The 72,089-nt window shown below is 39.4% G+C and overlaps 1 protein-coding gene and 1 long non-coding RNA gene across 6 annotated transcripts in view; one reads left to right on the forward strand and one right to left on the reverse strand.

Moving 5' to 3' along the window:
* The first annotated feature begins 10,856 nt into the window (after positions 1 to 10,856).
* Positions 10,857 to 37,931, forward strand: CD163 (CD163 molecule). 5 transcript variants are annotated; one of them, XM_070049297.1, is made up of 17 exons: positions 10,857 to 11,014; positions 12,035 to 12,121; positions 13,108 to 13,428; positions 17,917 to 18,237; positions 19,825 to 20,145; positions 21,975 to 22,295; positions 23,869 to 24,183; positions 24,281 to 24,595; positions 24,948 to 25,040; positions 25,406 to 25,720; positions 27,126 to 27,446; positions 31,991 to 32,302; positions 33,084 to 33,119; positions 33,314 to 33,421; positions 34,606 to 34,701; positions 36,011 to 36,062; positions 37,728 to 37,931. In XM_070049297.1, exons 1-16 carry the CDS (start codon positions 10,969 to 10,971, stop codon positions 36,052 to 36,054), a joined length of 3,372 nt encoding a protein of 1,123 aa, XP_069905398.1. In that variant the 5' UTR covers positions 10,857 to 10,968; the 3' UTR covers positions 36,055 to 36,062; positions 37,728 to 37,931. The 5 variants fall into 5 exon arrangements, 3 of the variants coding, with proteins under 3 accessions (XP_069905398.1, XP_069905397.1, XP_069905399.1); XM_070049296.1 differs by having other exon boundaries at positions 10,861 to 11,050; XR_011378963.1 differs by having other exon boundaries at positions 10,876 to 11,014; positions 31,963 to 32,302.
* Positions 37,932 to 71,537: 33,606 nt separating this feature from the next.
* The window catches only part of LOC138843854 (uncharacterized), a 44,263-nt gene continuing 43,711 nt past the window's right edge, over positions 71,538 to 72,089 (reverse strand). The window contains exon 4 of the long non-coding RNA XR_011378964.1: positions 71,538 to 71,583. This is a non-coding gene — a long non-coding RNA (uncharacterized lncRNA). The remainder of the gene's footprint in view (positions 71,584 to 72,089) is intronic.

The raw sequence follows: 72,089 nt of genomic DNA on the forward strand, positions 1-72,089 counted from the left end.
TCCGGGCTTCAGATCAGCGTGGCATGCCGGCCACAGCGCTCTGGCCACAGCAGCCATTGTGGGGTGAACCAATGGTAAAGGAAGACCTTTCTTTGTCTCTCGCTCTCACTGTCCACTCTGCCTGTCGAAAAAAAAAAGAGTCAAAGGGATCACATAAGCAAGACTAGCGTCTGCTAATAATAACTGACAGAATTAAAAAGGAGAGAACAAACCAACATGGAAAGCAGGATACACAGCAGACTCATAGAATGGCAGATGTCCTAAACAGCACTCTGGCCTCAGAATCAGCCCTTAAGGTATTTGGATCTGGCTAAAAAGCCCATGAGAGTTTCACAGGTTTGGAAAACCAAAACACTGTGGCAAAACAACAACAACAACAACAACAACAACAAACTTAATTGAAAGATATTGTGAGTGAGATCCCAGCAGAAAAAATGGGCTATTAAAGAAGGAGGTACTTTTCTCTGAAGGGAGGAGAGACTATGGCCTTGTCTAAATAAGATCAGAGTTGGGGCCGGCGCCGTGGCTCAATAGGCTAATCCTCCACCTAGCGGCGCCGGCACACCGGGTTCTAGTCCCAGTCGGGGCGCCGGATTCTGTCCCGTTTGCCCCTCTTCCAGGCCAGCTCTCTGCTATGGCCTGGGAGTGCAGTGGAGGATGGCCCAAGTCCTTGGGCCCTGCACCCGCATGGGAGACCAGGAGAAGCACCTGGCTCCTGCCTTCAGATCAGTGCGATGCGCAGGCCGCAGCGCGCTGGCCGCGGGTGAACCAATGGCAAAAAGGAAGACCTTTCTCTCTGTCTCTCTCTCTCACTGTCCACTCTGCCTGTCAAAAAAAAAATAATAAATAAATAAATAAAATAAGATCAGAGTTGGCAAACTGAAGAGGCTTCCATAGCCTTGGCAGCTTATGACAAGGTGATTACTGATGCCATAAACAAGAGTGTCAATTGTTAAATCAACAATGGGAGTCACTGTGCACTTACTCCCCGTGTAGGATCTCTGTCCTTAACGTGTGAATTAATGGCATAACTAGTACTCAAACAGTACTTTACACTTTGTGTTCCTGTGTAGATGCAAACTGTTGAAATCTCTACTTAGTATATATGAAATTGATCTTCTGTATAGAAAGATAGTTGATAATGAATCTTGATGTGAATGGGATGGGAGAGGGAGTGGGAGATGGGATGGTTGCAGGTAGGAGGGTGGTTATGGGAGGGATAAAGCCACTATAATCCAAAAGTTGTACTTTGGAAATTTATACTTATTATATAAAAGTTAAAAAAAACACAAAAACAAAAAAAGAAAGAATTTTATCACCACTCACCTATCCTTACAAAAGAGGCTTAAGGATGTGCTACACACAGAAACACAGAAATATAGCAATCATTATGAAAGAAAAAGTAAAAGTAAACCCAAAATAAATAACAGGAATATTTATAAAAAATGGCAGGGCTAAGACATTATTTATCAATAGTAACTTTAAATGTAAATGGCCCCGTGGTTCACTTGGTTAATCCTCCGCCTGCAGTGCTGGCATACCATATGGCCACAGGTTCTAGTCCTGGTTTCTCCTCTTCCAGTCCAGTTCTCTGCTGTGGCCCGGGAGGGCAGCAGCAAGTGCTTGGGGCCCTGCACCCACATGGGAGACCAGGAAGAAGCACCTGGCTCCTGGCTTTGAATTGGTGCAGCTCCAGCCGTGGCGGCCATCTGGGGAGTGAACCAACAGAGGGGAGATCTTTTTCTTTGTCCGTCTCTCTCTCACTGTCTAGAACTCTACCTGTCAAATAAAATTTAAAAAATGTAAATGGCATCAACTTTCCAATTAAAAGATACAGACTGAAGAATGGATTGAAAAACAAGATCTATCTATTTGCTCCCTAAAAGAAACACATCTCCCAACAAAGTAACCCACAGTCTGAAAGTGAAAGGATGTAAAAAGCTATTCCATGCTAACAGAAAGCAACAAAGGGCAGGTATCATACAAACTGGACTTTAACACAAAAACTGTTAAAAGAGACAAAGAAGGGCATTATGTAATGATTAAGAGATCTATTCAACTAAGAAATGACTATATTAAATGTATATACACTTGGGGATGGCGCCATGGCTCATTTGGTTAATCCTCTGCCTGCAGCACCGGCATTCCATATGGGAGCTGGGTTCTAGTCCCAGTTGCTCCTCTTCCAGTCCAGCTCTCTGCTGTGGCCCGGGAAGGCAGTGGAAGATGGTCCAAGTGCTTGGGCCCCTGCACCTGTGTGGGAGACCAGAAGGAAGCACCTGGCTCTCAGCTTCAGATCTGCACAGTGCCAGACATAGTGGCCATTTGGGGGGTGAACTAACAGAAGGAAGACCTTTCTCTCTGTCTCTCTAACTATATCTGTCAAATAAAAAAATGAAAAAAAAATGTATATGCACTAAATTACAGGGCATCTGCCTATCTGAAAGAAATGTTAATTCATATAAAGGGAGACATAAACTCCAATACAATAGTAATGGGGGACTTCAGTACCCCACTGTCATCAATGGACAGATCAACTAGACAGAAAATCAACAAAGAAACTACATAGCTAATTGACACTCTGGAGCAAATGGACCCAACTGATATCTACTAACTTTTAACCCACAGTGACAAAATAGACATTCTTAGTGCATGAAACATGCTCCTGAATGATCAGTGGGTCATGGAAGAAATCACAAAAGACATCATTGGGCCTACATCAATAAATGGGAAAGGCACAAAATAAATGCAACTCAGTGAGATTTAGAAAAACATTGAGATTTAGGAAAATGTTAACATTTAACAACATACCAAACCAGATTTTTAAGAAGAAAAGAATAATTAAAATTAGAGAAGAAATAAGCAAAGTTGAACCAAACAACAACAACAAAAAACTATACAAAAGACAAGTGAAATGAAGAGCAATTTTTTAAAAAAATAAACAAAATTGATACAGTATTGGCCTAACTAACAAAAAAGACAGGAGAAAACTCAAAACAATAGAATTAGCGATGAAAAGGTTTGTGTAACAACAGATATTACAGAAATAAAAAGAATCACCAGAAATTACTACAAAGAGCTGTAAGTCAATAAATTGGGAAACCTACAAGAAATGGACAGATTCCTGGCAACACACAATCAATCAAAATTGAGTCATGAAGAGATAGAAAACCTGAACAGACTAATAAAGAAGATGAAAATCGAATCAGTAATAAAGACCCTCCTAACAAAGAAAAACCCAGGACGACCAAATGGCTTCACTGCTGAATTCTGGCAGACATTTAAAGAACTAATTCCAGTTCTTCTCAAGCTATTCAAAACAACTGAAAGGGAGGGTATCCTCCCAACCTTCTTCTATGAAGCCAACATCACCTTAAATACTAAACAGGTAAAAGATATAACAGAGAAAGAGAATTATGGACCAATATCCCTGATGAACATAGATGCAAAAAATCCTCAAGAAAATATTATATAATCAAATCCAGTAACACATCAGAAAGATCATTCACCCGGAACAAGTGGGATTTATCCCTGGTATGCAGGAATGGTTCAACATTTGCAAACCAGTCAATATGATACATCACATTAACAAAGTGAAGAACAAAAACCATATGATTATTTCAATAGATGTAGAGATAGCATTTGATAAAATACAGCATTCTTTCATGATGAAAACTTCAAGCAAATTGGGTACAGAAGGAACATTCCTCAACACAATCAAGGCAACTTATGACAAAACCATGCCAGAATCCTATTGAATGTGAAAAAGTTGGAAACATTCCCAAGATCTGGAACCAGACAAGGATGTCCACTTTCACCATTGCTATCCAGTATTTTACTGAAAGTTTTAGCTAGAACCATTAAGCAAGAAAAAGAAATTTCTTTTTCTTTTAAAGAAAGATAGTCAAACTATCTTTATTAGAAGATGACATGATTCTATAAATAGGGCATCCAAAAGGCTTCATTGACTTTTGGAATTAAAAGAAAAAAGTTTGGTAAAATAACAGGAAATAAAATTAAGACACAAAAATCAATAGCCTTTGTATACACAGACAATGCCATGGCTGAGAAAGAACTTTTAAGATCAATTCCATTTAAAATAGTTACAAAAAGAATTAAATAACTTGAAATAAATTTAACCAAGGATTTCAAAGGTCTAAGTGATTAAAATTATAAAACATTAAAGAAAGAAATAGAAGAAGACATTAAAAACTGGAAAAATGTTCCAAGTGCATGGATTGAAAGAATCAATATCATCAACACCCATACTACCAAAGTATTTACATATTCAATGCAATCACAATCAAAATACCAATGGTATTCTTCATAGATAGAAAAAATGATTGTAAAATTCTGTGGAAACACAAGAGACCCTGAATAGCTAAAGAAATTTTATACAACATAATCAAAGCTGGAGGCATTACAATACCAGATTTCAAGACACATTACTTGGCAGTTATGATCAAAACAATCTGATACTGTTAAATGTATCATAGGGTTAGGATCAAGTGTTAAATGGTCATATAGATAGGATTAAGTAGTTGATAATAATAATAGATAGAATTAAAAGGAGTGAATTCTCCAACATGGGAAACAGTCCATTCAGCAGACTCGTAGAATGACAATCGCTTTAAATATCACTCTGACCACAGAATCAGTCCTTACGGCATTCTGGTCTGGCTGAAAAGCCCACAAGAGCATTTTAGGCATGGAAAGTCAAGACACTGAGGCAAAAAAAGTTTCTTATGTGAAGGACATCTGTGGGAGAGACTCCAGTTGACAGAAGTGATCATCAAAGAAAGATGTACTGTTCTCTGAAGGGAGGAGAGAACTTCCAATTTCCTTATGGTCTTGTCTAAATACTGAAGGAGTTTGTGGATTCAAAAGGCTTTCATAGCCTAAGCAGCTCAGGTCAGAGCCTTGGGTGTCACTGACGTCTTACATAAGAGTGTTAATTGTTAAATTAACGAAGGAGTCATTGTGCACTAACTTCCCATGCAAGACCTCTGTCCTCAGAGAGCTGTAATATGAAAGTTAACAGCAAAACTTGTTCTCAAAGATTTATTTTATTTTAGTGTATTAACTGGAGGATATTCTTATGTCTCGTAAGTTTTAGTTATGCCTAAGTATCCAACTCCATTGCTTATTGTCTTAGGTACTTCAATAATCAATGATAAAACTTGTTCTCACGGACTTACTTTGTTTAATGAATTAAGTGGATGATATTCTTATGTCTCAAAAGTTATAGTTATGTCTAAGTGCTTGCAAATAGAAGAGGATACCAAAAATGGAAAAATCTTCCATGCTCATGGATTTGAAGAATCAATATCACCAAAATGTCCATTCTCCCAAAAGCAATTTATGGATTCAATGCGATACCAAAGACATTCTTCATAGACATGGAAAAAATGATGCTGAAATTCATATGGAGGCACAGGAGGCCTCAAATAGCTAAAGCAATCTTATACAACAAAAACAAAGCCGGAGGCATCACAATACCAGATTTCAGGACATACTACAGGGCACTTGTAATCAAAACAGCATGGTACTGGTACAGAAACAGATGGATAAACCAATGGAACAGAATAGAAACACCAGATATCAATCCAAACATCTACAGCCAACTCATATTTGATCAAGGATCTAAAACCAATTCCTGGAGCAAGGACAGTCTATTCAACAAATGGTGCTGGGAAAACTGGATTTCCACCTGCAGAAGCATGAAGCAAGACCCCTACCTTACACCTTACACAAAAATCCACTCAATGTGGATTAAAGGTCTAAATCTACAACCCAACACCATCAAATTATTAGAGAACATAGGAGAAACTCTGTAAGATATAGGCACAAAGATTTCTTGGAAAAGACCCCAGAGGCACACGAGCCAAAGCAAAAATTAACAATTGGGATTACGTCAAATTGAGAAGTTTCTGTACTGCAAAAGAAACAGTCAGGAAAGTGAAGAGACAACCAACAGAATGGGAAAAACATTTGCAAGTTATGCAACTGATAAAGGATTAATAACCAGAATCTCAAGAGATCAAGAAACTCCACAACATCAAAACAAAGAACCCATTAAAGAGATGGGCCAAGGACCTCAATAGACATTTTTCAAAAGAGGAAATCCAATGGCCAACAGACACATGAAAAAATGTTCAAGATCACTAGCCATCAGGGAAATGCAAATCAAAACCACAATGAAGTTTCACCTCACCCTGGTTAGAATGGCTCACACACAGAAATCAACTAACAACAGATGCTGGCAAGGATGTGGGGGAAAAGGCACACTAATCTACTGTTGGTGGGAATGCAAACTTACCAAGCCACTGTGGAAGTCAGTTGGGAGATTCCTTAGAAACTTGAATATAGCCCTACCATACAACCCAGTCGTCTTACTCCTTGGAATTTTTCCAAAGGAAATTAAATTGGCAAATAAAAGAGCTGTTTGCACCTCAATGTTTATTGCAGCTCAATTCACAATAGCTAAGACAGGGAATCAACCTAAATGCCCATCAACAGAAGACTGGATAAAGAAATTATGGGATATGTACTCTATAGAATACTATACAGCAATAAAAAAAAAAACAATGAAATCCGGTCATTTGCAACAAATGGAGAAATCTGGAAAACATCATGCTGAGTGAAATGAGCCATTCCCAATGGACAAATATCATATATTCTCCCTGATCAGTGACAACTGACTGAACAGCTAAAAGGAAACCTGTTGAAGTGAAATGCATACTATGAGAAACAATGACTTGATCAGCCCTCGTTCTGACTGTTGAGGAATAGCTCACTATTTTATTCCTTTTACTATTTTTTGTTTTGTTCTACTTAATACCATTGGTTGAACTCTTTAATTAACACACAATTATTCTTAGGTGTTTAAATTTAACTGAAAAGTGATCCCTATTAAATATAAGAGTGGGAATAAGAGAGGGAGGAGATGTACATTTTGGCACATGCTCACTCTAACTTACCCCTAATGGTAGAGCTAGAAATGTTCAAGGGGATTACAATTCAATCCCATCAAGGTAATATATACAAATGCCATCTTACTTGTTAAAGTGCTTAGTTTCAGTTCATAATTGATCAAAAAGATAGGATTGTCAAAGGAATCTATAAATAAGACCAGTGTCTGCAAATAATAATTGATAGAATTAAAAAGGAGAGACTGATCCTACATGAGAAGTACGATACGCAGCAGGCTCATTGAATGGCAAATGCCCTAAGCAGCACTCTGGCCTCAGAATCAGCCCTTAAGGCATTCGGATCTGGCTAAAAAGCCCATGAGAGCTTCACAGGCATGGAAAGCCAAGACACGGTGAAAAAAAAAATGACCTAAATGAAAGATATTGTGAGTGAGATCTCAGTGGAAAAAATAGGCCATCAAAGAAGGCAGTACCTTTCTCTGAAGGGTGGAGAGACCTTCCACTTTGACTATGGCCTTGTCTAAGTAAGATCGGAGTTGGCAAACTGAAGAGGCTTCCATAGCCTTGGCAGCTCATGACAAGAGCCTCGGGTGATTACTGACGTCATAAATAAGAGTGTCAATTGTTTAAATCAACAACGGGAGTCACTGTGCACCTGTCCTCATGTAGGATCTCTGTCCTTAATGTGTTGTACTATGTGGATTAACGGTAAAACTACTACCCAAACTGTACTCTACACTTTGTGTATCTTTGCGGGTGCAGTCTGTTGAAATCTTTACTTAGTATATACTAAGTTGATTTTTTGTATATAAAGATAAATGAAAATGAATTATGAAGAATGGGATGGGAGAGGGAGTGGGAAATGGGGTGGTTGCGGGTGGGAGGGAGGTTATGGGGGGAAACTGCTATAATCCAGAAGTTGTACTTTGGAAATTTATATTTATTAAATAAAAGTTTAAAAATAAAGATTTGCTTATTTATTTTAAATTCAGAGTTACACAGAGAGAGGAGAGGCAGAAAGAGAGAGAGGTCTTCCATCCAATGGTTCACTCCCCAATTGGCTACAATGGCCAGAGATGGGCCTATCTGAAGCCAGGAGCCAGGAGCTTCTTCTGAATCTCCCACGTGAGTGCAGGGGCCAAGGACTTGGGCCATAGCAGAGAGCTGGATTGGAAGTGGAGCAGCCGGGTCTTGCACCAGCGCCCATATGGGATGCCAGTGCTTCAGGCCAAGGCATTAACCCACTTTGCCCCTGCACCATCCCCCTTGGGTGCTTCTTTAAAGTTAATAAGTTTCTCAAAAAAAAAAAAAAAGAAATGAAATTAACTTTGCGATGCAAAGACTTTGAACAGCCCTTGTTTCAACTGCTGAGGAACAGGTTTTTTTTCCATACAAATTGTTGATCTCATTACTTAGTGTATTGTTGGTCTTCTGTGTATAAAGTTAACTGAAAATAGATCTTAGTAGAGAAGAGGATTGGGAATGGGTGAAGGAGGAGGAAGAGGGTTGGGAGTCTGTGTGGGAGGGTGGTACAGTGTGAAGAATCACTATATTTCTGAAGTTGTACTTATAAAATGCATGAGTCTTATTCCTCATGAAAAAAAGAAAAAATCTAATACTTTGGATTTTTCCTTTAATGCATTTTGGGTGGAATAGAGCAACATGCAGTCTAGGGCGAATTATTCACCATCCCTTTCCTTGGCAACTTAAGGCTAAGAACAAATACAAAAACTGTGGTTGACATTCTTTGTAAGTGTAGTTACTATGAGACTGTGTTTTCTGGAGTAACAAGTAGTTAGTTATTTTTCCTAGTGATGTGAAAAATCATTGCTCAATTGAGAAATAAACTTTAATAAAGAAAATAAAGTATACTATACAGGGGTAAGTACTCAGAGAAAAGTCTCAGAGCAGCTTTTGGGGAGGCAGGACACACAGAGGAACAATATGTGTGAAATACCATGAAACAAGGCGAGGTTTTGCACGCCCAAGAAAGGAAAGCAAGCCAGAACGCCCTTGTTGATTGTATTATAATGAATATTTCCCTGGAAGACTGAAGACATTTCTTTAATTCCCCATATCTGGTATATGACTGACACCTGACAATTCAAGGGTACTTCAATAAGTTTGTAGTAATTTTTAAAAAAGCTTATTTTGGTGCAAATAAAGTTTTTCAATTCATGCATACTTTTTCATAACATGCATTTTCATGAACTTTTTGTAGTGCCTGTGTATTTATTCCATGTTTACCATTAGCAGTTGTTTTAAATTCTCATGTTTTTACTTGCTGATGTTCACTTGTATTGCTGCTTCTTCCGCCTTAAGCTCTTTTACTTTTTTTATTTGAGATTTATTTATTTGTTTGAAATAAAGGGCTACAAAGAGAGAGGGAGGGAGAAGCAGAGAGATTGTCTATTCACTAGTTCACTCCCTAAATGGCTACAATAGCCAGGGCTGGGAGAGGCCGAAGCCAGAAGCCAGGAGCTTTTTCCAGGTCTCTCACATGGGTTCAGGGGCCCAACTACTTGGGCCATCTTCTGCTGCTTTCCCAGACACATTGGCACTGAGCTGTATCGGAAGTAGAGCAGCCTGGACTTGAACTGGCGCCCATGTGGGATGCTGGTGTTGCAGGAGACAAATAACCTGCTATGTTAGAATGCCAGCCCCAAGCCCCTTTATTTTTTGTACCTTTAGCAAAGTCCCTACCTTTCGACACAATTTAAGCCTCTCTTCATAGAACAAAGTTTTTCATGTGTACCTTTCTCTGAGCAGATCTGACCATTTTTTCCTTTAGTTTATTGCTATTCTATGGTTTCCCTTACTGGAATCTGAGTTATTTGGAACTGAAACACTGTTTTGGTCATTTTTATCTTACCACTTGTGTAATCAGTAATAGTCATCACTAATTCTATTGGTGTGCTCTGTCCATTAGAAAAGGAACACAAATGTTGTCCATACACAATCTATACAAAATTAGCCATTAGATGGGTTGAACATTTAACCTAGTAGTTAAGATGTCTGCATTCCACACTGTAGTATCTGGGTTCAATTCCCAGCTGTGGTTCTTGACCCTGACATCCTGCTAGCACAGACTCTGGGGGTATCTGTGATGGCTCAAGTAGTTGAGTTTCTGCAATCCACATGGGAGCCTTTGATGGAAATTCCAGATCCTATTTCCAACCCTAACCTACCCTAGGGCTTTTGGAAAGTGGACTAGAAAATAGGAGGTGTGTGTGTGTGTGTGTGTGTGTGTGTCTTATGTGTCTCTCTCTACCTCTAAGTAAAAAAGTCATTATACACTTTATTATGAAAATGTTAAACATGAATATAATGATAAAATATTACTTGTGTTTTGTCTGTTTTGCTTTAGCAAATAAAAATAGTAATTTAACTATATAACAATTATTGTGTTTTGTATGTTTAAGATGTTAGACAATCTACAAGATGCACTTTTTCCTAGTATTGTATAATTTTAATCTGTGAAGCATGTCACTGAAGGAACTAGAGTAAACAATTGTAATCTGTTATTTTTGTTTTGTATCCAGAATGCTGAACCTGGGCATTTGCAAGTTGTAGATTAATTTGTGTGCATATATATATATATATATATAATCTTGATGTTTATATTTCTGATTCTAGTTATAACATTACTGTGAAATTACATTGATTCAGTGTCATTCTAAAATAAATTTTCCTGGCAGCCAAAAAAAAAATGTTAGTCCAAAATTAAAAATACTCAATTTAACAGCAACAAAATATTAATATTTCTGCTTAAGTTTCATAAATATATGGGAAGTATTTCTCAATTTCCTTTGATTTGTTTAATGTTCTATATTGAAGAAAACATAAGCATGAAGTGAAACCTAAGCTCTTTCAATGACTTCCCCTTTTGGGTTAACTCCTCCTCCTCCATTATATAGCCTTTCCATTTTTGTGAGTGAGTGATTTTCAAAATTCTCAGTAATTCTCTTTTTGAGGAGAATACGTCTATGGACTGATATAAGAAGATCTAGAATAATTTGAATCATAAAGCACTGGAATGGATAAACTCAGAATGATACTACTTGAAGACTCAGGACCTATTGGTAAAAACTTCAAATTTATCCCACATTCACTCCGTAGTGAGTATACAATTATTCTTATAGTCAACAGATAAAATTTAAAAATATTTGGCATCAAAAGAGTAAGAAACAGAAAAAGGGCACCAAAGCTTAGATAGCAGTACCTTTGATCTGTCATATATTCAAAAGTGAAGATATAAGAAAAGGATTAGAGTTGACGTCAATTATAAAACTGCTGAAATGAAATTAAGAACTGAAGTTAACTATATTGAATATTAAAATCATAAATTTTAGAAATTATAGAATATGCAGAAGTGAATGTTGATTGAAAGGTGATTATCTAGAAGAAATTTAGAGTAATATCTTGAGTACTGAAATCTACTTCATAATTTATATGAACAAGTTGAAATAATTTAATATTCTTCCTTCTAGTATTGGGTTAGAGAAATAAAGAGAAATGGACTGTTAACAACACTAAAGAACGCTTTAGGATGTATCTAAAGAGATTATGGGATCCCATTTGGGGGTTTTACAGAGGAAACCTCTGAAACATTTATTACATTGTACAGTTACCACTTGCCAGGTACTGATGAAGCTAATAGATGATATAATACATTCCTTCTTACCTCTTACAGATGGATCAGGCAGACACACAGTAGTTGAATATTCAGGCGGTAATGGAATATAGAAATCTCAGAAAACCTGCTCTGTGCCTACACAGAGAATTGCTCGCTTCTGTTTCACGGGTGCCTTTTCAATTTTCCAGGTTTTAAGGCTTGTCCTTGCCATTATTTGTTCCACTCTAAGTTTTTTCTAATCCCTCACTCCTAGCTTGCCTGTGAACACAAACATTTGCCAAGCTATTTCACCAAGACTGTGGAATCCTGCTATGTATTTTTTTCTTGGATTCCTTCCATTTAGAAGGAAGGATTTTTCCCTCCTGGTTGACTTTCTTTGTTGATCTCAGTCCTCTAAAACCACCTTCTTTTTCTAAAGTTTCTTGAAGGAAGACTATACTTTTCCTACTTCCCCCTTTTTTCACAGATTTTAGAAGAGATTTTGTCCACTTGCATCCCTTCACTATCGCTTTAGTCTCACTTCTCAGTGCCTCCTTCATCGCCAGTTCTCTTGGTAAGTGCTTTGTACTTGGAGCCTTAGCCCACCCTGACAAAAAATCATTAAAAAGCAAATAATAATTCTAAAGGTTGAGCAGCATCTAAAAACTAATTAACATACTCAATGGATTCAAAGGATGAGATATTAAAAGCATACAATAAGAAGCTAAGCGTGTGAAACCAAAATATCAGCAAGTTTTCTCTTCCAAAATAAAATACAGAGAAAAGTGCATTTTACAAAAAAAAAAAAAATGCCTAGCTGAAAAACAAAGAAGAATACAGAGAAGAAGAAATTTCAGAATAGCAAGGATAAAAGATAATTTTAAAACCACTTAAACCAATGCCAAAATTTATCTAGAAATATATTGAAGGAAGCCAGGCTGGTAGAACAAGCAGGCTCCTGAATTATGCTAAAGTAATGCCAAGGAGACAACTGATGGAATTTGGGAAGGGTGTGGGGAGTTTACTTTATGGTAGAAGATAATATGAAACTATCGCCATTTCAATTTCCCTTTATGTTAATAAGGTGCAGTCATATTCCAACTGTTATTTTTAAAATTCAGGCAATTTTTCATATATATAGGAAATAGGTGTTAAACTCTTTTCATTCTTCTAAGTCCACCATCAGCCTTCTTTCATTGATTTTATGATTTGGAAGAAACTTATGCAGCTCATTCTATTCATCTTATTGAACCGGTAAATTCTCCTTGAAGATTCCATAAAGTTCCACTATGAAGAGTATCCAGCCATAAAATAAAGATACCATATAGTATTGTGTTACTTAGCTTTGTTGATTGTATTCCATAGCCTCATTTAAAGCCTGTGAAACTAAGAGTTGTATTTGAATGGCTATGAAATATCATTCTCATACTATACTATGGATGGGTCCAGGGTGACTCTCAACTCTGACTTTGAAAACTATGTAAGAAACCTGAAAAGTGAGTAGTCTCTATCTTCCCTGAAGAGACCTCAATCAATTGATGTATTAACCCAACATTGCAGGTGGAACAGAGAAGCAACTGAGGCTCATGGCTGGTGAAAACAATTGTAGTGGGAGAGTAGAAGTGAAAGTCCAGGAGGAATGGGGCACAGTGTGTAATAATGACTGGAGCATGGAGGAGGTCTCTGTGATATGCAGACAGCTCGGATGTCCAACTGCCATCAAAGCCCCGAGCTGGGCTAATTCCAGCGCAGGTTCTGGGCGCATTTGGATGGACCATGTTTCCTGCAGAGGAAATGAATTGGCTCTTTGGGATTGCAAACATGAAGGATGGGGAAAGCATAACTGTACTCACCAACAAGATGCTGGAGTAACCTGCTCAGGTAAGAACTGCTAAATCAAAGTATCAATATGAAATAGTTGATGGGAAAAATATGTGTAGATGGTTTGAAAACTAAAAGGAACTGCTTTTCTGTAAGTAACGTAGTCCATTTATAAAATTACCTAATCCGTGGATAGAAGAGCATAAAATACATGACAAAGCCCGTATGATTTTTTTCACTTTTTTTCTTTTTTTTTTTTTTAAAGATTTGTTTTATTTATCTGAAAGATAGAGATACAGAGAGAGGTAGAGACAGAGAAAGAGGTCTTCAATCCGCTGGTTCACTCCCCAGATGGCCACAATGGCCGGAGCTGAGCCAGTCTGAAGTCAGGAGCCAGGAGCATCTTCTGGGTGTCCCACGTGGGTACAGGGGCCAAGGCCTTGGGCCATCTTCCACTGCTTTCCCAGGCCATAGCAGAGAGCTAGATCAGAAGAGGAGTAGCCGGGACTAGAACTGGCACCCATATGGGAAGCTTGCACTTCAGGCCAGGGCTTTAATCCACTGTGCCATAGTGCTGGCCCTGTTTTTTCGCTTTTTTTTTAAAAAAAGATTTATTTATTTTATTGAAAGGCAGAGTTGGGGCCAGCATTGTGGGTTAAGGCACCCCCCAGATGCTGACATCGTTTATGGGTGCCAGTTTGTTCCTAGCTGCTCCGCTTCCAATTCAGCTCCCTGCTAATGCACCTGGGAAAGCAGCAGAGGGTGGTTTAGGTGCTTGAGCCCCTGCACCCATGTGGGAGACCTGGATGAAACTTGTGGCTCCTGGATTTGGCCTGTCCCAGCCCTGATCTTTGTGGCCATTTGAGGAGTGAACAAGCAGATGAAAGACTTTCTCTCTCTCTCTCTCTCTCTCTCTCTCTCTCTCCCCACCCCCTGTAACTGGAAGGAAGGAAAGAAGGAAAGAAGGAAAGAAGGAAAGAAGGAAAGAAGGAAGGAAGGAAGGAAGGAAGGAAGGAAGGAAGGAAGGAAGGAAGGAAGGAAGGAATCAAAGGAGATATACAGATAGGGAGAGACACAGAGAGAGCAAGATCTTCCATGCATTGGTTCACTCCCCAAATGGCCACAGTGGCCAGGGCTGGGCCAAGCTGAAGCCAGAAGCCTGGAAGACATTCGGGTCTCCTCCATGGGTGTCAGGGGTCCAAGTACTTGGGCAATCTTAAGCACTGTGCCACAATGCCAGACCTACATATTGTTTTTAAAAAGGGGTTGAAAAAGGCTCTGTTGTGATGGAATCTTCCCAGAGTGAACATTCATGAGCAGAAACACAGTGACTACTGGCTATGAAGTCAGAACACCATGCAGAGGTGGCCTAGAAGCAGGCATTTCAAAGTAGATAAACCAAATAGGGCTACAGTCAAAGAGAAGAGACTTCCAAGGAAACAGTCAACAAAGCCTTAGACACAAAATCTCCGTGCAAACTGCTGAAAGGTCGCTGAGCGTCCTTCACCCTGAACAATGCTTGTACTTGCTGAACAAACGAATGTGTGGAAAAAAAATCCCCACAACAGCCCTAGGTGGAAAAGTTTCTAATCACATTTTAAAGATGAAGAAATAGAAGTGCAGAGAGAACTGAGGCCTCTAAAACATTAACATACAAAACATCTTGTGGATCTTTTGAAAACATGGATTCTGATGCAGCAGGTCTGGTGAAGCTTCTGTATGCATTTCTGCATTTCTCACTCACAGGTGATGCTGGAGCTGCCAGACAGCTGTGCATCCAGACAAGACAATGGCTTTAGGTCTTGCAGGGAACTATGCAGGCTAGCAGTTTATAAGGAACGCCAGCCTAGGCACCTACCAGCTCTGTGACTCTGCCTGTCTCTCATTCTGTTACATCTCCATCTCCTTAGCAAATTAATTGAAGAGAGAGTGAACTTGATTAAAGTACTTGATACAGTGCCTGAAAGGCTGGGGCTGAGGCTGGGCCAGGGCCAAAACTGGGAGCTGGGAATCCAATCCAGGTCTCCAATATGAGTGACAGGAATCCCATTACTGGAGCCATCACCTGTTGCATTAGCAGGAAGCTGGATTCCAGAGCCAGAGCCAGGTATTGAACCCAGACACTCCAATGTGGAACCAGGGCAGCTTAACAGCACCTTAACCATTATGCTAAACACCTACCCCTATAATAAAATTTTCATAAAATACTATTACTATAATTAAAATCAGAGAAACAGGACTAATCAATAAGGAAGTGACTGGCTTTTTGTAACCTCATATTCCTCCATAAAATATCTTAACATCTAACTCAATTCCTTATCCCTTTTCCCAGTGACATATTCATTTAAGGTACTAAACCATAAATCATTACCATTGCATCCAGTAATGATAATCCACATAGTGAATCAAGTAAAAAATATTCCTAGCACCAGTATATCCTTCCTGTTGCTTCCAGCATGCTTTGAAGGTTGAAGGGCTTCAAAAAGGTCCTGGAAAAGTGGAATTGAAAGTAGTGTGCATTTTCCATGAACGTTTTGAAGCACTTCAGTGTGATTTCCCTTGTGCACTGCTATTCATTTAATTTACACTGTGATTTCATTTACCTTGTAAGTTTTATCTCAGTTGACCTCAGAGTAACCCAGAAATTACACATCAGGCCTTTCTGCTTGCAAATATCAAGGTCACGTTTTGGACCCAGTTCATACTCCTGGGCTCCCCATTTCCCCTTGCTCATTTTGCTGACTTTTACAATCTATGTCACAGTGTGTTGGAAACAGCATAGACTGGTATCTAGAAAAATACTTTGAATTAAATTCTAGCACAGTCACTCATTATTGCTATGATTTCGTGCAAGTTGTTAACTCTAAATTTCACTTTCTGAGGACTCTGATAACAATGCATGCAAAGCTACTGGTATACTGTTCTGGGTATTGAAAATATGTGTTTCCTCACACTGCCTATCTTTCATTATCTTGTGAACTCGGTTTCCTTCTTTCCCTCCTTTCTTCTTTCCTCCCTCACTCCCTCTTGTCCTTCCCTCCTCCTTCTTTTCCCTCTGTCTCTCTTCCACTCTCTCCCACTTCTCCTCTTCCTCCTTTACTCTTCCTGTTAATCATTATGGGAGTAGGGGAGACTAGGGAATAACTAAAGTAACATCTATAGCAAAGTTTAAAATCATAAATCTTACCAAGTTGTCACCATAATTATTACTGTTTATAGAGCTGCTGTTTAGCTAAGACATCAGTGTTATTTTCAGCTCTTGTGTCCTGTCTGTTTTTAACTAAGAATGGAGTTAAACTCATTTTCCAAAATGTGTACACCTAATCCTCCACATAGAAATGAATAATAGAAAAGAACTTATTACTGTTCAAAGATTCCCTAATTTTATGAGGTCATGGAGTCTGCACTCTGAAGTCCTGCACCCTAATTAATGTTCAGTCCTCAGAGCCTCCAGCTCTTGGGAGGTTTTAGTATTGATGGGCACTGAAGCAGTGCATCGTGAGAGTCAAGGGAACTGGCTCCAGGACGGCACTCCTTTCTTTCTCTTCCCGGCTCTGTTATTTTCTAGGTGCTCATGACAAACACCTAGACTCAGGCTGCTCTTCTGCACAGGGAGGGTAATGATAACAGCACACAAGAAGAGTTGTTGTGATAATGGCAATAATGCTAAATAAAAACCTCATTAAGTGGACACTTGTGTAGTGTAGAGCTTTTAAAAATAATTCCTTTTTCAAGAAAGAGCTTCTAAACATTTTGTTGAATCACAAATAGCTTTTGTTTCTCAGGTGTTCCAAAAAGTCATTCAAAATCTTTTCTCAGGTATTTTTCATAAATATCAAATAATCATATCTTCAGAGAAAATCTAAGGGATAGTGGATACAGATAAATTTCCATAAGAAAAATTTGTTGCTTAAAATGATAGCAGATGCTTTGGGGACTATAAAAGATTTGGTTCCAAGAGAAAATTGGTAATAAAGGAATTAACTGAACAGATTTTCCCCCAAGTTTTAAGAATTTTATATACCACAGTGTGCTTTTTTTGTGTGCAAGCTGTTTTTGCTTACTTATGCATTTTTTGCTTTGTCTTATTTTCAATTTCCAAATTCAACTTTACTCAGCTATTCACATTCTGAATTAGTTGTAATAAATGTTAAAATAAAGATTTTAAATGCTCAACAGACAACTAGTTTGTTATTTTCACTGCTTTATTGTTTCAGCTGATTTTATTTTTGTTCTACTTTTTAAAAATAAACGATTTGATTAAATTTATCTATTTCTATACAAAAGAATATTCATTTCTGTCTTAGTAGTGAAAGGAAATAAAACAAAGCAGAAAATTTTAATTTGCAAAATAGTTTCCTTGGTAAGTAGATGTAGAGAAAAGTCTAAATCTGAATTGTTAACTGAATCTTACAGATTAAAATTCTCCAATATGTGGAGTATAATTTAAGGACAGCAAAAAATCCCAAGTGTCCAGAGGAACCTCATTTTCTAAAGTCATCCCTAAATGAATATCACTTGTGGACTCTGGTCTTTTCTCTGCCTTAGATGGATCTGATTTGGAAATGAGGCTGATGAATGGAGGAAACCGGTGCTCAGGAAGAATAGAGGTCAAGTTCCAAGGCCAGTGGGGAACAGTGTGTGATGATAACTTCAATATCGATCATGCCACTGTGGTTTGCAAGCAACTTGAATGTGGAAGTGTCATCAGTTTCCTTGTTTCAGCAAAGTTTGGAGAAGGTTCTGGGCCAATCTGGTTTGATGATCTTGTATGCAGTGGAAATGAGTCAGCTCTCTGGAACTGCAAGCACAGAGGATGGGGCACGCACAACTGCGATCACGCTGAGGACGCTGGTGTGATTTGCTCGGGTAAGGACTCAAGAAGCTTAGGCTGTTCTGCACAAGAGGACTGAGTCTCAAGAGCCTGTACTCTCAGGAACATAGGAAGCCTCTTCCTTTGCCACCTCACTATTGCCTCATTTGGGGTTCCAGTTCTGATCATAATCAAGGCAAGGAATGTCCAACAAGAAAGAGAGAGGGAGGAGGGTCTTGACAAGGATATTTTGTTCCCTGGATGAGTTTTAAGAGCAGCTCACCTCCTCATCTAACTGACAAATCTCCTGTTTAGCCCCATTAATCCACTCTTTCCCAAATCATTAGTTCAGACTAACAGAATCAGATGATGAAAACAAAACTTAAAAGCCAACATTTTTATTTCCTACTAAAATCTCATCTATAGTAGGGTTACAGGGTGAGTATGCTCTGTGTCTACCTAGAAACTTTCATATTCCACAACTGGATCAGGGGACATGGTAATGGGTTGATGTGAGCAAGGCTACCACTCTTCCTTGTTCTATTGATTTCTTAGTTTGAAAGAGATATATTGTGTCTTGACCTTCAGAGATCTATTAGGAAATATTGAATAAAAATATTCCTATCTTAACCAATTCTCTCTCTCTCTCTCTCTCACTCACTTCCTCCTTTCTTCCATTCACCCTTTCCCCATTCCAACCAAAGGAAGGAAATTATATTCAAACAAATTTTAAAATAAGGGAATATTGATTCAGAAAACTGAGAAATCCAGAGGTTACAGGTGGCTTCATGCATGACTAGATTCAGGTGCTTGAAAAAGTCACCTGAGTTCTGTCTTTTTCTCCAATTACTTTTTAAAAAATAATTTATTTGAGGCAAGGGGAGAGACAGACAGACAGACAGAGAAGAGAATTCCCATCTGCTGATTCACTCCCCAAAATGCCATCACCACTGCACCAGGGCTGTGCCAGGCCAAAGCCAAGAGCCAGGAGCTTCTTCTTCCAGGTCCTCCACATGGGTGAAGAGGCTCAAGCACTTGGGCCATCTTCTGCTGCTTTCCGAGGTGCATTATCAGGGAGTTGGATTGCAAGTGAAGCAGCCAGGTCTCACACCAGCACCCACATAGGATGCCGACCACAGGTGGTGGCTTAACCAACTATGCCATGATGTGGTCCCTTTGCTCTGCTTTTAGACTATGGAAGTGCTCTCAAGAGGAGCAGAAAAATAACATAATTAGGTAATATAGATGGGTAATGCAAAGGGAGTGTTTAGTATTGAGGCACATTGGAATATGTGGGTTTCATTGAAACACATGCAAATGTATTTGAGCAAGAAAAGTAAACAATCCAAGCAAAATTGTGATTATCAAACAAGCATGCATCTAAACAGATCTCCTGTTAGGAAAGCTTCCTGAAGTATGTGCTCTATACTAAAAAGTCCAGTTTCCTTGCCTGACCCACTCCACCTTCCCGCCTTCCCACCTTCCCACCTTCCCTCTTTAACAATTTTCAGAGGCGTAAAGCATGGTCATCTTTGTCTCCACTGATATCTCTCCCCTTTCCTTAACTCATCTCAGGTGGAGCTGTTTGTGGTACCCTCATTTAAGTTTCCTTATTGTTGACTTGTTGTGTGTCCCTGTTATAGATGGGGCAGATCTGAGCCTGAGACTGGTAGATGGAGTCACTGAATGTTCTGGAAGATTAGAAGTGAAGTTCCAAGGAGAATGGGGAACAATATGTGATGATGGTTGGGACAAGAAGGATGCCGCTGTGGCTTGTAAACAACTGGGATGTCCAACTGCCATCACGGCCATTGGTCGAGTTAATGCCAGTGAGGGATCTGGACACATTTGGCTTGACAGTGTTTCCTGCAATGGGTATGAGTCTGATCTCTGGCATTGTAAACACCAAGACTGGGGAAAGCATTATTGCAGTCATCATGAGGATGCTGGCGTGACATGCTCAGGTAAGTCAGAATGAAACAAAAAGCAGAGAAGAAAGGATCTGTGCTCTTTATGAGTAAGAATAGCTGTGTGATGTGAGCTATGTGCAGACCTAAGAAATTCCTCACTGGGAATTAACTTACAGTTGTGAGGAATTGTTGTCTCATTCTTTATTCAGCTAGTGTGGAGAGTTGTCCAACTCTCTTCTGTGTCTTAATTATTAAGTTTTCTGTTATGGATCACTACTCAAATTCTAAGTCAATAACTCAGAGACAAATTTCTGTGGGACTCTCTTTTTCCTTTTCTTTAGTTTTACCATATTTGATTGTTTATTTGGAATCAAAATGCCACGACATCATTTTGAATACTGGGAACATAAACATGAACAAAACCCAGACATCATGCTCATGAATTTTTTAAAATTGTATTTAAGGGGGCCGGCGCCGTGGCTCAATAGGTTAATCCTCCACCTTGTGGCACCAGCACACCAGGTTCTAGTCCCAGTCAGGGCGCCGGATTCTGTCCCGGTTGCCCCTTCTTCCAGGCCAGCTCTCTGCTGTGGCCTGGGAGTGCAGTGGAGGATGGCCCAAGTCCTTGGGCCCTGCACCCCATGGGAGACCAGGAGAAGCACCTGGCTCCTGCCTTCGGATCAGCACAGTGCGCTGGCCGTGGTGGCCATTGGAGGGTGAACCAATGGCAAAAAGAAGATCTTTCTCTCTGTCTCTCTCTCACTGTCCACTCTGCCTGTCAAAAAAATTGTATTTAAGGAATACAAACTTTATGCATTTCATATATAGAAATTTAGAAACACAGTAATCTTTCCCACCCATACTCCTACCCTTCCTCCTCTTTCTTTCATTCCCATTCTTATTTTTTACAAAGATCTATTTTCAGTTAACTTTATACTCATAAGATTAATGTTACACTAAGTAGAGAGTTCAACAAATAATATAAAGGAAAAAAACAAAACAAAACAAAACAAACATTGTTTCTCAACAGTCAGGACAAGGGCTGTTCAAAATCATTGCCTAACAAAGTGCCAATTTCACTCCTATAGATTACATTTTAAGTACTCTGTTAGTTACCATTGATCAGAGAGAATATATGGTATTTATCTTTATGGGACTTGATTATTTCATTAAGTATAATGGTTTCCTGTTCCATCCATTTTGTTGCAAATGACAGGATTTCATTTTTTCACCACTTTGTGTATTCCATAGTATATAGATATCATAATTTCTTTATCCAGTCTTAAATTGATGGACATCTGGGTTGATTCCATATCTTAGCTATTGTGAACTAAGCTGCAATAATGCTCATAAATTTCTGCTGTTGACAATTTTTTTGACAGGAAGAGTTAGACAGTGAGAGAGAGACAGAGAGAAAGGTCTTCCTTCCGTTGGTTCACCCCCCCAAATGGCTGCTACGGCCAGCGCACTGCACTGATCTGAAGCCAGGAGCCAGGTGCTTCTCCTGGTCTCCCATGCGGGTGAAGGCCCAAGCACTTGGGCCATCCTCTACTGCCTTCCCAGTCCACAGCAGAGAGCTGGACTGGAAGAGGAGCAACCGGGACAGAACCGGTGCCCCAACTGGGACTAGAACCTGGGGTGCTGGCACCACAGGCGGAGGATTAGCCTAGTGAGCCGTGGCGCCGGCCTACTGTTGACAATTTTTATTAGCTTTTCAAACTACAATCTCTTTTCTAATCAGATTCATGATCTATACTTGTTGTCTTCTTAAAATGTCAGGAAATAACTAAACCATAATTTCAGTATTTCAGCATCTGAAGAGGTGGTAGACAAAAAAAATCCTTTGAGAGAATCTATACCCTAAGTTTATGCTTTTTTTACAGATGGATCAGACCTGAAGCTGAGACTTGTTGGTGGAGGCAGCCGCTGTGCTGGAACAGTGGAGGTGGAAATTCAGAAACTTTTAGGGAAGGTGTGCAACAAAGGCTGGACAATGGAAAAAGCTAATGTGGTTTGCAGGCAACTGGGATGTGGATCTGCACTCAAAACATCCTATCAGGTGTATTCCAAAATTAAGGCAACAAACACATGGCTATTTGCAAGCAGCTGTATTGGAAATGAAAGTTCACTTTGGGACTGCAACAATTGGCAGTGGGGTGGACTTCCCTGTGATCCTGAAGAAGAAGCCCAAGTCACCTGCTCAGGTAAGGCATTTAATCAACTTACTAAGAAGTTTAATTCTTTTTTTTTTAACTTTTATTTAATGAATATAAATTTCCAAAGTACGACTTATGGATTACAATGGCTTCCCCCCATACCGTCCTTCCCACCCACAACCCTCCCCTTTCCCACTCCCTCTCCCCTTCCATTCACATCAAGATTCATTTTCGATTATCTTAATATACAGAAGATCAGCTTAGTATATACATCAAGTATGGATTTCAACAGTTTGCTCCCACACAGAAACATAAAGTGAAAAATAATAGATGATTTTTTTTAAAATGATGATGAAATCAGAGCAGACCTATTGTCATGTTTAATCCCAGTGAGAGTCAAGTTGGGAATTGATAATTTCTTTTTTTTTTTTTTTACAGAGGATCAGTTTAGTATGCATTAAGTAAGGATTTCAACAGTTTGCACCCCCATAGAAACACAAAGTGAAATATATTGTTTGAGTACTCGTTATAGCATTAAATCTCAATGTACAGCACATTAAGGATAGAGATCCTACATGAGGAGTAAGTGCACAGTGACTCCTGTTGTTGACTTTACCAATTGACACTCCTGTCTATGGCATCAGTAATCTCCCTATGCTCCAGTCATGAGTTTCCAAGGCTATGGAAGCCCTCTGAGTTCTCCGACTCTTATCTTGTTTAGACAAGGTCATAGTCAAAGTGGAGGTTCTCTCCTCCCTTCAGAGAAAGGTACCTCCTTCTTTGATGACCTGTTCTTTCCACTGGGATCTCACTCGCAGAGATCTTTTGCCAGAGTGTCTTGGCTTTCCATGCCTGAAATACTCTCATGAGCTTTTCAGCCAGCTCCGAATGCCTTTAGGGCTGTTTAATTCTAAGTGAGTAAATATCCAGTAATATCCTTGAAACTGCAAAGAAACACTAGTCTGGAATACCTCTAATTCTCTGGCTTTTTGAATGATGAAACATGTGAAGGAAAACATATTTATTGGTTGCTGAAACGTTCATGAGCAGATGTGAAGCTTCAAGACAGAACCATGACTCAAGGAATGCATAAAGGATTTTGATAAGGCTGTCAGGAAGCAAGGAGGAGAAAACGGGGGGAAGGAGTGACATACATATCAAGGTAATAAATGCCCAAGTAAGAATGGGTCATGTTTATTTTTAAAAGTCAGAAGTTTGATGAAAACTACATAGAAGCATCAAAAACGGTGAAGACAGACCCAAGATGCAGTGAGTGGAGGATGATGTACAGGACCAAGAGATGGAGTCAGTGGCCTCTAATGTTATGAATAATGTAAGCAAAATGCTAGAAGGAAAGAAGTATCATTGCCCCAGGAATGGTTGTCTATAGACGGAAAAGTTACAGAATTCTTTCAGAAGGTTAGGTCCAAAGAGAAATGAGGAGGTCAGGAATTTGCTGTGTCAAAGTCTTTGTCTCATGGCAAAGCCATGAGGAACAAGTGTGAGAAGTCACCAAGCATCATGGCCTCCCTTTCCAACTCTTCAATCCCTTCCATACCCCCAGCATGAAGGAAAATCGAGAAACCATGTCATCTCTCACATAACTGTTATTATTTTTCAGGCCACAGGGAACCCAGGCTGGCTGGAGGGGACATTCCCTGCTCTGGTCGTGTTGAAGTGAAGCATGGTGACAAATGGGGCTCCGTCTGTGATTCTGACTTCTCCCTGGAAGCTGCCAATGTGCTATGCAGAGAGTTACAGTGTGGCACAGCCATCTCTATCCTTGGGGGAGCTCACTTTGGAGAAGGAAATGGACAGATCTGGGCTGAAGAATACCTATGTGAGGGAAATGAGATGCATCTTTCACTCTGCCCAGTAGCACTCCGCACAGATGGGACTTGCAACCATAGCAGGGACATTGGCGTAGTCTGCTCAAGTGAGGCCCAGAGGAATCTTCAGTTTGCTCTGATACTGGGAAGGGAGTAGGGTAAGGTAGTCACAAACATTTTTTCTAAAGCCCTGTCTCCTTCCAGGATACGCAGAAGTTCGGTTGGTGAATGGCAAGTCATCCTGTGAGGGAAGGGTGGAGCTCAAAGTGCTTGGGACCTGGGGAGCCCTCTGCAATTCTCACTGGGACATAGAAGATGCCCACGTTCTTTGCCAGCAGCTTAAATGTGGAGTTGCCCTTTCTATCCCAGGAGGAGCACATTTTGGGAAAGGAAGTGGCCAGGTCTGGAGACACATGTTTCACTGCAGTGGGATGGAGCAGCACATAGGCGATTGTCCTGTAACTGCTCTGGGTGCATCGCTTTGTACAGCAGGCCAAGTGGCCTCTGTGATCTGCTCAGGTAAGAAGGTGAAGGGTATCCAGGGATGAGCCTCCCCCACGTGATGTGCCTTAGGAACTGGATGGAGAGGAGCAATGAAAGAGAATGAAGAGTATTGAGGGATCATGAGAGGCGTGTCAGAATATTAATCTCATTTGTCTTCTTAGAGGACAAGTGAACTTAATTTTCATAGACTTTGTTGTTTAAGCATAATATATGCCAAGCTTTTCTCAAATACCCAATTCACTCTTAGGTTGACTTCCTCTCTAAAGTGATGCTTCTCCAATACTCATCTACAGGACACTCCATCTGAGCTTCCTTACTCCTCTTAACATTTTGTGTTTTGTATGACTGACCACTTTGGTATTTGCAGGAAACCAGTCCCAGACACTAGCTCCATGCAATCTGTCTTCTTTGGCCCCAACAAGCTCTACCAGTCCCAAAGACAGTGCTGTTGCCTGCATAGGTGAGAATCAGTAACCAATCTAGGAAAATGGATGCATTTAATTAGCATTTTCTTTTTTTAACTTTTATTTAATAAATATAAATTTCCAAAGTACAGCTTATGGATTACAATGGCTCCCCCCCCATAATTTCCCTCCCACCCGCAACCCTCCCCTTTCCTGCTCCCTCTCCCCTTCCATTCATATCAAGATTCATTTTCAATTCCCTTTAAACACAGAAGATCAGTTTAGCATACATTAAGTAAAGATTTCAACAGTTTGCACCCACATAGAAACACAAAGTGAAAAATACTGTTTGAGTACTAGTTATAGCATTAAATACCAATGTACAGCACATTAAGGACAGAGCATTTTCATTTCTTTTCAGGGAGTGGTCAACTTCGCCTGGTAAATGGTGGAGGTCGCTGTGCTGGAAGAGTAGAGATCTATCATGAGGGTTCCTGGGGCACCATCTGTGATGACAGCTGGGACCTGAGTGATGCCCACGTGGTGTGCAAACAGCTGGACTGTGGAGTGGCCATTAATGCCACTGGCTCTGCTCATTTTGGTGAAGGAACAGGACCTATCTTGTTGGATGAAATGAACTGCAATGGCAAAGAATCCCATATTTGGCAGTGCCTTTCACATGGCTGGGGCAGGCACAACTGTAGACATAAGGAGGATGCAGGAGTTATCTGCTCAGGTAAGCTCTACACAGAACTTATGGTTACAACTGCATGAAAAGGATGGAGGTGAGGCAAAGGTAATGCAGGATAATCTAAAAGGTTCCCTTGAAAATTGAGTTCAGAGGAAATTATTGGAAGAGTTGGAATTCCCAGAAGTATGGATCTCATGGATAAGTGTTACCTCATGTGCCAGGTAGTATGTTATAAAGAGAAGAATCCAGAAACAAGCTTATATACCAGGAAAATAACACCAAAGGTAATAATGAAGTTCTTCTATAAACTAGATATTATATAAGGATTTGATGAAAGTACTATGTAATTACTCTATTAATTTTTTAATTAATTAATTAATTTTTATTTAGTAAATATAAATTTCCAAAGTACAGTTTATGGATTACAATGGCTTTCCCCCCCAATAATTTCCCTCCCACTCGCACCTCCCCCATCTCCCACTCCCTCTCCCATTCCTAATTACTCTATTAATTTAAAAAGTGGATTTAAAGGGACAAGAATACACTCAGCCTGTCATTCTACAAAGGAAAATATAATTATCATGTCCAAGTAATTGTTCCTGGCAGATAAGTGGTAATTATTTGTTAAGGAATAAAAACTGCCATTAGAGTCCACTTCTCTTGTTTTGAATACATGGTGAGTTTCCGAAATTATTGTGAAATAGAAAAATGTACTCTGTGGTGATGCACTGGAGAAAACAATACTACAACTCAGTAAGTTGGGGAAGTGAAAAATTCTGTATGCCAGCAGTGATTAACTCCTATTTCAAGACAAAAATCTAGTAGAGAGCATGCACAGCAAAACTGTGAAGTGTCAGGAAAGGAAATCTTTCATTTTAACCTAATGAACACAATACATTGGTCTTAGTGCCTTTGTTGCACTAACTTTATCAAGCACAGTTGCCAAAGAAATAAAAAAGAGCACACAAAGAAATGAGATATGTTTGAGGTGATGAATATACTAAGCACCCTGCTTTGATCTTTACACAATGTTTATATGCATTGAAACATCACATCATATCCCACGAATATATACAACTGTAGTGTGTTATCTAAAAATAAACAAAAGAGGACAGATAAGATTCTTAAGCTTAAAACTACAGTAAGTTTGGGAGAAAATCCAAACTAGATAATTGAATAAAGTCACGGTGCCTTTGGTTAAATTGGCAAAGCATCTTATGACCACTGATGGCCTTGTACAGACAACTCTTTGTCCAAAATTCAAGACTAGAAAACCATAAGATAGGTATATAATAAACTCTATGTTTAACTGAAGTCAACTAAACCATCCAGAAGGTACTAAAGAATTGCTAGTGGTTGACATAGTGTGCCGTTCTCACGTCACAGTGAAGGGAGGGAGCCTTTGATTCTTCAGATGATGTGAAGCCACTACTTCTGTGTTTCACCCCAGAGTTCATGTCCCTGAGACTGACCAGTGAAAACAGCAGGGAGACCTGCAGAGGGCGTCTGGAAGTTTTTTACAATGGAGCTTGGGGCAGCGTTGGGAGGAATAACATGTCTTCAACCACTGTGGGGGTTGTATGCCGGCAGCTGGGCTGTGCAGACAAAGGAAACATCAACCCTGCATCCTCAGACAAGACACCATCGAGGCACATGTGGGTGGACAACATTCAGTGTCCCAAAGGACCTGCTACATTATGGGAATGTCCATCATCTCCATGGAAGCAGAGAGTGGCCAGCCCCTCAGAGGAGACGTGGATCACATGTGAGAGTGAGTAGCCATTGTTTCAAATACAAACTCCCTTCTGTAGCTCCACTATCACCTTCTCATAAGGCCTATTTGGTTTTATTTTCCTATTCTCATACCAGCTTCACTTGTCAGATCTCCTTAGACAAGAATGGGTAACCTCTAGGTAATTGTTATTCTACTTAGGTGGTGTCATTGGTTTTATTTGACTTGGCCTAGATATATTCAGGATGAAATACTATTATTCCAAAGAATATAATGTTCCCCATACTCTACTTGAAGGTTTTATTCAACAGCTTTCTCTGTGAACAAATGAACAGAGAGTATGTGATTCTCTATTTGACTATTGAATGATTTACCTTTCCTTTTGCCATTTTCTTCCAAATATTATCCTGCTACACTGATATAAGGAGAAAAGCAGTCATAAAGATCAACCCTAAAGCATTTCCCCATTCCACATTTATTAGACAGTGACTTTTAGCTATTTAAGAATTTTTCAGGCTTTTTTCCATTTGAGAGAATTTAACCTTCCAGATTTACCATGTTAACTTTATTCATTTGACATTATCTGAGTCACAATGTGATTCTAGAGGGAAAATATTTATTACTTTGAAAGGCAGAGTTAGAGAGAGAGAGAGAGAGAGAGAGAGAGAGAATCCATCTGTAGGTTCTACTCCCTAGATGACTACAATGGCCCAGTGTAATCCAGGTCAAAGTCAGGAGCCTGAAATTTCTTCTGGGTCTCCCAAATGGGTTTCAGGGAACTAGGAACTTGGGGCATCATCTATTGATTTCCCATGTGCATTAGCAGGAAGCTAAATTGAAAGTGGAGCAACCAAGACTTGAATCTGCTCTCTGATATGGGATGCTAGCATCACAAGTGGTAGCATAAGAGCTGTGCCATAATGCTGTCCCCAACACAATGGAAAACAGTGATACTTTCCCATACCCTGCCTCCTGCCCATGCTCCAACCTTCTTCCTCCACCCTTTCATATCCCCACTGATAATTTTTACAAAGATTTATTTTCAGTTTACATAAAGATCATATAGTTAACCCTACACTAGAAGAGACAAGGGCTATAAACAATCTTCAAATCTCAAAACATCCATTTCACTCCAAAACATTACATTTTAGGTACTCTATTAGTTACCCAAGATCAGGGAAACATTTGATATCTGTATTTTGGGGACTGGCTTATTTAACTAAGTATAATGGTTTCCAGTTGCATCCATATTGTTGGAAAAGACAGGACTTCATTTTTTATAGCCATGTAATAATCCATAGTGTATATGTACCATAATTTCTTTATCAGATCAACAGTTGATTGACAACTGGGTTGATCCACATCTTAGCTATTATGAATTGTGTTGCAATGAACACTGAGGTACAGATAACTCTTTCATATACTGATATCTCTTGGTTTGGGTAAATTCCAAGGAGTGGGACAGCTGGAACATATGCCAGGTCCATATTCAGATTTCTGAGGCATCTCCATACTGTCTTCCACAGTGGCTTGACCAGTTTGCATTCCCACCAACAGTGGATTAGGGTACCTTTTCCCCCGCATCTTTGCCAGCATTTGTTGTTTTTTGATTTCTATATGAAAGCCATTCTAAGAGGAATGAGGTGAAACCTCGTTGTAGTTTTGATTTGTATTTCCCTGATGGCTAGTGATCCTGAGCATTTTTCCATGTGTCTGTTGGCCATTTGAATTTCCTCCCTTGAAAAATACCTGTTCAAGTCCTTTGCCCATTTCCTAACTGTATTGTGTGTTTCATTGTTAAATTTCTTGAGCATTTTATAGATTCTGGTTATTAACCCTTTATCAGTTGCAGAGTTTGAAAATACTTTCTCCCGGACGGTGCCTTGGCTCACTAGGCTAATCCTCTGCCTGCAGCACTGGTACTCCAGGTTCTAGTCCCGGTTGGGGGCACCGATTCTGTCCTGGTTGCTCCTCTTCCAGTCCAGATCTCTGCTGTGGCCCAGGAAGGCAGTGGAGGATGGCCCGAGTGCTTGGGCCCTGCACCTGCATGGGAGATCAGGAGGAAGCACCTGGATCTTGGCTTCAGATGGGTGCAGCGTGCCGGCTGTGGCAGCCATTTGGGGGTGGGGGTGAACCTACGGAAGGAAGACCTTTCTCTCTGACTCTTTCTCTCACTGTCTAACTCTACCTGTCAAAAAATTTTAAAAAATAAAAAATAAATTAAAAAAAGAAAATACTTTCTCCCATTCTGCTGGCTGCCTCTTCACTTTGCTGAGTGTTTCTTTTACAGTACAGAAGCTTCTCACCTTGATGTAATCCCATTTGTCAGTTTTGTATTTTATTACCGTGCTTCTGTGGTCTTTTCCAAGAAGTCTTTGCCTATGCCATTGTCTTGCAGAGACAGTGCTCTCTAGTAATTGGATGTTATCAGGTCATAGATTTAAGTCTTTGATCCATTTTGAGTGGATTTGTGTGTAAGGTGTAAAATATGGGTCCAGTTTCATCCTTCTGAATATGGAGATCCAGTTTCCCCAACACCATTTGTTGAAAAGACTGTCCTTGTTCCAGGGACTGGTTTAATCTCCTTTGTCAAGATAAGTTGTTTGTATATGCATGGATTGATTTCTGAAGTTTCTATTGTGTTCCATTGATCTATATGTCTGTTTTTGTGCCAGCATCAGACTGTTTCAACTATAACTGCCGTGTAGTATGTCTTGAAATATGGTATTGTGATGCCTCTGGCATTGCTTTTGTTTAATAAGATTAATTTAGCTATTTGGGGTCTCCTGTATTTTCAAATGAATTTTAGCATCTTTTTTTCTATATCTGCAAAGAATGTTGTTGGTGTTTTGATTGAGATCACATTGAATCTGTAAGTTGCTTTTGGTAGTTTAGATATTCTAATAAAGTTGATTCTTCCAATATGTGAACATGGAAGATTTTTCCACTTGTTAGTGTCTTCTATTTCTTTCTTTAGTGTTTGGTAATTTTCATCATAGAAATCTTTGACATTCTTGATTAAATTTATTCCAAGGTGTTTAATTCTTTTTTGAGCTATGATGAATGGGACTGAACTTAAAAGCTCTTTCTCAGCCATGGCATTGTCTGTGTATACAAAGGCTATTGAATTTTTGTGTTAATTTTATATCCTGTCACTTTACTGAACTCTTTTATGAGTTCCAATAATCCCTCAGGGGAGTCTTTTGGATTCCCTGTATATAGAATCATGTCATCTGAAAATAGGGATAGTTTGACTTCCTCCTTTCTAATTTGTATCCCTTTGATTTCTTTTTCTTCCCTAATAGCTCTGGTTAAAACTCCCAGGAGTCTTACATTAAATATCATATTATATTAAATAACAACAGTGAGAGTGGACCTCCTTCTCTAGTTCTGAATTAGGGGGAATGCTTCCAACTTTTACTCACTCAATAGGATACTGGCTATCTGTTTGTCATAGATTGCCTTGATTGTGTTGAGGAATGATCCCTCTATATGCAATTTGCTTAAGGTTTTTATCATGAAATAGTGTTATATTTTATCAAATACTTTCTCTTATCTATTGAGATAATCATATTGTTTTTGTTGTTCAGTTTGTTAATGTGATGTATCATACTGAATGATTTGCAAATGTTGAATCATCCCTGTGTACCAGAGATAATCCCACTTGCTCTGGGAGAATGATCTTTCTCATGCATTGCTGGATTCAATTAGCTAATATTTGTTGAGGATTTTTACATCAAGTTCATCAGGGATATTTGTCTATAGTTCTCTTTCTCTGTTGTATCTTTGTCTGGTTTAGGAATTAAGGTGATACTGGCATATTAGAAGGAGTTTGGGAGGATTCCCTCCCCTCCAATTGTTTTGAAGAGCTTGAGAAGAATTGGAATGAATTATTCTTTAAAAGTCTGCTAAAATTCAGCAGTGAATCCATCCAGTCCTGGGTTTTTCTTTGTTGGGGGCTCTTTATTACTGATTCAATGTCTGTCTTGGTTATTGGTCTGTTTAGGTTTTCTATGTCTTCATGACTCAGTTTCAGTAGATTGTATGTTTCTAGGAATTTATTCATTTCTTGTAGGTTCCCCAAGAATTCTCTTTGCAGAAATTCCTGATGATTCTTTTTATTTCGGTGGTATATGTTGTTACATTTCATTTTCATCTCAGTCTTTATTGATTTGGATTTTCTCCCTCCTTTTTTCATTAGTTGGGCTAATGATGTATTAATTTTGCTTAATTTTTCATAAAACCAGCTCTTCATTTCACTGATTTTTTTGTATCTTTTCAATTTTGTTTATTAGCTAATTTTAATTATTTTTTTCCTCCTACAAATTTGGAGTTTGATTTGTTGTTGTTTTTATAGGAACTTACATGCACACAATGATTCTTATGTACATAATAATGTATATCCACTTTGTTGAAAGGATGTGAACTTTAATAGAATATAAATTTCATAAAAATATAAATTTTAAAGTACACGTCAAAGTTTTAAAATAGATTTTGAAAAATCAATTTCATGTATCTTTCCTCTGTGACTTTTTAGAAGCTTTTGTCTTCCCAGAATAACCCAGATGTCTCTGATTCCTCAGACAAAATAAGACTTCAAGAAGGGCCCAACAATTGTTCTGGACGTGTGGAGGTCTGGCATGGAGGCTTTTGGGGGACAGTGTGTGATGACTCCTGGGACATTGTGGATGCACAGGTGGTTTGTCGCCAGTTGGGCTGTGGCGAAGCTTTTGAGGCAATCAAAGAAGCTGGCTTTGGTCTAGGGACTGGACCTATATGGCTCAATGAAGTGAAGTGCAAAGGGAACGAATCTTCCTTGTGGGAATGTCCTGCTGGACCATGGGGGCACAGTGACTGCTGGCACAAGGAAGATGCAGCTGTAAAATGCCACCCAGGTGAGGCTCAGGAGCCTGCATTAAGCTTGGGTCTCTGGGAGCAAACTGGGGAGCACACTGGGGTCATATAAAAATTGGACATAACAGCAGGGATCTGAAGGGGCGAGAATCATGATAGTTCTAATGAAAAATAATGAAAATATTTGTTGTTATATGAGGAGTCTTTAAAAATTTCATGGAAAATGCATACTATGTGTGGATTCAAAATTATTTTGCACCAAAATGAACTTATCTTTTAAAAAAGATTTATTTATGTTTATTTGGATGTCGAGAGACAGAGAGATCTTCCATCTGCTGACTCACTCACCTGCATTGGCTGGTGCTGGGCCAGACTGAAGCCAGGAGCCAGGAGCTTCTTCCTGGTCTCCTACATGGGTGGCAGGGTTCCAAGGACTTGGGCCATCTTATGCTGCTTTTCCCAGGCCATTAGCAGGGAGCTGGATCAGAAATGGAGCAGCCAGGACACGAACTGGTGCCCATATGGGTTACTGGCATTGTCAACAATGGTTTTACCTGCTATACTACAACAACAGCCTCAAACTTATGATTCTTTTTTCCATGAACTTTTTGAAGTCATCTCATACACTGGCCTTCATTGAGGAAAAGTATATTACCTATTGGTATCGCTTTGCAGAGGAGAGAAAGATGAGGAGACTCTAGTTTTAAGTGGAAGGCAGTAGACTACTTTATTAGGAAGCATTTAGAGCTTAGACAAGAATATGGCCATGTTTTCTTTATTCATGATTTCCAGAAATAAGCTTCTTTCTCTTTTTTCCTGCAGGATATTCAGATACCAAAGGACCACTGAGAAACACAGGTATATCATGGACTTTATTAGAATGAAACCAATTATCTGCATTACTCAGAATCCCTCTCAAGAGACTTTGAGACAGAAGTCTGAGGATTGGAGATTTATTTCAGTGATTCAGCCTCTGACCTATGAGAGTAATTAGGACCCAGATTTTTTTAACTGAGGCATTACCATCTCTCTTGATATTTATTTTTGCTTAGGTCATCCATTCCTTATTGCATTTGGAATCCTGGGAATCATTCTGTTGGCCGTTCTCATTGCATTCCTCTTGCGAACTCAAAACCGAAAACAAATACAGCTGCTTACAGGTCTGAGCCAAATTATGATATCTCTAATATGTCTACTTCTTAGAATTAAAAAAATCTCTGAAAATATTAGTGTCACATATCAAGTGGGAAGAAAATGAGATTGGGAAGTTTCTCAGTAGAGGAAGCAGGATTTACAAGAGAGAAAGGGGGCTTGGTTGCATTGATGACTCCTATATTCTATGCATATGTTTAATTGGGGTACTGAATTGAAGGTTTACAGATGATCATGCTACATATAATTTAGGATGAATCCCTTTCCCCTACATTTATTTTCTCTTGCTATTACATCTTTATTACTGATTTTATTTTACTGCCAAGTGTTGTGCTAGGCTCTAAAGATTTAGACATGGATAATAAAATGTTTTAATCTTCATGGAATCTCAAGTTTAGTGAAAGAGGTGTATATTTAAAATAGTCATCTGTAATGTGGCACTATACATCAATGTGAACCAAGAGCAAAAGTGGTCCAGAGAAGAGAGTGACTAACCAAAAGTGGAAAGAGTAAAGGAGGCTTCTAGGATATTTCTGAGATACATTTTAAAGACGGGAGTTCAAGCAACAAGGGAGGAACATTCCAGGGGGGTAGAAGGACATGTCAAAGCACAGAGAAACTTAACGGACAGCACTTCCGTTGTTTTGTAGGGAAGTACAAACTGAGCACAAGGAGAAAAGTTGCTGGTAAGGCTGAAGAAGAGGGAAGGAACAAACTATCTAGTTCTCATAGTCCATGGTGAGGGATTCTTAGTCATTAGAACAATCTGTAGGGAACTGAAACAGTCAGGCTGTCTTTAGAAAGTTCTTTTGGCAACAGGATGTATGAAGGATTGAAGGAAGAACATGTTACTGACAGGAATTCCACTTTAAAATAGTTTAGATGAAAAGGCCTTTAACTAGAGTGAGAATTAAAGAGATAGGAAGGATTTTTAGAAAGATTTTAGAAAAATCTCCAAAGTTATGGGTGATTGCTGACTTCCCCGGGGGGAAATGTGTTTATTATGTGATGTCAATAGGAAAGATTTAGCCTCACGCCTCTTTTATGTGTGTGTGTGTGACGTGATAATGAAACATCTTGGTAACAGACCAGGGTGGAAACAGTAGCGTGGATTAAGACCAGGTATGTTTGCCCTGCTGGGAAAAAAGATGCATAAGGAAAGGAAAGTTTTCTTATGAATTCCTGTTTTCAGTTTTCTCAAGAGGAGAACATCTTGTCCACCATGTTCAGTACCAGGAGATGAATTCTGGCACCAATGCAGATGATCTGGACCTGCTGACTTCCTCAGGTCAGTGGTTTCTTTGAGGGTCCTATAGCCCAGAGGAGCAGACCAGGGACAGCAAGCCTGAAGCATCCTACTCTATCAGTGGAAAAATTCTAAAAATATGTCACAGGAAGCTTATGATGCATATAAAGGGAAAGAAAGGTAGGAATGAACTGAGTTATTCTTTATTCTTAGAGAATATGAAATTTGCAATCATAGGCAAGTCCCTAATCTTTCTATTATTATTTTTCCTCAAAATTAATTTTTATCTTAATTATTATATTTGATACTTCTGTAGTTTAATTTGCAAAAAGAATTTTTATAACATATTATTTCCTACAGAGCTGCAAAGAACCAGGCAGCAGAATGTTATGACTTGAACCTCATTTTATTAAAATTCACATTAATTTTCTAAAAGACTACCATAAGAGACAGAATAAATTTTCTCTTTAAAAATGGATTTTATTGAATGTATTTAAGGTATGCAACATGATATTATTGTATGCACACAGAAAATAAAAAGAATACTAAAATGAAGCAAATTAACACAGCCACCATCTCACATGGTTACTCATTTAGGGATGTTTGCTTTTGTGGAAGAGCCAGCTAAAATTTGCTTACTTGGCATGAATCTCACACATGGGTACAGTACAGTACAATTTTATTACAGATGGTCCTCATATTGTACTTTACATATTTACACTGGTTAATCCTATATATCTATTGCTTTGAATCCTGACCTACATAACTTTTTCAGTTTCTTTCCATTTCCATTTCCTGTCGCTTTTTTTTCTTGAGTTCAATAGTTACTAAAAGCTCTAAAAGCTTAAAATGTCTATATATTCATCCTATGGGAAATCATCATGTCTATAGGTTGAGCCTCATTTCTCCTTATGTAGTGTTTCTTTTCTTTGTTCTCCAACTTCTGTGTGGCACCAGTGCACAAACTCTACCTGAGGACGGCGTGACTCTCTTGGGTTGGAAGAAACCCTGGTACTCATTTTCCTTACTCTATGTAGCCCGATTTCCCTTCTAAGAAGGGTCTGCCTTGTTTATCCAACCCAAAGCATTTAGTATTTGCTGCTACTATGCCAACACACATATTTAAGGAATAAGAAAGACTTCCTGTGTTCTTAATTCACATCTGCTTGCTGTCTTACTTGTGGACAGTGTTCTAGGATGTTCAAAGGGTTTAACAGGCATTTAAGGAGAAGTCTGATCCCCCCCAGGTAATTGTTGTCTTCATTTAAGAAAATTTTAACGAATCATATGGTTTCAATGCTTCCGTACTAATTTCTGTGTCTAAATATCTTCCTGTTTTTGGAATGAAAAGGTGCCACTTTGAAAGACACTGAAGAGAAAAATGAGAATTTATAACCCATAAGGTGAGAACAATTTATTCATCATAGTCCAAAACAGTATATTTCTTGTGAAGACTGAGAGTTCCTATGGCATTAGAAAGAAATTATATATATGAACACCTGTGTCTTTGCACATATATGTTGGTAAATGTATGTATCAGTTCTATTCAGAATATGTAGTAGCTTTTAATAAACATGACTCCTCAATTTCTTATTTATAAATATGTGGCATAGGAATACCTTTTATTATCATTGGCAATGGAGCTAAGGAAAAACTGTGTAAATAAACATAAATCTTTTCAGGAAACATATCATATACATCTACAGTTGTGTAGCACATGCCATGGAAAGATTGTACAAGATACTACAGGAGGGACCAGCATTGTGGCTAGGCCCCTGCACCTACGTGAGAGACCCAAAGGAAGCTCCTGGCTCCTGGCTTTGGCCTGGTCCAGCCCTGACCATTGCAGCCATCTGGGAAAGATGGAAGATCTCTCTCTCTCTCTCTCTCTCCCTCTTTCCCTGTAACTCTACCTTTCAAATAAATAAATAAATCTTTCAAAAAAAAACCAACAAGACACCACGAGAATATAGATAACAGAAGAACAATCATTCGGGGAAATGACACAGAATATACAAACAATGGAGGCGTAGAAGAGAAGCACACCTGTAGGGAACAGCAAGACGTTTTTCATTCAAAAGTACATATTGAGCGTATTTATGACAAGCAGTGTCTTGCACTGAAGCACTGAGATAAAACACGGTCTTGACAACACTGTGATTTTTTCACAGTAAATGTCATAATCTATGAGTGGTACAGAGCGGTCATGTGGAAAAATGACTCTAAGCTGAAAAGGTTTCTTATAGTCTTATCTGCTATTTGCCAAATTCATATTTTACTTTAGGGACTGTTGGGGTGGTAGTGAGTGTCAGAAGATAAAACTGGGATAAAACATGATAAGATTTGCATTTTTAAATTTTCTTTGATGAGGAAAGTATAACAACAAAAATTAAAAAGTGAACAGGGTGAGAAAGTATGTTAAGCTATATATACATCATGAAGAAACGATGGTGAAATGAGTTGATGGATAGATTATTTGGGGAGAACTATACATTTAGATATAATATGTATGAAAGTATGTTTTGTAGAAATATTATATAAGACATGAGAAATACAGATTGAGACAAAGGATGAAAGTTGGAACTCTTAAAAGTATACAAATCATAATGTGTTAATATCTACAAAATGCAAAGAACTAATTATACACAGACTCACATGTGAATTCTTATAAGTTGCATATGAAGTAAAAAGGGTTCATATATATTTACATAAATTTTATATGTATGTGTAACTAAAATTAAAATTAAAAGCACTGTGAATTGAGAACTATGGCTAAGTTTTGATTTATAATCTAAAACATGTATTTCATTAAATAATAATCACTGCTGAATAACCACTTCATAATTACATGGAAGCATTTTTTAAATGGAATTTCTTGATTCCACTATAGTTCCACTGAATAAAAAAATTCTAATGCACAATAAAGTTCAAATATTGCATTTAAGGCTTATACACATTTCAAAACTAGCATATTTTTAATAGATGTGAATTTTTCACTGTGTTATAATGAATTCTTCTATGCATTTGCATGTAAAAAGAAAAATCACATATTTCTATTTATGGTTTAGTTCAGCCTTTAGGATGACTTGATGAAGACCTGAACTTGAATGAAGCAAGAACATACCTTGTTCACTGAAGATTATAGTTGCATTTAAAGCCCTTTCTTTGCTAGTATTCAAAGACTATTGTTGAATTTACAAAAATTAATTTTGTGAATGTAACTGTTCACTGGTATATATAAGACTTTAAGAGAATTAAATTTTTAAAAATTATTGTCACTGACTTTGTCTTAATTTCTTATTCTTGACCTTTTAAAATTTTGTTTAAGTTATACAAGTTTCATGTACTTCATATATTCAGATTTGGGAACATGGTGACACTTCCTCCCCTACCTTCCCTCTTGCCCATGCTCCAACCCTTCCTCATCCTCCCTCTCACATTTCCACTCTTGATTTTTTTATTTCTTATTTTTAGTCAAAATATCAGATTATAGTTTTTACCATCTCTTTTTCATTATTCTTTTTTAAATTTAAGATATACAAGTTTCACATATACAGACTTAGGAAGTCAGTGGTACTTCCCCATCCCAACCTTCATTCCTGCCTATGCTCCAGACTTTCTTCCCCTCCTTCTCAGATTCCCATCTTAATTTTTACAATGATCTAGTTCCAGTACACTTAATGATCAGATAGTTAAACCTAATCTAAGTAAAAGAGCTCAACAAATAGTATGAAGAGAAAACAAACAAACAAAACACTGTTCTTCAATGGAACAGACAGGGCCTTAAACAATCATCAGTTCTCAAAATGTATATTTCACTCTAACACATTTCATGTCAACTCTATTAGTTATCTCTGATCAGGGAAAACATATGATATCTGAATTTTGGGGACTGGCTTTTTCACTAGATATGGTTTCCAGTTGCAAACCATCTCATTGCAAAAGACAGAATTTCATTTTTGTAACAGCTGAGTAGTACTTCATAGTGTATATATACTATAATTTCTTTATCCAGTCAACAGTTGATAGACATTTGGATTGATTCCATATATTTGCTATTAGGAATTGTGCTGCAATGAACATTGGGATACAGATAACTTTTTCATATACCGATTTCTTTTGGTTTGGATAAATTCCCAGGAATGGGATGGCTGGAACAAATATTAGGTCCATATGCAGATTTCTGTGACATCTCCACACTGTCTTCCACAGCAGCTTGACCAGTTTACATTCCCACCAACAGTGGATTAGGATACCTTTTTCCCCCACATCCTTGTCAGCATTTGTTGTTTGTTGATTTCTGTATGAGAGCCATTCTTACTTGTGTGAGGTGAAACCTCATTGTGTTTTGATTTACATTTCCCTGATGGCAAATGATCCTGAGCATTTTCTCAAGTGTCTGTTGGCCATTTGAATTTCCCCTCATGAAAAATGCCTGTGGGGAGGTTTCAAGATGGTGGAGTAGGGAAGGAGATTACTGCTCTAGTCCAGGAGAAGATAGTTTTTTAAAGTGGAGAGAGTGGTCTCAAGGAAGAGTTAGGGAGAAAACAGCAGAGAAAACTCTAAGCAAATTAGAGGGACAATGTGGACCTATGTGGGGAGCATGGACACCCACAACTCAGGACTCCAGCAGCCGAGAACCTGTGCAACACATTGGAAAGTGAGACCAGACACAAGCAGCCCAATCTACTGATGCTAAAGCTACAGGAAGATCCTAGAGGGAACCCAGATTGGAGCCCTGTGGGGGAGAGTGTACCTGCCAAACTAGAGGAGAATATAAAAGGAGGGACACATTCCTCTCTCCCTGATCACTTTACAGCAGCATCCTGTAACAAGCCAATAGAGTGGGTGCCATTTGGGGCATATGTAACAGCTGTGCCAGTTGTGTCCGTGCCCAGCAAGCAGCTGAAGTGGGACTCCTGACTCTGGTGGGGAGAAATAACAGGAGGCTGGGAGCTTGTGACTTTGGATGGCTTGTGTGCCAGGACTGAGAAAAAACTGAGGCTGTATGGTAGGACTCACAGTGTGGCTGGGACTTTGGACAGTCACTGTGGGAGACTTCACATGCTCAGGGCTTCCTGGATAGCTGGTGAGGGACATTGCTGGGGAATATGAACTTAACACTGAGGACTGCACAGATCATTTATGTGGTCCGTGGGGCAGAGCAAACAAATAATATAGCCAAGCACTGGTCTCCTTTGAGGAGAAGAGTTCAGCTGAGCAGAATAAACTTCCCTTCTGATAAAAAAAAAAGCACAAGAAAATATGCAGTCAAACCCAAAACAAGAAGAAATTAGAAAACTAAAAAACACTGTTGGGAAGCTACAGGATACCATCAAATGACCCAACATACATGTTCTAGGAGATCCTGAAGGCATGGAAAGAGAGAAATGATTAGAAGGTCTTTTTAGTGAAATAATTACAGAAAACTTTCCTAATTTGGAGAAAGAAAGGACATCCAAAGACAGGAAGCACATAGAACTTCTGAAACACATGACCAGAAAAATCTCAATATGACACATTGTGATCAAACTCACCACAGTAAACCATAAAGAAAAGATTCTAAAATGTGCACAAGAGAAATGTCAGATTACTTTCAGAGGATCCCCAATTAGACTTACAGTGGACTTCTCATCAGAAACCTTACAGGCTAGGAAAGAGTGGTGAAACATATTCCAGGTCTTAAGAGAAAAGAACTGTCAACCCAGAATACTTATGCCCCGCAAAGCCCTCATATATGAGTGAAAGTGAAATAAAGAGCTTCCAAAACAAACAGAAATTGAAAGAATTTTTCATCACCCATCTAGCCCCACAAAAGATGCATAGGAATATGCTGCACATAGAAACACAAAAACATGGTCATCACTATGAAAGAAGGGAAAGGAAGAAATTATCTCAGTAAATGTTTAAAAGAAACTCAAAGTAAAAAAACAGAAATATATTTGGGAAAATGGCAAGGGAAAGCCATTACTTATCAATAGTCACCTTGAATATAAATAGCCTCAGTTCTCAAGTTAAAAGGCAGATTGGCTGAATGGATTCAAAAACAAAACCCATCTATTTACGCCTACAGTAAACACATTTCAACAACAAAGATGCATGTAGACTGAAAGTGATAGAATGGAAAAAGATATTCAATGCTAACAAAAACAAAAAAAAGAGCTGGTATAGCCATCCTAATATCATAAAAAATAGACTTTAATGTAAATATTGTTAAAAAAAGACAAAGAAGCCGGTGCTGTGGCTCACTTGGCTAATCCTCCACCTGAAGCGCTGGCACCCCAAGTTCTAGTCCTGGTTGGGGTGTCAGATTCTGTCCCGGCTGCTCCTCTTCCAGTCCAGCTCTCTGCTGTGGCCCGGAAGGCAGTAGAAGATGGCCCAAATTCTTGGGCCCTGCACCCGCATGGGAGACCAGAGGAAGCACCTGGCTCCTGGCTTGGGATCAGTGCAGCGCCAGCTGTAGCGGCCATTTGCAGGGTGAACCAACAGAAGGAAGATCTTTCTCTCTGTCTCTCTCTCTCTCACTGTCTAACTCTGCCTGTCAAAAAAAGAGAGAGACAAAGAAGGTAACTATGTAATTGTTAAGGGACCAAATCCACAGGAAGATGTAACTATTATAAATGTATATGCACCTAATTACAGGGCCTCTGGCTATAAAAAGAAATGATAAAGGATCTAAAAGCAGACATTGACTCCAATATAAGAGTAATGGGGGACTTCAATACCCCATTTTCAGCAATGGACAGATCAACCAGACAGAAAAACAGCAAGAAAACAGCAGTTTTAATCGACAATATAGACAAAATGGACCTAACAGATATCTACAGAACTTTTCATCCTACAGTTGCAGAATACACAATCTTCTCACAAGTGCATGAAATTTTCTTTAAGACAGACCACATGCTAGGCCATAAAGCAAGTCTCAGCAAATGCAAAAAAAAAATCATTCATACCATGCATCTTCTCAGACCAGAATGTAATGAAGCTGGAAATCAGCAACTTGGGTATCTCTAGAACATAGACAAACACAGGGAGAATGAATATCATTATCCTGAATGGATCATAGGAGAAATCAAAAGAGAAATCAAAAATTTCTGACAAAAATAAAGATGACAACACACCATATCAAAACTTATGGGATACAGCAAAAGCAGTGTTAAGAGGAAAGGTCACACCAATTGGTGCCTACATCAAGAAATTGGAAAGGCACCAAATAAATGAGCTATCAATGCATCCCAAGGATCTAGAAAAACAACAGCAAACCAAGGATAAAAGAAATAATTAAAATTAGAGATGAAATCAACATAATTGAAGCAAAAAATACAAAAGATCAGCAAAGTGAAGAGCTGGTTTTTTTTTTTTAAAAAAAAAAAAAAAAAACATTATGCTGAGTGAAATAAGCCAATCCCAAAAGGACAAATACCATATGTTCTCCCTGATCGGTGACAACTAACTGAGCACCAAAAAGGAAACCTGTTAAAGTGAAATGAACACTATGAGAAACGGTGACATGATCAGCTCTCACCCTGACTGTTGATGAGCAACTTAATATGTTATCCCTCTTAGTATTTTTTTTTGTTTGTTCTACTTAATACTTTTGGTTGAATACTGTAATCAATACACAATTATTCTTAAGTGCTGAAACTTAACTGAAAAGTGATTGCTGTTAAAAAAAGAGTGGGAATAAGAGAGGGAAGAGATGTGCAATTTGGGACATGTTCAAGCTGACTTACCTCAAACGGTGGAGTTAGAAACATACCAGGGGATTGCAATTCAATCCCATCAAAGTGGCATGTACCAATGCCATCTCACTAGTCCAAGTGATCAATTTCTGTTCACAATTGATCATAATGATAGGACTAAAACCAAAGGGATCACATAAACAAGAATAGTGTCTGCAAATACTAGCTGATAGAATAAAAAAGGGAGAGAACGATCCAACATGGGAAGTGAGATACACAGCAGACCCATAGAATGGCAGATGTCCTAAACAGCACTCTGGCCTCAGAATCAGCCCTTAAGCCATGCGGATCTGGCTGAAAAGCCCATGAGAGTATTTCAGGCATGGAAAGCCAAGACACTCTGGGGGAAAAAAAACTAAATGAAAGATCTCTATGAGTGAGATCCCAGTGGAAAGAACAGGCCATCAAAGAAGGAGGTACCTTTCTCTGAAGGGAGGAGAGAACTTCCACTTTGACCATGGCCTTGTCTAAATATGATCAGAGTCGGTGAACTCAGGGGGTTTCCATAGCCTTGGCAGCTCATGACAAGAGCCTAGGGTGATTACTGATGCCATAAACAAGAGTGTCAATTTGTAAAGTCAACAACAGGAGTCACCGTGCACTTACTCCTCATGTAGGATCTCTGTCCTTAATGTGCTGTACATTGAGATTTAATGCTATAACTAGTACTCAAACAGTATTTTTCACTTTATGTTTCTGTGGGAGCAAACTGTTGAAATCTTTACTTAATGTATGCTAAACTGATCTTCTGTATATAAAGAGAATCAAAAATGAATCTTGATGTGAATGGAAGGGGAGAGGGAGTGGGAAAAGGGAGGGTTGCGGGTTGGAGGGACATTATGGGGGGAAGCCATTGTAATCCATAAGCTGTACTTTGGAAATTTATATTCATTAAATAAAAGGATGGAAAAAGATAAAAAAAATTTAACAAAATTGACACATTATCAGCCCAACAAACCAAAAAAAAGAAAGGGATGACCCAAATCAATAAAATTAGAGATGAAAAGGAAATGTAACAATAGACATCATGGAAATAAAAGGAATCATCAGAAATTACTACATGGCTGTGACTCAGAGGACCTACTGGGAGAACAAGGTCGCCCACCACGCAGAAGCCGAGCCGCGGGAGCCGCAGGGTCTGCGCGCCAGTACAGGAAGGGGAGTGGATGTCACACAGACACCAGCAGGGAGAGTTGGGACGCCCAGGGCCCCGAGTCCACACATCGGCGCTGGAAGGGGAGGTGAGCTCAGTAACCGGAGACATTGGCGGGGAAACAGCGGTCAGAATCTAGAGGGGAGTGGGAAAGTTCACCAGACTGACTACAGGAGAGAAGGAAAAAAGGTGGGGGGTTTCTCTCTCCACCAACCTTGCAAAGGTTGCAAGGTTGCAAGGTTTGCAAGAGTTTGCAAGAGTTTGCAATCTTTGCAAGAGACAAAGAGCAGGCCCCCACTCTGGATTTACATAGCAACAGGGGAGAGCTAAGGAACTGAGTCACTACAATTCAGTAGCCTAGGCAACCCAGTGGGAGTCCAGAGGAGAAACAGAGCCTGCACAGACTCTTTGGGTAGAAGCCAGAGATTGGAAGCTAAATACCATCAATTCTGCACAGCCGTGCGGTGTGGTATTACTTACCTCCTGAATAAATAAATAAAATAAATAAATAAACAAATAGAGAGAGAGAGAGAGAGAGAGAGATTTACCACGCATAACCTGAAGGTGTCATCTTTGCACACCCGTAACCCGGAAGAACCAAGCAGCGCTCTCAGGCCACACGCATCTCAAGCCTCCAAGGCTCCTCCAACAGCAGGCAGTCCACTGAACACAGACATAGTATAAAATAATAAAAAAAAGCACAGTGACAAAAGTAGAATTAACTATGCCAAGCAACAAACACAGAAATCGAGGGAACAAGATCAACGATGACACTACGATGCCTCCAAATAAACAAAACACCCCAAGCCAAGATTATGGAGATGATGAGACAGAAGAAATGCAAGATAAGGATTTCAAAAAATTTATGATAAGAACATTTAGAAGTTTTCAAAAGCAAATCCTTGAACTACAGAAATCCTTATTGGACAGGATTGAAAATCTCTCTCATGAAAATGAAATTTTAAGGAAGAATCAAAATGAAACGCAGAAACTAGTAGAACAGGAAAGTGTGATAGTGAAGAGAAATCAAAATGAAATGAAGAGCTCAATAGATCAAATGACAAAAACATTAGAGAGCCTTAAAAACAGAACGGGTGAAGCAGAAGAGAAAATATCGGACTTAGAAGACAGAGCACAGGAAAACATACAGTCAAACCAAAGAAAAGAAGAGGAAATTAGAAATCTAAAAAATATTGTTGGGAATCTACAGGAAACTATTAAAAAAAACAATATTTGAGTTTTAGGAGTTCCTGAAGGCATGGAGAGAGAGAAAGGATTAGAAGGCCTTTTTAGTGAGATATTAGCAGAAAACTTTCCAGGTTTGGAGAAGGACAGAGACATCCTAGTACAGGAAGCTCATAGAACCCCCAATAAACATGACCAAAAGAGATCCTCACCATGACACATGGTAATTAAACTTACCACAGTGAAACATGAAGAAAAGATCCTAAAATGTGCAAGAGAGAAACGTCAGATTACTCTCAGAGGATCTCCAATTAGACTCACAGCAGACTTCTCATCAGAAACCCTACAAGCTAGGAGGGAATGGCGAGACATAGCACAGGTGCTAAGAGAGAAAAATTGCCAGCCCAGAATATTATATCCTGCTAAGCTCTCATTTGTGAATGAAGGTGAAATAAAGACCTTTCATAGCAAACAGAAATTGAAAGACTTTGCGGCCACTCGTCCGGCCCTGCAAAAGATACTTAAAGATGTGCTACACTCAGAAACACAGAAACACGGCCATCAATATGAAAGAAGATAAAGGAAGAAAAACCACCAGTAAAAGAGCACGGGAAGCTCAAAGCATATACTAGAAAATTTCTCCAGGAAAATGACAGGGCAAAGTCACTACATATCAATAGTCACATTAAACATTAATGGTCTTAACTCTTCAGTTAAAAGACACCGATTGGCTGATTGGCTCAAGGAACACAACCCAACTATTTGTGGCCTACAAGAAACACATCTCTCTAACAAAGAGGCATGCAGACTGAAAGTGAAAGGTTGGAAAAAGATATACCATGCCAACAGAAACCAAAAAAAAGCAGGTGTAGCCATATTAATATCAGACAAAATAAACTTTAATACAAACACTGTTAAGAGAGACAAAGAGGGACACTATATAATGATTAAGGGTTCAATTCAACAGGAAGATGTAACTATTATAAATGTATATGCACCTAATTACAGGGCACTGGTCTACTTAAAAGATATGTTAAGGGACTTAAAGGGAGATTTAGATTCCAATACAATAGTACTGGGGGACTTCAATACTCCACTCTCAGAAATAGACAGATCATCCGGACAGAAGATCAACAAGGAAACAGCAGATTTAATTGACACTATTGCCCAAATGGATCTAACAGATATCTAGAGAACTTTCAACCCTACATCTACAGACTTCACATTCTTCTCAGCAGCGCATGGAACCTTCTCTAGGATTGATCACATACTAGGCCATAAAGCAAGTCTCAGCAAATTTAAAAGAATTAGAATCATACCATGCAGCTTCTCAGACCACAGCATAATGAAGCTGGAAATTAGCAACTCAAGAAACCCTAGAAAGTATGCAAACACATGGAGACTGAACAACATACTCCTGAATGAACACTGGGTCATTCAAAAAATCAAAAACTTTCTGAAGTAAATGAGGATAACAACACAACATATCAAAACTTATGGGATACAGCAAAAGCAGTACTGAGAGGCAAGTTTATAGCAATAGGTGCCCATATGAAGAAATTGGAAAGGTACCAAATAAATGAGCTTTCAGCGCATCTCAAGGACCTAGAAAAACTGCAGCAAACCAAACCCAAATCTAGTAGGAGAAGAGAAATAATTAAAACCAGAGAAGAAATTAACAGGATTGAATCAAGAAAAACATTACAAAAAATCAGCCAAGCGAGAAGCTGGTTTTTTGAAAAAATAAACAAAATTGACACCCCATTGGCCCAACTAACTAAAAAAAGAAGAGAAAAGACCCAAATCAATAAAATCAGAGATGAAAAAGGAAACGTAACAACAGACACCACAGAAATAAAAAGAATCATTAGAAATTACTACAAGGACCTGTATGCCAGCAAACAGGAAAATCTATCAGAAATGGATAGATTCCTGGACACATGCAATCTACCAAAATTGAACCATGAAGACATCGAAAACCTAAATAGACCCATAACTGAAACAGAAATTGAAACAGTAATAAAGGCCCTCCCAACAAAGAAAAGCCCAGGACCAGATGGATTCACTGCTGAATTCTACCAGACATTTAAAGAAGAACTAATCCCATTTCTTCTCAAACTATTCAGAACAATTGAAAAAGAGGGAGTCCTCCCAAATTCTTTCTATGAAGCCGGCATCACCTTAATCCCTAAGCCAGAGAAAGATGCAGCACTGAAAGAGAATTATAGACCAATATCCCTGATGAACATAGATGCAAAAATCCTCAATAAAATTCTCGCCAATAGAATACAACAACACATCAGAAAAATCATCCAACCAGACCAAGTGGGATTTATCCCTGGTATGCAGGGATGGTTTGGGGCGCCGGATTCTGTCCCGGTTGCCCCTCTTCCAGGACAGCCCTCTGCTGTGGTCAGGGAGTGCAGTGGAGGATGGCCCAGGTGCTTGGGCCCTGCACCCCATGGGAGACCAGGAAAAGCACCTGGCTCCTGGCTCCTGCCATTGGATCAGCACGGCGCGCCGGCCGCGGTGGCCATTGGAGGGTGAACCAACGGCAAAGGAAGACCTTTCTCTCTGTCTCTCTCTCTCACTGTCCACTCTGCCTGTCAAAAAAAAAAAAGGGATGGTTCAACATTCGCAAATCAATCAATGTGATTCACCACATTAAGAGACTACAGAAGAAAAGCCATATGATTATCTCAATAGATGCAGAGAAAGCATTCGATAAAATTCAACACCCTTTCATGATGAAAACTCTAAGCAAATTGGGTATAGAAGGAACATTCCTCAATATAATCAAAGCAATTTATGGAAAACCCACGGCCAGCATCCTATTGAATGGGGAAAAGTTGGAAGCATTTCCACTGAGATCTGGCACTAGACAGGGATGCCCACTCTCACCACTGCTATTTAACATAGTTCTGGAAGTTTTAGCCAGAGCCATCAGACAAGAAAAAGAAATTAAAGGAATACAAATTGAGAAGGAAGAAGTCAAACTATCCCTCTTTGCAGACGATATGATTCTTTACTTAGAGGATCCAAAGAACTCTACTAAGAGACTATTGGAACTCATAGAAGAGTTTGGCAAAGTAGCAGGATATAAACTAAATGCACAAAAATCAACAGCCTTTGTATACACAAGCAATGCCACGGCTGAGAAAGAACTGCTAAGGTCAATACCATTCACAATAGCTACAAAAACAATCAAATACCTTGGAATAAACTTAACCAAGGACGTTAAATATCTCTACGATGAAAATTACAAAACCTTAAAGAAAGAAATAGAAGAGGATACCAAAAAATGGAAAAATCTTCCATGCTCATGGATTGGAAGAATCAACATCATCAAAATGTCCATTCTCCCAAAAGCAATTTATAGATTCAATGCAATTCCAATCAGGATACCAAAGACATTCTTCTCAGATCTGGAAAAAATGATGCTGAAATTCATATGGAGGCACAAGAGACCTCGAATAGCTAAAGCAATCTTGTACAACAAAAACAAAGCCGGAGGAATCACAATACCAGACTTCAGGACATACTACAGGGCAGTTGTAATCAAAACAGCATGGTACTGGTACAGAAACAGATGGATAGACCAATGGAACAGAATTGAAACACCAGAAATCAACCCAAACATCTACAGCCAACTTATATTTGATCAAGGATCTAAAACCAATTCCTGGAGCAAGGACAGTCTATTCAATAAATGGTGCTGGGAAAACTGGATTTCCACGTGCAGAATCATGAAGCAAGACCCCTATCTTACACCTTACAAAAAATCCACTCAACATGGATTAAAGACCTAAATCTACGACCTGACACCATCAAGTTATTAGAGAACATTGGAGAAACCCTTCAAGATATTGGCACAGGCAAAGAATTTCTGGAAAAGACCCGGGAGGCACAGACAGTCAAAGCCAAAATCAACTATTGGGATTGCATCAAATTGAGAAGTTTCTGTACTGCAAAAGAAACAGTCAGGAGAGTGAAGAGACAACCGACAGAATGGGAAAAAATATTTGCAAACTATGCAACAGATAAAGGGTTAATAACCAGAATCTACAAAGAGATCAAGAAACTCCACAAAAACAAATCCAACAACCCACTTAAGAGATGGGCCAAGGACCTCAATAGACATTTTTCAAAAGAGGAAATCCAAATGGCCAACAGGCACATGAAAATATGTTCAAGATCACTAGCAATCAGGGAAATGCAAATCAAGAGCACAATGAGGTGTCACCTCACCCCGGTTAGAATGGCTCACATACAGAAATCTACCAACAACAGATGCTGGCGAGGATGTGGGGAAAAAGGGACACTAACCCACTGTTGGTGGGAATGCAAACTGGTCAAGCCACTATGGAAATCAGTCTGGAGATTCCTCAGAAACCTGAATATAACCCTACCGTTCGACCCAGCCATCCCATTCCTTGGAATTTACCCAAAGGAATTTAAATTGGCAAAGAAAAAAGCGGTCTGCACCCTAATGTTTATTGCAGCACAATTCACAATAGCTAAGACCTGGAACCAACCCAAATGCCCATCAATGGTAGACTGGATAAAGAAATTATGGGATATGTACTCTTTAGAATACTATACCGCAGTAAGAAACAACGAAATCCAGTCATTTGCAACAAAATGGAGGAATCTGGAACACATCATGCTGAGTGAAGTAAGCCAGTCCCAAAGGGACAAATACCATATGTTCTCCCTGATCGGTGACAACTGACTGAACACCAAAAAGGAAACCTCCTGTAGTGAAATGGACACTATGAGAAACGGTGACTTGATCAGCATAGCCCTGACTGTTAATGAACAACTTAATACATTATCCCTCTTAGTATTTTTTTTTTGTCTTTTCTACTTAATATGACTGGTTTAATTCTGTAATTAATACACAGTTATTCTTAAGTGTTGAAATTTAACTGAAATGTGATCCCTGTTAAACATAAGAGTGGGAATAAGAGAGGGAAGAGATGTAGAATTTGGGACATGCTCAAGCTGACTTGCCCCAAATGGTAGATTTAGGAACATACCAGGGGACTCCAATTCAATCTCATCAAGGTGGCATGTACCAATGCCATCTCACTAGTCCAAGTGATCAATTTCAGTTCACAATTGATCATAGTGATAGGTCTAAGAGTCAAAGGGATCACATAAACAAGTCTAGTACCTGCTAACACTAACCGATAGAATAAATAAAGGGGAGCGTGATCCAACATGGGAAGCGAGATACTCAGCAGACTCATAGAATGGCAGATGTCCTAAACAGCACTCTGGCCTCAGAATCAGCCCTAAAGGCATTCGATCTGGCTGAAAAGCCAATGAGAGTATTTCAGGCATGGAAAGCAAAGACACTCTGGAAAAAAAAAAACGTAAATGAAAGATCTCTGTGAGTGAGATCCCAGTGGAAAGAACAGGTCTTCAAAGAAGGAGGTACCTTTCTCTGAAGGGAGGAGAGAACCTCCACTTTGACTATGACCTTGTCTAAACAAGATAAGAGTCAGAGAACTCAGAGGGCTTCCATAGCCTTGGAAACTCATGACTGGAGCATAGGGAGATTACTGATGCCATAGACAGGAGTGTCAATTTGTAAAGTCAACAACAGGAGTCACTGTGCACTTACTCCTCATGTAGGATCTCTATCCTTAATGTGCTGTACATTGAGATTTAATGCTATAACGAGTACTCAAACAGTATATTTCACTTTGTTTTTCTATGTGGGTGCAAACTGTTGAAATCTTTACTCAATGTATACTAAACTGATTTTCTGTAAAAAAAAAAAAAAAAAGAAATTATCAATTCCCAACTTGACTCTCACTGGGATTAAACATGACAATAGGTCTGATCTGATTTCATCATCATTTAAAAAAAATCATCTATTATTTTTCACTTTATGTTTCTGTGTGGGAGCAAACTGTTGAAATCTTTACTTAATGTATGCTAAACTGATCTTCTGTATATTAAGATAATCAAAAATGAATCTTGATGTGAATGGAAGGGGAGAGGTGATTGGGAAAGGGGAGGGTTGCGGGTGGGAGGGACGTTATGGGGGGGAAGCCATTGTAATCCATAAGCTGTACTTTGGAAATTTATATTCATTAAATAAAAGTTAAAGAAAAAGAAATTACTACAAAGAGCTGTATGCCATAACTGGGAAACATAGAAGAAATGGATACATTCCTGGACAGATACAACCTATATAAACTGAGACATGAAGACATAGAAAACCTAAATATACCCATAAACAAGTTAGGAATTTAATCAGTAATAAAGACCCACCCAACAAAGAAAAGTCTAGGAATGGATGGATTCACTGCTGAATACTACCAGACATTTAAGGAACTAACTCCAATTCTCAACTTACTCAAAGCAATTGAAAGGGGAGGAATCCTCCCAAATTCTTTTTATGAAGCCAGCATCACCTTAATTCCTAAACCTAAAAATGATGCAACAGAGAAAAAGAATTATAGACCAATTCCCTGATGAACATAGATGCAAAAATCCTCAACAAAATTCTAATCAATCAAATCCAATAACACATCAGAAAAATCATCTTCCCAGACCAAATGGGATTTATCTCTGGTATGCAGGGATGGTTCAACATTTGCAAATCAATCAGTGTGATACATCACATTAACAAACTGCTGAATAAAAACCATATGATTATCCCAATAGATGCAGAAAAGCATTTGATAGTAAAACATTCTTTCATGATGAAACCCTTAAGCAGCTGGCGTATATAAGGAACATCCCTCAACACAATGAAGGCAATTTATGACAAACAGATGACCAGCATCCTATTTAATAGGGGAAAAGTTGGAAGCATTCTCACTGAGATCTGGTACCAGATAAGGATGCCCTCTCTCACCATTGCTATTCAATATAGTCCTGGAAGTTTTAGCCAGAGCCATTAGGCAAGAAAAAGCAATCAAAGGGATACAAATTGGGAAGAAGACAGTCAAATTATCCTTATGTGCAGGTGGCATGATTCTACATATTGGAGATCCGAAAACTCCATTAAGAGATTATTGGAACTCATATAAGAGTTTGGCAAAGTATCAGGATATAAAATCAATACACAAAAATTAACAGCCTTTGCACAGACAATGCTTTGAGCTTCTTAGACCAATGTCATTCACAATAGCTACAAAAATAAATAAATACCCTGGAATAAATTTAACCAATGATGTCAAAGATCTCTATGATGAGAATTACAAAATATTAAATAAAGAAATTGAAGAAGATACAAAAAATGAAAACTTTTTAATATTCATGAATTGAAATAATTATATTATCAAAATGTCCATTCTCCCAAAAGTAATTCACAGATTCAATGCAATCCCAATCAAAATACCAAAGACATTCTTCTTGTCCAGAAAATATTTTGCTGAAATTTATATGGTGGCACAGGAGACCTCAAATAGAAAAAGCAATCTTATACAACAAGCACAAAGCCTAAGGCATTGCAATACCAGATTTCAAGATATACTACAAGGAAGTTATAATCAAAATAACCTGGTTCTGGTACAAAAATAGATTGATAGACCAATGGAACAGAATAGAAACACCAGAAATCAATCCAAACATCTACAACCAATTTATATTTGACCAAGGATCTAAAACCAATCCCTGGAGCAAGGACAGTATCTTCAACAATAATGCTGGGAAAACTGGATTTCCAAATGCGGATGTATGAAGCAACACCCCTACCATACACCTTATACAAAAATCCACTCAACATGGATTAAGGATCTAAATCTATGACCCAACACCATCAAATTAATCAAGAACATTGGGGAAACCCTGCAAGACATTGGCACAGGTGAAGAGTTCTTAGAGTAGACCCCAGAGGCACAGACAGTCAAAACCAAAATTAACAAATGGGATTACATCAAATTGAAAAGCTTCTGTACTCAAGAAAGTGAAGAGGCAACCAAGAGAATGGGAGAAATTATTTGCAATCTAAGCACTTTTTTAAATTCATTAACATTTTATTTTAGCTAATAACATGACCATTTCACATTTTGTAAGCTAGTAACATTTCTTTTTTTTTAATTTATTTAATGAGCATAAATTTCCAAAGTACAGCTTATGGATACAATAGCTTCCTCCCCCCTATAACTTCCCTCCCACCCACAACACTCCCCTCTCCCACTCCCTCTCCCCTTCCCTTCACATCAAGATTAATTTTCAATTATCTTTATATACTGAAGATCAATTTAGCGTCTATTAAGTAAAGATTTCCACATTTTGCTCCCACACAGAAACACAAAGTGTAAAATACTATTTGAGTACTAGTTATAGCATTAATTAAACACCTAAGAGTAATTGTGTATTAATTACAGAGTTCAACCAATAGTTTTAAGTAGAATATAAAATGCAACTTTTGTATTGTTGTGGCTTCCTCCCCCCAACCTCCCTCCCTCCCGTGGCCCTCCCCTCTCCCACTCCCTCTCCCATCCCGCCCTTCATCACATTTCATTTTCAATTACCTTCATATACTGAAGATCAACTTAGTATATACTAAGCAGGGATTTCAACAGGCTGCACTCACACAACCGAACCAGGTATAGGGTATTGTTTGACTAGTAGTGTTGTTTTTGAGTTTCATAGTTAAACACATTAAGGACAGAGATCCTACGTGGGGAGCATGAACCCAGTGACTCCCGTTGTTGATTTAACAATTGGTACTCTTATTTATGATGTCAGCAATCACCTGAGACTCTTGCTATGAGCTGTCTAGGCTTGAGTTCACCAACTCTGAATTTGTTTAGTCAAGGCCGTATCACAGTGGAGGTTCCTTCCTCCCTTCAGAGAAAGGCGCCTCTCTCCTTGATGGCCTGATCCTTCTGCTGGAGTCTTGTTCACCAGGATCTGTCATGGCTTTCCATGCCTTTGAGACTCTCATGGACCTTTTAGTCAGATCCGAATGTCCCAAGGGTTGATTCTGAGGCAGGAGTGCTGTTTTGGGCGTTTGCCATTCTATTAATCTGCTGTGTGTCCTGCTTCCCCTGCAGGATCATTCTCTCCCTTTTGATTCTATCCTTCATTATTTGAAACTAAGCAACTTATAAAGGATTAATAACAAGAATATACAAAAAGGTCAAGAAACTCCATGACAATTAAACAAACAACCCAGTTAAGAGATGGACCAAGGACTTAAATAAAAAATTTTTCAAAAGAGAAATCCAAATGGCCAACAAACACATAAAAAATTGTTCAGGATCAATAGCTGTCAGGGAAATACATATCAAAATCACAATGAGGTTTCATCCCCGTTAGATGATACTGATTTTCAGGAAGATTTCTGATTTTCAGGAAACATGGAAGCCGCAGCAGTAGCCAGTGTCTAAGGACAAAAACAAAGCCAGAGGCATCACAATACATGCTTTCATAACATGCTACAAGGAAGTTATAATCAAAACAGCCTAGTACTGGTGCAGAAACAGAGTTGTGGTCCAATGGAACATAACAGAAATTCCAGAAATCAATCCATGCATCTATAAACAACTTACCTTTGACAGAGGAGCTAAAATCAATCCCTGGAGGAAGGGCAGTCTCTTCAACTTAGTACTGGGGAAACTGGGTCTCCATGTACAGAAGTATTCAACTAGACCCATACCTTACACCTTACACAAAAATCCACTCTAAATGGACCAAAGACCTAAATCTGTAACCAGATTTCATAAAATTACTAGAAAACATTGGAGAAACTCTGCAAGACATTCACAAGGGCAAAAGCTTCTTGGAAAAGACCTCAGAAGCACAGGTAATAAAAATCAAAATTGACAAATGGGATTACATCAAGGTAATATGCTTCTGCACTTTAAAAGAAACAAGAAGCAAAGTTAAGAGGCAACTGACAGAATGGGAGAAAATATTTTCAAACTTTGCAACTGATAAGGGCTTAACATCCAGAATCTACAAACTGTCCAAGAAATCCAATACAACAAAACAAACAATCAAGCTAAGAAATGGAAAAAGGCCATCAAAGAGGGTGGTACTTTCTCCAAAGGGAGGAGAGAACTTCCACTTTGTTTTTTTTAAACTTTTATTTAGATGGAGGTGGAGCCAAGATGGTGGAATAGTGAGGGCGCGCACCGATAGTCCGGGAAAATTTAGTTTAATAAAAGGGGAGTTACGGTAGCCGCAGAAAATAGAACCAAAAAAAAATTGCAGGGGAAACCCTTCTGGATGGAGCAGCCGTGAATCGGAGGACCTACTGGGAGAACAAGGTCACCCACCGCGCGGAAGCCAAGTCGCGGGACCGAGCCGCAGAAGCCCCAGGGTCTGCGCGACAGTGCTCCAAGGAGACTGCATGCCACACAGACAACAGCGGGGAGACTTGGGATGCTCAGGGCTCCGAGTCCACACATCGGCACTGGAAGGGGAGGTGAGCTCAATAACCCGAGACATTGGTGGGGAAACGGGGGTCAGAATCTAGAGGGGGGCCGGAAAGTGCAGCAAACTCACTACCGGAAAGAAGGAAAAAAAAAGCTTTGGGGTTTCTCTTCCCCCTAACCTTGCAAAGGTTACAAGGCTGCAAGGCTTGAAGAATTCCCAAGAGACAAAGAGCAGGCCTCCTGTCTGGATTTACATATCAATGGGGGAGAGTTAAGGAACTGAGTCACTACAATTCAGTAGCCTAGGCAACCCAGTGGGAGTCCAGAGGAGCCAAAGACTGGAAGCTAAATACCATCAATTCTGCACAGCCCTGCCCTGCGGTGTTACTTACCCCCTGAATAAATAAAATAAATAAATAAATAAAAAGAGAGAGATTTACCACGCATAACCTGAGGGTGTCACCTTTGCACACCCTTAACCAGGAAGAACCAGGCAGAGTTCTCAGGCCACACCCATCTCAAGCCTCCAAGGCTCCTCCAACAGCAGTCAGTCCACTTAACACGGACACAGTATAAAAAAAAAAAAGAAAGAAAAAAAAACGCACAGTGACGCAAGAAGAATTAACTATGCCGAGTAACAAACACAGAAATAGAGGGAGCAAGATCAACGATGACACTATGATGCCTCCAAATAAGCAAAACACCCCAAGCCAAGAGTATGAAGATGATGAGATAGAAGAAATGCAAGATACGGATTTCAAAAAATTTTTGATAAGAACATTTAGAAGTTTTCGAAAGCAAATCCTTGAACTACAGAAATCCTTAATGGACAAGATTGAAAATCTCTCTCATGAAAATGAAATTTTAAGGAAGAGTCAAAATGAAACTCAGAAACTAGTAGAACAGGAAAGTGTAATAGTGAAGAGAAATCAAAATGAAATGAAGAGCTCAATAGATCAAATGACAAACACATTAGAAAGCCTTAAAAACAGAATAGGTGAAGCAGAAGAGAGAATATCGGACTTAGAAGACAGAGCACAGGAAAACATACAGTCAAACCAAAGAAAAGAAGAGGAAATTAGAAACCTAAAAAATATTGTTGGGAATCTACAGGATACTATTAAAAAAACCAACATTCGAGTTCTAGGAGTTCCTGAAGGCATGGAGAGAGAGAAAGGATTGGAAGGCCTTTTTAGTGAGATACTAGCAGAGAACTTTCCAGGTTTGGAGAAGGACAGAGATATCCTAGTACAGGAAGCTCATAGAACCCCCAATAAACATGACCAAAAGAGATCCTCACCACGACACGTGGTAATTAAACTTACCACAGTGAAACATAAAGAAAAGATCCTAAAATGTGCAAGAGAGAAACGTCAGATTACTCTCAGAGGATCTCCAATCAGACTCACAGCTGACTTCTCATCAGAAACCCTACAAGCTAGAAGGGAATGGCGAGACATAGCACAGGTGCTAAGAGAGAAAAATTGCCAGCCCAGAATATTATATCCTGCCAAGCTCTCATTTGTGAATGAAGGTGAAATAAAGACCTTTCATAGCAAACAGAAATTGAAAGACTTTGTGGCCACTCGTCCGGCCCTGCAAAAGATACTTAAAGATGTGCTACACTCAGAAACACAGAAACACGGCCATCAATATGAAAGAAGGAAAGGAAGAAAAACCACCAGTAAAAGAGCACGGGAAGCTCAAAGCATATACTAGAAAATTTCTCCAGGAAAATGACAGGGCAAAGTCACTACATATCAATAGTCACATTAAACATTAATGGTCTTAACTCTTCAGTTAAAAGACACCGATTGGCTGATTGGCTCAAGGAACACAACCCAACTATTTGTGGCCTACAAGAAACACATCTCTCTAACAAAGAGGCATGCAGACTGAAAGTGAAAGGTTGGAAAAAGATATACCATGCCAACAGAAACCAAAAAAAAGCAGGTGTAGCCATATTAATATCAGACAAAATAAACTTTAATACAAACACTGTTAAGAGAGACAAAGAGGGACACTATATAATGATTAAGGGTTCAATTCAACAGGAAGATGTAACTATTATAAATGTATATGCACCTAATTACAGGGCACCGGTCTATTTAAAAGATATGTTAAGGGACTTAAAGGGAGATTTAGATTCCAATACAATAGTACTGGGGGACTTCAATACTCCACTCTCAGAAATAGACAGATCATCCGGACAGAAGATCAACAAGGAAACAGCAGATTTAATTGACACTATTGCCCAAATGGATCTAACAGATATCTAGAGAACTTTCAACCCTACATCTACAGACTTCACATTCTTCTCAGCAGCGCATGGAACCTTCTCTAGGATTGATCACATACTAGGCCATAAAGCAAGTCTCAGCAAATTTAAAAGAATTAGAATCATACCATGCAGCTTCTCAGACCACAGCGGGATGAAGCTGGAAATTAGCAACTCAGGAAACCCCAGAAAGTATGCAAACACATGGAGACTGAACAACATGCTCCTGAATGAACACTGGGTCATTCAAGAAATCAAAAGAGAAATCAAAAACTTTCTGGAAGTAAATGAGGATAACAACACAACATATCAAAACTTATGGGATACAGCAAAAGCAGTACTGAGAGGCAAGTTTATAGCAATAGGTGTCCATATGAAGAAATTGGAAAGGTACCAAATAAATGAGCTTTCAGCGCATCTCAAGGACCTAGAAAAACTGCAGCAAACCAAACCCAAATCTAGTAGGAGAAGAGAAATAATTAAAACCAGAGAAGAAATTAACAGGATTGAATCCAAAAAAACATTACAAAAAATCAGCCAAGCGAGAAGCTGGTTTTTTGAAAAAATAAACAAAATTGACACCCCATTGGCCCAACTAACTAAAAAAAGAAGAGAAAAGACCCAAATCAATAAAATCAGAGATGAAAAAGGAAACGTAACAACAGACACCACAGAAATAAAAAGAATCATCAGAAATTACTACAAGGACCTGTATGCCAGCAAACAGGAAAATCTATCAGAAATGGATAGATTCCTGGACACATGCAATCTACCAAAATTGAACCATGAAGACATCGAAAACCTAAATAGACCCATAACTGAAACAGAAATTGAAACAGTAATAAAGGCCCTCCCAACAAAGAAAAGCCCAGGACCAAATGGATTCACTGCTGAATTCTACCAGACATTTAAAGAAGAACTAATCCCATTTCTTCTCAAACTATTCAGAACAATCGAAAAAGAGGGAATCCTCCCAAATTCTTTCTATGAAGCCAGCATCACCTTAATCCCTAAGCCAGAGAAAGATGCAGCACTGAAAGAGAATTATAGACCAATATCCCTGATGAACATAGATGCAAAAATCCTCAATAAAATTCTGGCCAATAGAATACAACAACACATCAGGAAAATCATCCACCCAGACCAAGTGGGATTTATCCCTGGTATGCAGGGATGGTTCAACATTCGCAAATCAATCAATGTGATTCACCACATTAAGAGACTGCAGAAGAAAAACCATATGGTTATCTCAATTGATGCAGAGAAAGCATTTGATAAAATTCAACACCCTTTCATGATGAAAACTCTAAGCAAATTGGGTATAGAAGGAACATTCCTCAATATAATCAAAGCAATTTATAAAAAACCCACAGCCAGCATCCTATTGAATGGGGAAAAGTTGGAAGCATTTCCACTGAAATCTGGCACCAGGCAGGGATGCCCACTCTCACCACTGCTATTTAACATAGTTCTGGAAGTTTTAGCCAGAGCCATCAGACAAGAAAAAGAAATCAAAGGAATACAAATCAAGAAGGAACAAGTCAAACTATCCCTCTTTGCAGACGATATGATTCTTTACTTAGAGGATCCAAAGAACTCTACTAAGAGACTATTGGAACTCATAGAGGAGTTTGGCAAAGTGGCAGGATATAAAATCAATGCACAAAAATCAACAGCCTTTGTATACACAAGCAATGCCATGACTGAGAAAGAACTGCTAAGATCAATCCCATTCACAATAGCTACAAAAACAATCAAATACCTTGGAATAAACTTAACCAAGGACGTTAAATATCTCTACGATGAAAATTACAAAACCTTAAAGAAAGAAATAGAAGAGGATACCAAAAAATGGAAAAATCTTCCATGCTCATGGATTGGAAGAATCAACATCATCAAAATGTCCATTCTCCCAAAAGCAATTTATAGATTCAATGCAATCCCAATCAAGATACCAAAGACATTCTTCGCAGATCTAGAAAAAATGATGCTGAAATTCATATGGAGGCACAAGAGACCTCGAATAGCTAAAGCAATCTTGTACAACAAAAACAAAGCCGGAGGAATCACAATACCAGACTTCAGGACATACTACAGGGCAGTTGTAATCAAAACAGCATGGTACTGGTACAGAAACAGATGGATAGACCAATGGAACAGAATTGAAACACCAGAAATCAATCCAAACATCTACAGCCAACTTATATTTGATCAAGGATCTAAAACTAATTCCTGGAGCAAGGACAGTCTATTCAATAAATGGTGCTGGGAAAACTGGATTTCCACGTGCAGAAGCATGAAGCAAGACCCCTACCTTACACCTTACACAAAAATCCACTCAACGTGGATTAAAGACCTAAATCTACGTCCTGACACCATTAAGTTATTAGAGAACATTGGAGAAACCCTTCAAGATATTGGCACAGGCAAAGAATTTCTGGAAAAGACCCGGGAGGCACAGACAGTCAAAGCCAAAATCAACTATTGGGATTGCATCAAATTGAGAAGTTTCTGTACTGCAAAAGAAACAGTCAGGAGAGTGAAGAGACAACCGACAGAATGGGAAAAAATATTTGCAAACTACACAACAGATAAAGGGTTGATAACCAGAATCTACAAAGAGATCAAGAAACTCCACAAAAACAAAACCAACAACCCACTTAAGAGATGGGCCAAGGACTTCAATAGACATTTTTCAAAAGAGGAAATCCAAATGGCCAACAGGCACATGAAAATATGTTCAAGATCACTAGCAATCAGGGAAATGCAAATCAAAAGCACAATGAGGTGTCACCTCACCCCGGTGAGAATGGCTCACATACAGAAATCTACCAACAACAGATGCTGGCGAGGATGTGGGGAAAAAGGGACACTAACCCACTGTTGGTGGGAATGCAAACTGGTCAAGCCACTATGGAAATCAGTCTGGAGATTCCTCAGAAACCTGAATATAACCCTACCGTTCGACCCAGCCATCCCATTCCTTGGAATTTACCCAAAGGAGTTTAAATTGATAAACAAAAAAGCGGTCTGCACCCTAATGTTTATTGCAGCACAATTCACAATAGCCAAGACCTGGAACCAACCCAAATGCCCATCAATGGTAGACTGGATAAAGAAATTATGGGATATGTACTCTTTAGAATACTATACCGCAGTAAGAAACAACGAAATCCAGTCATTTGCAACAAAATGGAGGAATCTGGAACACATCATGCTGAGTGAAGTAAGCCAGTCCCAAAGGGACAAATACCATATGTTCTCCCTGATCGGTGACAACTGACTGAACACCAAAAAGGAAACCTCCTGAAGTGAAATGGACACTATGAGAAATGGTGACTTGATCAGCATAGCCCTGACTGCTAATGGACAACTTAATACATTATCCCTCATAGTATTTTTTTTTGTCTGTTCTACTTAATATGACTGGTTTAATTCTGTAATTATCACACAGTTATTCTTAAGTGTTGAAAATTAACTGAAATGTGATCCCTGTTAAACATAAGAGTGGGAATAAGAGAGGGAAGAGATGTATAATTTGGGGCATGCTCGGGCTGACTTGCCCCAATTGGTAGAGTTGGAAACATACCAGGGGATTCCAATTCAATCCCATCAAGGTGGCATGTGCCAATGCCATCTCACTATTCCAAGTGATCAATTTCAGTTCACAATTGATCATAATGAAAGGACTAAGAGTCAAAGGGAGCACATAAACAAGTCTAGTATCTGCTAACACTAACCGATAGAATAAATAAAGGGGAGAGTGATCCAACATGGGAAGTGAGATACTCAGCAGACTCATAGAATGGCGGATGTCCTAAATAGCACTCTGGCCTCAGAATCAGCCCTAAAGGCACTCGGATCTGGCTGAAAAGCCCATGAGAGTATTTCAGGCATGGAAAGCCAAGACACTCTGGCAAAAAGATCTCTGTGAGTGAGATCCCAGTGGAAAGAACAGGTCTTCAAAGAGGGAGGTGCCTTTCTCTGAAGGGAGGAGAGAACCTCCACTTTGACTATGACCGTGTCTAAACAAGATAAGAGTCGGAGAACTCAAGGGGCTTCCATAGCCTTGGAAACTCATGACTGGTGCATAGGGAGATTACTGATGCCATAAACAGGAGTGTCAATTTGTAAAGTCAACAACAGGAGTCACGGTGCACTTACTCCTCATGTAGGATCTCTGTCCTTAATGTGCTGTACACTGAGGCTTAATGTTATAACGAGTACTCAAACAGTATATTTCACTTTGTGTTTCTATGGGGGTGCAAACGATTGAAATCTTTACTTAACGTACACTAAACTGATCTTCTGTAAAAAAAAAAAAAAAAGAAAAGAAATTATCAATTCCCAACTTGACTCTCACTGGGATTAAACATGACAATAGGTCTGCTCTGATTTCATCATCATTTAAAAAAAATCATCTATTATTTTTCACTTTATGTTTCTGTGTGGGAGCAAACTGTTGAAATCCTTACTTAAGGTATACTAAGCTGATCTTCTGTATATTAAGATAATCGAAAATGAATCTTGATGTGAATGGAAGGGGAGAGGGAGTGGGAAAGGGGAGGGTTGTGGGTGGGAGGGACGGTATGGGGGGGGAAGCCATTGTAACCCATGAGTCGTACTTTGGAAATTTATATTCATTAAATAAAAGATAAAAAAAACCTTTTATTTAATAAATATAAATTTCCAAAGAACAACTTTTGAGTTATAGCGGCTTTTCCCCCCCATAACTTCCCTCCCACCCACAACCCTCCCCTCTCCCGCTCCCTCTTCTATTCCATTCACATCAAGATTCATTTTCAATTATCTTTATATACAGAAGATCAATTTAGTATATATTAAGTAAAGATTTCAACAGACTGCACCCACACAGACACATGAAGTATAAAGTACTGTTTGAAAACTAGTTATAGCATTAATTCACACTGTACAACACATTAAGGACAGAGATGCTACATGAGGAGTGAGTGCACAGTGACTCCTGTTGTTGATTTAACAATTGACACTCTTGCTTATGGCATCAGTAATCACCCGAGGCTCTTGTCATGAGTTTCCAAGGCTATGGAAGCCTTTTGAGTTCACCGACTCCGATCTTATTTAGAGAAGGCTATAGTCAAAGTCGAAGTTCTCTCCTCCCTTCAGAGAAAGGTACCTCCTTCTTTGATGGCCTGTTCTTTCCACTGGGATCTCACCCGCAGAGATCTTTCATTTAGGTCATTTTTTTTTTTTTTGCCAGAGTGTCTTGACTTTCAATGCCTGAAATACTCTCATGGGCTCTTCAGCCAGATCCGAATGCCTTAAGGGCTGATTCTGAGGCCAGAGTGCTGTTGAGGACATATGGCATTCTATGAGTCTGCTGTGTATCCCGCTTCCCATGTTGAATCGGAGGAACTTCCACTTTGACTATGTCCTTGTCTAAGTAAGATCAGAGTTGGTGAACTCAAGAAGCTTCCATGGCCTTGGCAGCTCATGACGTCATAAATAAGAGTGTCAATTGTTAAATCAACAATGGGGGTCACTGTACACCTGCTCCCCATGTAGGACCTCTGCCCTTAATATGTTGTGCTATGATAATTAATGGTAAAACTACTACCCAAACAGTACTCTATACTTTGTGTGTCTTTGTGGGTGCAGTCTGTTGAAATCTTTACTTATTATACACTAAGTTGATCTTCTGTATATAAAGATAATTGAAAATGATAGGGGCCAGTGCCCTAGCTCACTTGGTTAATCCTCCACCTGCGATGCCAGCATCCTATATGGGCACCGAGTTCTAGTCCTAGTTGCTCCTCTTCCAGTCCAGCTCACTTCTGTGGTCCAGGAGAGCAGTGGAGGATAGCCCAAGTGCTTGGGCCCCTGCACCCGCATGGGAGACCAGGAGGAAGCACCTGGCTCCTGGCTTTGGATCGGCACAGTGTCGGCCATAGTGGCCATTTGGGGAGTGAACCAATGGAAAAAAGACCTTTCTCTCTGTCTCTCTTTCTCACTTTCTATTACTCTACTTGTCAAACAAAAAAAAAAGATAATTGAAAATGAATCATGATGAAGAATGGGATGGGAGAGTGAGTGGGAGATGGGATGGTTGTGGGTGGGAGGAAGGTTATGGGGGGGGGAACCGCTATAATTCAAAAATTGTACTTTGGAAATTTATATATATTAAATAAAAGTTGAAAATAAAAATAAAAATAAAAAGGCCTTTTATTCCATTCTCTCTTTCCACACCTTCAGGAATTCCTGAGACCCATATGTTCGGTCATTTGATAGTATACCGTAGATCTCCAACACTGATTTTTGATTTTCTAATTTCTTCTTCTTCTTCTTTTTTTTTTTTTTTTGGTCTGACTATAAAATTTCCAGCAATTTGTCTTCTGACTCAGATATTCTTTCTTCTGCTTCACCAATTCTGTTGTTAAGACTTCCCACCACCAGGACCGGCACTGTGGTGCAATAGGTTAATCCTCCGCCTGCAGCATCAGCATCCTGTATGGGTGCCGGTTCTAGTCCCAGCTGCTCCACTTCTAATCCAGCTCTCTGCTATGGCCTAGGAAAGCAGCAGAAGATGGCCCAAGTCCTTGGGCCCCTGCACCTGCATGGGAGAACAGGAAGAAGTACCTGGCTCCTGGCTTAGGATTGGCATAGCTCTAGCTGTTGCAGCCATCTGGGGAGTGAACCAACAGAAGGAAGACCTTTCTCTCTGTCTCTCCCTTTCACTGTCTGTAACTTTACCTCTCAAATAAATAAATAAAATCTTAAGAAAAAAAACACTTTTCACCACATTTTATTTTATTTTTTTCTATTGAATTTTTTATTTCCAATAATTCATTTTGATATCTCTTTAAGGTCTCAATTTCATGGGAGAAGGTTTTTTTTATGTCATGTATGGATTTCATTAGTTCATGGATTTGCTCTGATTACTTCTAAGTAACCCAATGATCAATGTTTTGAATTCCATTTCTGGCATTTATTCCATCTCTTCATCTTCACATTCCAGTACTGAAGTGTTGTGTTCTTTTGAGGGCATCATATTGTCTTCTTTATTCTTGTTTCTCGAATTACTGCATTTATTATTGGGCATTTGTGGATATACTTGTTGGTTTCTATTTTGTTTTATTTTTTTTTTACCTGTGATGGCTTTGATCATTGGACTATACCTCTGTGGCTTAGTGGAGTGTCTGCTTTTTCAGTGAATACCCAGAGGTATGTGGTGTGTGTGGCCCTGTTTGGTGCTCCAGGGTGAAGGGAGTGTCCAAGGTGACACTCAGTTTCCACGTGATAAATTTCCTCTTTATTTTTTTTAATCAGAGGGGAGGTTTGTTCTGCTCCATTGGTATAGTCTCACAACCACCTCCTCTGTTCAAAGGAGACCAGTGCCTGGGTACTAGCCTCAGTGGGTCAATGTTCATATGCGCTGCCAGTGGTGTAAGCACAGATCCTGCGACAATGATATTCACCAGGGAATCAGGGAGCACTGAGCATGTGCAGCCACCCACAGTGACTGCCTAATGTCCCAGCCACACTCTGCACCCTCTCATGCAGCCACAGTGTTTTTACAATCCTGGCACACAAGCCTCCCAGAGACACAAGCACCCAGCCCCCTGTCAATTCTCCCACCAAGACTTAGGCATCTCTACTCGGCTGGTTGCTGGACACAGGGACGTGGAATGGCACAGCTGTTATGTATGTCCAAAATGGTGCCCAGCTTCTTGTGGCTTGTTATAGGATACCAGTGCATGGTTGTTGGAGAGAGAGAAATGTGACCCCCCTTTTTTTCTCCCAAGTGCCCTCTCAGCCCAGTTAAGGCTCCCAGAACTTCCCTGCTCGCTCGTGAGCCCCTGCAGCCAGAGGCCTGGGCTCTGCTTACACAAATTTCTGGGCGATGGCAAGCATCTTGGAGTACTCACCCTCCCTCTGGTTTGTATGTACACTGTCTATGTTTGTAAGTACACTGTCCCCCACAGGGCTCCAAGCTGGACTCATGTCAGGTTCGTCCTGCAGCTTTGTTGCCAGTGGGTTGGGCTGCTACAGTCTGGTCTCACCTCACTCTCTAAAGCTGATGCTGAGGGCCTCAGCTGCTGGAGTCCTGAGCTGTGTGCTTCCACACCCTCCAAGTGGGTCCACAGTGTCCCTCTAATTTACCATTTTCCTAATTCTTCCCTGAGACTGCACCTGCTCCACTTTAAAAAAAATATATATCTCCCCCTAGACTAGAGCAGTAAGCACCTTCCCTATTCCACCATCTTGGAATGTTATTCTTTATAGATTTTGTGAAAATTTGTTTTATCATAATGTTCTCTGTTTTTACAATTTTTGATAAAGTCTTTTTATCTGATATTGGTATAGCTACTTCTGCTTATTTTTTGTTTCTGTTTGCATGGTATATCTTCCAACCCTTCACTTCAACGTATGAGTATCTTTACCTGTGACATGAGTTTCTTGTAAGAAGCATATAGCTTGGTCTTTTTTTATCCAATTGGTTAATCTATTTCTTTACCTTTGGAATTTAATTCACTAACATTGGTGATTAATATTGATAGATAATAACTAGTTCCTGCCATTTTATTGATTGCTTGTTGTCTTATATATTCTCTACTTCTTTCTCCCTCTCTTATTATTTATTTTTCTGTTTTTGTATATTTATGTCATTATAAGCTTGGATTCTCCTCTCTTTTTTGTATATCTGCTCTGTTGGTAAATTTTGTACTGTTATGTGTTTTCATTATTGTTTTTATGGTCCTTTAATTTCTCATATAGGACTCCCTTCAGGATTTCTTATAGGGATCTTCTGGTGATAGTGAATTTACCCAATTTCTCTTCTCAGGGCACTTCACTCACCCAGACTTTACCACTGTCCAGAACATTGATTCACTCCCTAGTGTGTCCCCCAACATCACTGTGACATCCATCTCCAGTGTGCAGGAAGCTCTTAGTCTCCACAATCAGATGAAGTGTGTGTACTAGACACAACTTGCAATTTTTTCAAGCCATTGAGAGGGTGAAGGCAGTGGGAAAGAGGATGACTCCCAACTCTGTTGGAACTTGCTTCCTTACATCAGAGCACCAACTTCCTCTCCCCACTGTCCATCCCAGCAGAGTGTCATGTGGGCCTGACACTGCTGCCCTGTTGGGTGCAGATGGACTCATGAAGCTCGATCTCCCCACATACATGCAGAAATGTCTCTGGGGCCCCTGGAAATCAGACAGACAAGAATGTCTTGTGAGCAGCTCCCCTCTCAACAGACTCAGTCCAGAGCTGCAGAATTCAGAGGGTACCTTACCTATATCTCTGTGTCTCACAAGCTGATCATGGGTTGTGCTGGGGATTGTATACTGGCATGCGTTAAGCTTGAACCAGTGGGATGCACATATTGTCTTCTTCAGGCCCCAAGGATGAAGTCCCTAGGGCTTATATATCAGTCACATACCCACAGCTGAAAGACACAGTGAAATTATTAACCAGATCTCTCAGGGTGAACTCAGGTCACTCTGGAATATAGCTGACACAGTCACAGTTCCAGAGCTGTAGAACTCTGAGGGTATCTACCCAAGTCTCACATGGTGACTGCAGGTTCTGCAGAGGATTATACACAAATAGGTGCAGACCTGTAGCAGAAGAATGTATATAGGGCCTTCCTCAGGCCCAGTGAGGGAGCATAGGTGCCCCCTGAGACTCATAGAACCAACTGTCACAGTCCTAGAGGTACAGGATTCAGTAGGTCCTTACTCAGGTATGATAGGATGAGTGCAGGTTACAGTGGAGACTGTGGACTGGCAAACACCTGCTAAAGCAGAGAAATACAGATAGGGCCCTCCAGGTCCCATCAATGAGTGCAAGTTATTCCTGTGATGGAAACACCAACAACCACAGTCTCAGAGCTGCAGGACAAGAACAGACTGCCTCCAGTTCCAAAAGGCATGAAAAGGTAACACAGGGGCTATGCCCTGGCCACCCAGGACCCCGTGCTACAGGATTCACAGGGAATTCCCTCAAGTCTGGTCCTCTGGGTTTGGGCAACCACTTCTGCTGGCACCAAACCCCAAGAAGCAGATGAGAAAAGGCCTAGATCATGCAAAGCAAGCAAGTGTGGCTCTGCTGCTTGTGTATAACAATCTCACAACTACAGGGTGCAGAGAAGACTGCTCTATGCTCTTTGCAACACCTGGCCTGGTGGGTAGGGGAAGACTCTGGTGGAAACAGGGCTGCCTGCTATTTACTAATAGAGAATGGAGTTTAGTAATGACTGTGTTACAACATCTAGGGTGTGGGGCTTTGGGGGCAAGTGGAGGCCACATGAGTTCCTTTTTGGAGCAAAAAAAGTCACTAGAACCCCAGTTAACTCTCTAGTCCTTAAAGCCAATAAAGGCTGTGAACTTCTCCTGTAGTCAGGACTTCAGGTCTGCTGCAATGCTGTCGTCATGGAGAGGTCCGCTTAACTTTTCCTGGCAAGATGGTATCCCTCCCACCTCCAGTGAGCCAGGTAGGAGCTGGAATGCGCTTTGTTCCTCTCTCCATGCTGCTGCCCTCGTCTCGATTCTCTACTGCAGTTCTCTCTTATGCAAACCCAGGAAAAGCCACCCCTCTTTGTTGTGGTGGTGATGCTCTCAGGGCCTCTCTATACAGCCATCTTGGATCTCTCAGTGGGAAATAAATTCATTTCTACCGTTCCTATGTAGCACAAACCAGCACAGGCTATTATCATGGTTGGTTTATATAATACTCAAGATGTTCTTTCTCAGTAACTAACTTTTTTTTTGGGAGGGGGGCAAGTCAGCCGGTTCATAGAGCAGTCACCACCACAAAATACAGAATCTGGGCCATGAGATAAAGTCACTACTCTCCTTTTTTTCCACATGTCATTAGCCAAAAAGCATCTTTGAAGAGCAGTGGTTTCTTGGGAAGGGAATTAAGACTAGAATGTTGGTGCACCTCACATGAAGATATTATGTTTTAAAACTGAGCTTTGAGAGAAATGGATTGAAAGTCATCGTGATAATAGTGTGCTTCCAAAAACATAAGAGGAAGTGTGGTTTCCATACTTGGAATTCATTCCCAAAAGGATGGGACCTTGACATCGTATTGGTCATTGGTTAAGTCCCTCTGACTCAGGAACCTGAGGAATTGCTGTGAAGAGCAGCTACAGGAGATACAGGAGTCTGTGGTGTGATCATTAGGATTTTGCTGGTGGTGAGTGGAGAGCTTCCCTTTGCCACTGCACGGCATTGCCTCTCAGCAGTTCCTCACCCTTCCTGCCCCTTTCTGTGCACTCCCTGAATGACTCTGTTTATGGGGCTGAGAATTACATTTCCAATAATCCCTCTTGGGAAGAATCTAGGCTTGGTTCTACCAGTAAAACCAATTCATGGGAGATTTTGCTTTTGCAGAGGTCATTGCACCTGTCCTGAAATTGCCAGCCTTGATGTCACAGCATCGTGGCTTTTAATGGTTTCCTGGGGGTGGTGGGAATTGGGGGTTAAACTTTTTGGGGAGGCTTCTGTAAGCACATTTAATTTCCTGTTGTAAACCACTTCCTGCTTTAACTATCTAGAGGACTAGTTGATGTCTGGTTTCAGCGCCCCTGCTGTCCTTGAATTCTTTTAACCATGTAAAGAATTACATCTTAGAGCATTTTTAAAGATCTTAGAGTCACATTCTTTCCTTCCAAATCAGTGACCTATGAAGAATTAAACATTGCAGGAAATATGTTGGGAAGGTAGACAGAAAAAAAAAAGAAATTACAGTCTTAAAAAATCGAATTCAGGAAATAGAAAGTAGTAAGAAATACACAGCTCAAAAAATGAAAACAAGAAAAATGATTGAAAATGTTTTAAAGAATCAAAATAACAAAAAGAATCAATAAAAATTTAAAATAACATAAAAGACAGTAACACAAAATAAAATGAAAAACAAAAAAATGAAAAACATGCCCCCCCAAAACTTCAGGGGCATCTAGAAAGGAAAAATGAGGGTATACAAACATACAAATGACCCAGATCCCAAAGAAACAGATGCAGCCAGGAGACACTAACACCCCATAACTGTTTTGAATATCTGAACACACATGCAGTTTTACAAACATTTGGCTGAACTAGAAGTTCAATAGTTATTACAAATTGTTATAATTATTAGACAATAAAGGGAATCTTCCAGACTATTTTAACTTCCTATTCCATACAAAAAACTCTCGCATAACTGTTTTGACAGGTAGTATCAGATTTTCACATTTCTGCTAAAAGGAATTCCTTTCTTCTCAAAACAACCTGTTCCATGCAATTTCTCTCCCTTCCCCATCTTCTCCTTTCTCCCTCCCTCTCCTCCCTTTTCCACCATCCTTATATAAGCTACTTGGATGTCGTAATGCCCCAGCATAACACAGATACTTCATGTAGTTAAGAGAGGGGAACAGAGAGTAACGAAAGAGAGTAGGATTGATGTGGAGTAAATAGGCAGTCAACTAGACAGATCTGAGTGTGCTGGAAGTTCCTGCAAGACCCCAGAATGCAATGCCATCCCCCTACTTATTAATCAAAATACCCCCTTTCCTGGGATGTCCAGGCTTCATCCAAGATCTAAGGGGGAACTCCATGAAAATACAGACTTTAAGTTCCACATGGAATTTATGGAGGTACTGTAAAATTCAAGGTGGCTTTATGCCTATAGAGGAACTATCCACTACCTCATAAAAGAGGCCAACAATGGGATAGCTCCCTCTCTCCCTCCCTCTCTGCTGATCATACCTAGAGGTGTTAAGTCCTCCCTCCCTCACAATTTTTCCCTACATGCAATCCTCTGGCCCACTCATGTTTAATAATTCTTCATGTGAGGCAACCTGTATTCATACATGAATGTATGTTTTCTCTCTTATTGTTAAATAAATCCTACTTCTGTTTGTGTGCACTTAGAATGCTTGCCTTGGGGCCAGCGCTATGGCACAATGGGTTAAAGCTGCCACCTGCAGTGCTGGCATCCCATATGGGTGCCAGTTGAGTCCCAGCTGCTGCACTTCTGGTCCAGATCTCTGCTATGGTCTGGGAAAGCAGTAAAAGCTGGCCCAAAACCTTGGGCCCTTGCACCCACGTGGGAAGACCTGGAGGAAACTCCTGGCTCCTGGCTTCCGATCAGCGCAGCTCTGCCCGTTGCAGCCAATTGGGGAGTGAACCAGCGGATGGAAGACCTCTCTCTCTCTCTTTCTCTTTCTCTCTCTCTGCCTCTCCTTCTCTCTCTGTGTAACTCTGATTTTCAAATAAATAAATGTTTGCCTTTATGAGGCAAGAACTTGGAGTGAAATTAATATGTCCATGTCCAAATCATAATTGTATGACAAGAAAACCTGATGTTAGAAAGAAGAGAGAAAAATTAGTTTTACTTGGTAGTAAATAAATATTTATATTATTGAGAAAATTTAATGATACAGGTGAACTTTAAAAGATGAACATTTATATAAAACATGCTCAAAATCACCATTATTTTATGTAATAATAAGGATTCTCATCTTTTATGTCAATAAATATAATAAATAAAAACATAAAAAGAAATAATATTTGAGAGGTACTTCAGCATTAGGTGAAAAAGAAAATCTCTAGCAATTCGCTTCCTGTGCATCTGTCGACATGAAACCATGTTCCACTGTAAAACTGAAGAGCATGGCAATTATATCAGAAAACAAAACAACTTGAGCAGAAAGTTTTAGAGCATGCAGGTGATATTGCTGTGTGACCATCTTGAGTGGAAAGAGGAAGAGACCAATTGTGGCCCTGGTTTCAGAATTTGCTTAGTCATACAGTGGTCATGAGCTCCTCTTCCAGTGAAAGAATGACACCACAAATTTCTTAAGAAGCAGAAGCTAGAATAAGTCATTGTCCAGGATTTCACCTGGAATGAGGAAATCTGTTTGAGATATGTACTAGGACTATATTCAACTGAGTGAAAGGAGTTAGAAATTCAACAAAAATTTCCTGGTTTGAGAGTCTCAAAATATTTATTTTTTTCAGTGTAAACATGGATAATGAGGGTCTCAGAATTGCCCTCCTGGCTAGGATATGATGGCATAAGTGATTCCTTCCAGGATCAGCCACTCTCAAACTGATGGCCCAGAGTGCAGTGTTTAGCCTCACAATTCCTAGGCTCTCTTGCTACCTTTACAAATATCGAGGGATCTTTTCCTATCCCATCTTCCTTCCCTGCCAGATCTTCTCTTCTTGGTGACTCAAGAAGACAACCTGAAACAACAATAAAATTGCTTGGTTATACCCATGACTCAGCTGAATAGCAACACTTGTGTTTCACAGCAGAAACAATAGAAGTGATTAAAAAATCTCTGCACCATCATCAGACATTTAGAGCAATCACATTAGGGCAGAACCATATGACTCTTGACCCCATAATCTGGGAAATACTTTTCACTAGAGAACATTATTTTTCCAGCAAAATACACAAGAAATGGAAGGGAGTAAAACAGCTCCAGCATATTTATCTTCAATGACAACTTTCTTTGTGATTTTGTTCTTATTCCTAAATTATCTGTGCAGATAATCCTAGCCTTTATAGATCATCCGTAACAGAGCACTGTTGCTTGATAAAAAGCCCAAAGATCCCACACATTTCATATCACACAGAAAAAAATATATAAAAATATTATACCTAAAATATATATTCTATATCAGATCTACTGTTTCAGTTTTAACATTTTGTGAGTTCCTGAGAAAACCTGAAATAATACTATCCC

This window comes from Oryctolagus cuniculus, chromosome 9, assembly GCF_964237555.1.
Source record: "Oryctolagus cuniculus chromosome 9, mOryCun1.1, whole genome shotgun sequence".
NCBI classification, from domain to species: domain Eukaryota; kingdom Metazoa; phylum Chordata; class Mammalia; order Lagomorpha; family Leporidae; genus Oryctolagus; species Oryctolagus cuniculus.

Bases quoted from the DNA above. Each gene is read 5' to 3' on its own strand.
- CD163 (XM_070049296.1), top strand. From the start codon at position 10,969: ATGGATAAACTCAGAATGATACTACTTGAAGACTCAGGACCTATTGGT. The intron at 13,429-17,916 runs GTAAGAACTGCT...TCTCTGCCTTAG, and splicing joins TGCTGGAGTAACCTGCTCAG to ATGGATCTGATTTGGAAATG. The intron at 33,422-34,605 runs GTCTGAGCCAAA...TCCTGTTTTCAG, and splicing joins ACAAATACAGCTGCTTACAG to TTTTCTCAAGAGGAGAACAT.